This window comes from Bufo gargarizans, chromosome 4 (genome assembly GCF_014858855.1).
Source record: "Bufo gargarizans isolate SCDJY-AF-19 chromosome 4, ASM1485885v1, whole genome shotgun sequence".
Taxonomy (NCBI): Eukaryota; Metazoa; Chordata; class Amphibia; order Anura; family Bufonidae; genus Bufo; species Bufo gargarizans.
The window spans coordinates 132196272-132265218 of NC_058083.1; the positions used below are offsets into that span (position 1 = coordinate 132196272).

Below are 68947 nucleotides of genomic sequence, written 5' to 3' on the forward strand. Positions count from 1 at the left end.
AAGGTACAAGGAATCATTGTGGATGATAGGTAAGTGTCACCGAGGCTCCTGGCTTCGGTGGAGTAAGAGTCGATTTTTATGTGTCAGCAGCAGTTGCTGTTTGACACCTTAATACTTAGTATGGCTGTATAGCTGATCCGGGATGGCTCTTACTGGGAGTAGTCAAAGTGCTGGGTGGGTGACTACTCCCCATGTTACAGGCTGGGTTTTGTCAGGCCTAAAAGCCAGCCAACACTGCCAGGTGCGGAGGATTACCTTAGTCTGACAGTGGAGCTCAGGAGGTGTAGGTGCTGGGATCTGAGGCTTGTGCCGTGCTGGAGGGCTGAGACCCGTCTGTAAGGGAAACGGGCCCCCTAAAAGCCTGCTATGGACTGCTGGAGACAGAACTGCCAACAAGGTGACTTCTGCTATGTGGACTTTCCATTGTGTGCGAACTAACACCAAGACTGCAAAGTGACGTTTTGTTTTTGCTTTATGTGTGAATAAACACGGAAGTTTGATTTAAGAACTGGTAATTTGCCTCTGTACTGCGTCCGCACACCCTGTCTACCAGAGCGAATCTCCACACTAGTAACAGCTAAAGGATGGAAATGAGCATGTGCGACCACTTGAGTAGGTGGACATTCCTATGCAGATTAAACAACAAGGGGTGCCGTCATAATAAAGTAAAGAGAATATCTCACATCTGGCCCATGATTGTAACAGACAGTAAATTACAAAAGTAACTCGTTTTTAATGCTGAATTATATTAAAATGACATTTAATGATGGCCCCTTTAACTGGATTTTTCAGTTTTAGCTAATAAATCTGAATTACTGTATAAATGGAAACTTCTAAAAATTTCTGATATACTTTGATTTTCTTTTATTTCTTCGCCATTTTGTGTTTTCTATCAGTGAATGAGAACACTTTCGTCTACATTCAGAGGCAGTAAACCTGTACATAGCTGGTCCTGCTCTCAGCTGAGAAGTGAAACATTTGTATCCAGTCTAGAAAATACTCTTTGAGCCGAGAACATAAGCAGCAGCTGCACCAATGTCTCCCCGAGTTACAATGTATCAGTCTGGAGTCACAGAGCATTGTCTACACTGGAAACAATTGTATCCACATCTCAGCCGAGCGCAGGACGAGCTATGGACGGGATTACTGCCTCTGAGTGTATGTAATGCAACATGTCACAGCAGGAAAACTGATGTCCAGTAACCGTCTTCTTAAGCTGCAGAGGTGGGTCCTAAACTGGGCAGGACCCCCTATCTATTCAGAATGCCCACAGAGAGCTCAGAAGATGGAATTGTCTAAATCTATGGACAACCCCTTATTTTGAGAAGTGTACGTTAGAGATAGGCTGACCACATGGCTTCTGCTTTGATCTTGGAGGAATCGCCATCAAGTGTTCAAATCTCCTACAGCGCTATGAAAGTGGAAATTTAAAGGGTTTGTCCAATCAAGAAAAACCTTTTTTTATACACCCTATTGGGGAATCCTAAATTAAAAGATGGAAGTCCTCTGTTTAGGAGCCTCATTTCTTGGCCAGAGTGGATAACGGTTACAAATGGATGGATTTTAATAAACTGTAGATCCCCCCTTAACCTCCACAAATGTTTCCTATAGCTGAAAATAAGATGTGCACAAAGTTGAGGAGAAATGTTGTAACATTCCTCCCTGCCAATGTGTTCAGTCCATCAATATCCCTTCAATTGCCTTGCATGTAAATCCCTCTTCAGTCCTATGCCACGGCATCTCCATAGGGTTACCGTCAGAAATCTCAATTGGTCATTACAAAACACAAATCTTCTTGTTTTGAACCATTCTGTAGTTGATTTACTTGGATGGCTTAATTCTCTTAATTCAATGGACTAAGCACCAGACCACATTTTATTAGTAATCAATGTATAAATCCAAGGAATTCTGAAGGAGCCACTTACATTTTCTTGCAATTGTAACTGATCGGGATCCCAGCAGGGGGACATTTTGTGATCACCCTATAGTCAAGAGATTTTCCTAATAGGTAGAGAATGTCCAAGGTGAAGAACGTCTTTATGACATTTTCCCTAATAATCAATGGGCCATCAATGTCATGCAAATATCAACTTGGTGCTTCAGGTTATGAGATGGGGGTCCTGCTATCTAACAAATCTTAGATTTTTCTCATGCTCTTATACATCAGTAAGAACCACACCATTATCAAGTTTTTATTCTAGAATAAAAGTAAATAATTAGGTTTACAGACACATCTTTTATTAAAACAATCTAGTGCAACCCATTAGCAACATGTTATACTCAGGGTCAAGTTAGACTTTACAGTATATTTCAAGACATTCTTTGTGAGCGGAAAGCCCAAGGTTGATGCTCGTTCTCGCAGAGTGCAGTAGGAAATTAAATAAAGTCCTTCATCCAGTTTCCACACAGTGTAGCACTGGGTTGTATACATGTGCCAGGAGAGCCAAGAAAGACATCTACACCGTTGCTTGACTGAAGAAAACAGTCCTAAAGGTACTTAGGCAATGACACAACCACCTTTCTCCTTGAATGGGTTTTTGTCCTCTGGAATTCCCTTTACAAGGGGGTCTTCTCCAGAATTGCCTTCAATATAAGTCTTGATTTCTTCACACATTTTGGAAACCTTGGTAAGAAAAAAAAAAAGATACTCAAGGTCAGATGGATGTAGGAATGTCCTCCTAAAGTTGTCATTTTCACAAATCTTATAATTTCAAGAAGTTTCTGTCTCAATTCATTTTACAAGCAGCTAATAATGAAAGCATAACTTCACCAGAACTTCACATGTCCCTATGGTGACCTTCCCTATTTGACACTTACAGAGGTCCGGGAAGCTAAAATATGGGAGTTGTGTTTCATAGTCTTAAAACTGGAGGTACAAACGGGGCCAAAAAATAAATAAATCACTTTTTGTTTTAATCTAGTGGACTCCTAATATTTACAAGTTCTCCTCTTTGTAGTCTCTACCTCATAACTCCCTAAATTCATTTTCCTGGACACCTACAGTCACAGGTTCTTTGATATTGATGTCAACTTCGGAGAAACCTGAATGTTCAGTGTATGAGTAGACTGAGATTTTGAGATGTCTTAATTCTTGCACTGAATATAATGAGTGGTGTTTCAATGGATAATATGAGTGTCTATGGTAAATGTTATGACATAGGCCCTTGTGTCTACCATCTCTTCTAGATATCTTTAGATGTATCCAGGCCACTTGGTAAGAGATAACAACAACAGCAATAGCAGGAGATACAATGTATCAGAGGAGCCCGCTGCCACTTTTCCTGTGTGACCTGGTTTATTTTTCTAAACATACGTCAAAAAGAGGATGAGGATTGAGTTCTTACAGTAATAGGATTGTAGGTATGACTGTCATAATCCACACTGTATACTATTATATCAGTAATCATCTGAAGCGTAAAGGAGGTCTTATATTTCTCTTGACCTCCAAACTATAAACAAATATCTATCTATCTATCTATCTATCTATCTATCTCAAATCTATCTATCATCTATATATTATCTATCTATCTATCTATCTATCTATCTATCTATCTATCTATTTATCTATCTCAAATCTATCTATCATCTATCTATTATCTATCTATCTATCTATCAAATATCTATCGCATATCTATCTATCATCTATATATTATCTATCTATCTATCTATCTATCTATCTATCTATCTATCTATCTATCTATCTATCTATCTCATATCTATCTCATATCTATCTCATATCTATATATTATCTATTTATCTATCTATCTATCTATCTATCTATCTATCTATCTATCTATCTATCTATCTATGTGTCTATCTATCTATCTATCTATCTATCATTATCTATCTATCTATTATCTATATATTATCTATCTATCTATCTATCTATCTATCTATCTCATATCTATCTCATATCTATCTATTATCTATATATTATCTATTTATCTATCTATCTATCTCATATCTATCTATCATCTATATATTATCTATCTATCTATTATCTATCTAATATCTATCTCATATCTATCTATCTAATATCTATCTATCTATCTATCTATTATCTATATATTATCTATCTCAAATATTTCTTTCTTTCTCTATCTCTATCATAAACTGGGCTATATACAGATTATTGTATAGATATTATCTACTACTCATACATTTTCCTACTTTTGCACCGTCTTTCTGCCCAACCTCCATTCTTTCCCAGGAAAAGTCAAGCCATGAAGACATTTCCTAGGTGTTGACCCCAACTTGCTCCCCCCTTCACTTCCCAGGCTCACATGTCACTTGCTGAAAGCCACCAAAACCTCCATTTATCTCTCAATACAGGAAAGGCAACCATACATCCTAGTCTGTGCTACTTTCTTTACATTGTATAGCTGCACTTTCGGGTGAAGCAGAGCTGAGTTTGTTTTTAAGCAGGACGTGTTGTGATATCACAATATTATCTTTGTTTTTAGAGGACTGCAGGAAAACTACGTCTCCGGTTATACAGACAATAAGGAAGAAAATGATAAATACAGCTTTGCTACATCCGAATAAAAAGTTTGCAAGGTTCTTTCAACTTTTTTTCTCAGTGTAAACTTTCCACTTACCAGTTGTCTCTCCAGTTTCACTTCTTTCTTGAGTTGTTCGACTTCCATTTTTAATTTATCTTTTTCTGTTAGATCTTCTATATTGATGACCGGCATTTTCTGATGGGGGAAAAAAGGTACAATATAGGCCGATGAAGCTTTTCTGGAACTGGTCATAGTATGTAGAGCTCTCTACATGAGGACTTACTTGTGCTTCAGCGGTCCGCTAGCTGAATTCCCTGAAGTAGCAGCTTCCTCTGCTACTGCCTCTTCTGTCTACCTTCCCCAAAGCCTCTCTAAAACAATAGCAGTTAGCTATTTTCTAAAGTAATCTGCATAATCTCAACTAATCTGATCTACTCAGGCCGGTATCCGGCACATCACTGCTTTTCAAGTCCGCAGTCACTGAAAGTATGTGCCCCTCAGAAATTTACAATATGTATTACCTATTTTGCTTACTGCAAACAAGAAAAAAAATAAAAATATATATATAAAATACAAATTTAAATAAATTGCAATATAAAACAAATAAAATAATAATAATAATTAATATAAATAATAAATAACAATAAATGATGAAAAAATGATCAATAAATAAAATAATATAAACAATAGTACAACATTAATAAAATAATAATATTAATAATAATGAATAAAGTCTGAAATATAATAACAATAATAAAAAATAACAGTAAAAAATAAGAAAGTAAGAATAACAATAATAAAATGGTAAAAATAAATTAAAATTAATTGCATTAAACAATAAAACAGCAGTAACTGACATAAATAATTATAACAATATAAATTTTTGTTCGTAATTTACAAATGTTTGTTTACTAGGATTTAAAGGGATGTCACCATATAAAATGTACCTTGTGTCACAAAGAGGGGGAGGGGATGGTGCACCACTAACTCCACCCACACCCCTGTCCCTGCCTACTTGCACTATCCTAAGTAACGGAGCGCAACTGGGCGGCGTTCCCTAGCCTTGGTAAGTGCGGAGGGACAAACAAGACAGACAAGCATAGAATGGTCAACAAGCCGAGTTAGAACCTGGAGATAACAACAGTACCAGAAGATAAGCAAAGACGGGTCAAAAACAAGCCAAAGTCAAAAACTAGGAGAAGCAAAGCAGACACAATGAGCAAGCAATGACGGAGACGATCAACGAGTCGGGAGTCAAAAGCCACGGAATTACACTAGGAACTCTGAATAGGACCTTATTCACAGGCAACCTGTGGTCAGCAGGTTGCCTGTATATATAGTGGGGAAGAGGAGTCATGTGACATGGCCAGCGCCACATGACTCATTCCCCTGCAACCAGCCGAGCGCCGAGTTACTCCTTACAGTTGCCATGGGAGTAGAGGACGCCGACCACGCTAAGGAGGTGAGTGCGGCCGGTCCTCCCTGCCCCCGTTGCTGTGGAGACGAGGATGCAGCGCACGTCCTCGCATCGTACTAGCCGCAGGGCACCGGCTTCACGTTTCCCCCCCTCAGTGCAGCCGGTGCCCTGCGGCTAGTACGGTGCGAGGACGTGCGCTGCATCCTCGTCTCCACAGCCCCGTGACAGTACCCCCACTTTTTTTGAAAGGCCACCGAACCCAAAGTCACCGGACTTTGGTTTGTCAGGATGATCATGATGAAACTTTTTAATCAACCTAGTAGCATGAATCCGATTAACTGGTACCCAGGACCTTTAATCAGTTCCATAACCCTTCCAATGAACCAGGTATTGAAATGAGTTTTGAACTCTCCTGACGTCAATGATTTTAGAAATGACAAATTCATTTAGATCATTCACCTGTACCGGGGGAGGGTCTGCCTGCGATGGAATTACAGGCGAAACATATTTCTTAAGCAATGATTTGTGAAATACATCGTGAATACGGAACAAATCTGGCAGCTTCAACCAAAAAGATACGGGATTAATAACATCGAGGATCTCATATGGACCAATAAAACGTGATTTAAACTTCCCAGACGACACCTTTAGCGACACATTTTTGATTGACAGCCAAACCTTTTCTCCGACCTGAAAGTCTACCCCTCTGGAACGCTTCCTATTAGCATTAATTCTCTGATCCTCCTGAACTTTATACAGGTTCAGTAGTTCACCCATAACTGCTGGTTATCAGAGATGTTAGATCTTAGAAATTGTTCAACAGCCTGATTAAGCCGTTTGGTTTGTCCATTGGTCTCGGGATGAAAAGCTGACGAAAAGGGCAAAGATATCTTTCATCTCTGACAAAAAGCTCTCCAAAATTTGGAGACAAACTGGACACCCCCGTCAGACACAATGTTTTTAGGAACTCCATGCAATCGTACCACTTGTTCCATAAACACAGAAGCCAAAGTTTTGGCATTCGGGAGCTTGGCTAGAGGAACGAAGTGTACCATTTTACTTAATCTATCTAACACTACCCAAACCACTGACTTACCCTCAGAGGGTGGCAAGTCAGTAATGAAATCCATAGAAATGTGTGACCAGGGTTTACTAGGAATGGGTAGTGGTCGTAATTCACCAGCAGGACGCATTCTTGGAGTCTTGGACTTGGCACATACCTCGCAAGCAGAGACATAAGACCTGACATCCCTAGATTACGTGGGCCACCAATAGGACCTGAACACGAGTCCTCCCAGTGCCCTCAATACCAGGATGCCCACAAAAAACAGAATCATGACACTTACCAAGCAGCCGGATAAAGAAATGCAGAGGAACAAAAAACTTATCTGTAGGTGTCTGTGCTGGAGCTAGATGTTGCTCTGCCTCAATATGAGAAGCAAGATCGTGGATAATGCTGCCACAATGATGTTAGCTGGTAAGATGGGTTCAGGAGGAATGTCAGGGTGTTTAAATGCACAAAAGCTTCGAGACAAGGCATCACCCTTCACATTCCTACTTACTGGCCTAAAAGTAATAGAGAAGTTAAAAACTCGTGAAGAATAATGCCCATCTAGCTTGACGAGGATTCAGCCTTTTCGCAGACTCAAGAAACAATAAATTTTTTATGGTCAGTGACAACAGTGATACATAGTTTGGCCCCCTCTAAAAAATGTCTCCACTCCTCAAAAGCCCATTTGATGGCTAACAATTCCTGATTACCAATATCATATTTCCTGTCAGTGGGAGAGAACTTCCATGAAAAAAACGCACAAGGTCCTAAATTAGTGAGGTTAGAGGGTCCCTTCGAAAGAACAGCCCCCACCCCATCCTCAGAAGCATCCACCTCCACTATGAAAGATTTCTCTTGATCCGGCTGAATCAAGACTGGGGCGTTCCTAAAAAATCTTTTAAGGGTTTCGAAGGCTTCAATGATATCCAAAGGCCAGTTAACAAGATCCACCCCCTTCTTAGTAAGGTCGGTCAAGGTTTAACAATTACCAACATTTTTTTGATAAACTTACGGTAATAATTGGAGAACCCTAAAAAGCGCTGTAAGGCTTTTAGGGATGATGGTCTCATCCAGTCTAAAATAGGTTGTACCTTACCAGGATCCATTTTAAACGCATGTGGAGAGGACATAGCCAAGATACTACATTTCTTGTATCCCAAAAAAGCATTTTTTTAACTTAGCAGATAGTTGATTTTCTCTTAGAATATTAAGTACTTGTCTGATATGCATAACATGAGAATCCCAACTCGAAATAAAAATCAAAATATCAAGATACACAATCATAAATTTGCCAATAAATTCCCTAAAAATGTCATTCATGAAATTTTGAAAGTCCAAAAGGCATGACCAAATATTCAAAATTTCCTTCCGGAGTGTTAAAAGCAGTTTTCCATTCGTCCCCTTCTTTAATTCGAACTAAAAATTATATGCTCCTCTCAAATCGATTTTGGAAAACCATGAAGCTCCCAGAACCTGATTGAACAGATCGGGGATTAAAAGAAGGGAATATAATATAATATGGTGATCTTGTTCAATTACCGATCATTATAGGGTCTAAGGCCTCCATCCTTTTTTGGGACAAAAAAGAACCCTGCCCCCATAGGAGACACAGAGGGTCGAATGTGTCCTTTAATCAGACTTTCCTTAACATATTCTCTCATGGAATTGCGTTCAGGACCAGATAAATTATATATCCGCCACTTAGGAAACCTAGACCCTCCCACTAGTTCAATAGCGCAGTCATATGGTCTATGGGGGGGTAAGCTCTCGGGGTCAGATGAGGAGAATACATTCATATATTCCTCAATGAATGGAGGTAATGTCTTGAATTCTGCTGAGACCCCTGCTTGTACAAAAGATACACAAGAATCACATTTAGGGCCCCATTTTTCAAGCTCCCCTCTGGCCCAATTTATCACTGGGTTATGCAATTGGGGCCAGGGCATACATAACACTATGGTACATCAATGGGTAAATTTTCCAAGATCAACAGAGAGCAATTCTCAGTATGGCACACCCCTACAGTTATATTAAGTAAGTAAGTAATTTCGGGAGTGTAAAACTTGATCATTCCTCCCGATAATGGGGTGGAATCTATGGCTACCATGTAAACAGGGCTGGGAAGGGTAAACATGGGGATCCCCACCTGAAGAGCAAACTTGAGATCAATAAAGTTAGCGCCAGATCCAGAGTCGATAAACGCATTTCCTGAACTCTTGTTAGGCCCTAATGAAATTTTAACCGGTACTAACTATTTACTTTTAAGCACCCCAGGGAGTACCTTGTCTTTAGATCCCTCAGTTTTGAGTGATCTTCCGGAAGGAGGAATCTTGGGACACTGCTGGATCCAATGATCGGAGTCGCCACAGTAAAAACATGTACCATGGCGGCGGCGTTGGTCTCTTTTGGTCATACCAATCTGCATGGGTTTATCAGCAAAAGGCTCGGACTTGATTCCCACAACAAATGTTCCCGCTATCTCTCCCTAATGCGTCTGTCCAGTCTTACTGCAAGAGTCATGGTTTCTTCCAAGGTTTCAGGGGAAGGATAACCTACAAGTATATCTTCAAGAGTCTCAGAAAAAAACTGATCTGAACTGACTTTTAAGAGCAGGTTCATTCCAACCAGATGGAACGCACCATCTTCTTAACCGAGTACAGTATTCCTTTACCGTTCGGTCACCCTGCACCAAAGCTTTCAGCTGACTCTTTGCTGCGGTTGCTTTGTCCGGTTCATTGTATAGCAGCCCTAGGGCCTGAAAAAAACGCATCAACTGACTTAAGACACGGCGAGTCGGGGGGTAACCCTGTTACAGGGATATTATAATGACCACTTGCTGTGGCCCGGGGCCAGAAGAATGGGGTCGCAGTCTGAAATATAATTTGCAACTCTCCCTAAAGGTTTGAAAACTTTTGCGGTTCCCCGAGAACCACTCAGGAAGTTTAATGTGGGGTTCCACCTGTAAGGCGGACGGAGAGGAGACAGTGAGGTTACAGCCAGCTTCTTGAACTTGTAACCTCTCTCCTAGCTCCTGAACAAGGTTCAAGACATGATCCATCAGATTTTGCAGGGCATTCATAGTGGTAAAGTGGGCCTGTGAATCTGTCACAAAGAGGGGGAGGGGATGGTGCACCACTGACTCCACCCACACCCCTGTCCCTGCCTACTTGCACTATCCGTCCTAAGTAACGGAGCGCAACTGGGCGGCGTTCCCTAGCCTTGGTAAGTGCGGAGGGACAAACAAGACAGACAAACATAGAATGGTCAACAAGCCGAGTCAGAACCAGGAGGTAACAAAAGTACAAGAGGATAAGCAAAGACGGGTCAAAAACAAGCCAAAGTAAAAAACCAGGAGAAGCGAAGCAGACACATTGAGCAAGCAAGGACGGAGACGATCAACGAGTCGGGAGTCAAAGGCCACGGAATCACACTAGGAACTCTGGATAGGACCTTATTCACAGGCAACCTGTGGTCAGCAGGTTGCCTGTATATATATAGTGGGGAAGAGGAGTCATGTGACGTGGACAGCGCCACATGACTCATTCCCAGCAAGAGGAGTCATGTGAAGTGGCCAGCACCACATGACTCATTCCCCTGCAACCAGCCGTCCCGTTGCTGTGGAGACGAGGATGCAGCGCACGTCCTCGCTCCGTACTAGCCGCAGGGCGCCGGCGGCACTGAGGAGGGGAAACGTGAAGCCGGCCCCCCGTGACACCTTGTCTATAGAATAATGGCGGTGGCTTAGGGGTCATAATTGTGCTGATAGGGTCACTTTGAAAGTCATATTTACAGTACATTTATTATTATCCACAAATATATTTAATTATTACATAATGATAGTAATATTAACAATATTATTTTTAAATTTTTATATTTTTTATTTTACTTTGTAATAATAATTTATTAATTGAATAATAATAATAATGTAAAAAAAACAGGTATAGATATCTTTTATTTTTTACTTGCCGATCATTCAAACATTTACTGGCACAAAATATATTTTTTGATTAATGGAAACTTTGGTTGGGAAAAGATTCAGTAAAACTTGTAATTTATACATTTTTTATGCTCTTTCTACATTTAGGCCTGCCCCTGTGTAGAATTATGAGTGATTGACAGCTCATTATGTATAAATACTTACAGAGAGAATGCTATCAATCAGTGATAATACTTCCTCATATAAAACTATGAGTGATTGACAGCTATCACTGTATACACACTTACACAAAGAATGCTATCAATCACTGATAACACCTCCCCTGTGTAGAACTATGAGTGATTGACAGCTATTACTGTATACACACTTATACAGAGAATACTATTAATCACTGATAACACCTCCCTCCTGAAGATCTATCAGTGACTGACTGCTATCGCTGTATACACACTTACACAGAGAATGCTGCCAATTACTGATGACAATTCCCCGTGTACAACTATCAGTGACTTACAGCTATCTCTGTATTCACACTTACACAGGGAATGCTATGAATCACTGATAACACCTCCTCATGTACAGCTATCAGTGATTGACAGCTATATTTGTATACACAATAAGGCCTCCTTCACACGACCGCATGTTTTTTTCCATATTTTGCGGTCCGCAAAAAAGGATCCACAAAAAATACGGATGATATCCGTGTGCATTACGTTTTTTGTGGAACGAAACATCTGGCCCCTAATAGAACAGTACTATCCTTGTCCGTTATGCGGACAATAATAGGACATGTTCTATCGTTGAATGGAACGGAAATACGGAAACGGAAGACATATGGAGTACCTTCTGTTTTTTATGCGGATCCATTGAAATGAATGGTTCCGTATACGGAATGCAAAAAACAGAACGTAAACGGAAAAAAAAAACGTTTGTGTGCAAGAGGCCTTACACTTAGAATGCTATCACTGATAACACCTCCCCATGTACAACTATCAGTGACTCAGTCACAGCTATCTCTGTATACACACTTACACTTAGAACGATATCAATCACTGATAACACCTCCCCATGTACAACTATCAGTGACTGACAGCTATCTATGTATACACATTTACACAGAGAATATGATCAATCAATAATAACACCTCCCTCCTGTACATCTATCAGTGACTGACTGCAATCGCTGTATACATACTTACACACAGAATGCTATCAATCACTGACAACATCTCCCCGTATACAAATATCAGTGACTGACAGCTATCTCTGTATACACACTTATACAGGGAATGCTATGAATCACTGATAACACCTTCTCATGTACAGATATCAGTGATTGACAGCTATCTTTGTATACAAAATTAAACTGAGAATGCAATCAATCACTGATAACACTTCCCCGTGTACAACTATTAGTGACTCACAGCTATCTCTATATACACACTTACACAGAGAATGATATCAATCACTGATAACTCCACTCTGTGTACAACTATCAGTGACTGACAGCTATCTCTGTATACATACTTACACTGAGAATGATATCAATCACTGATAACTCCACTCTGTGTACAACTATCAGTGACTGACAGCTATCTCTGTATACATACTTACACTGAGAATGATATCAATCACTGATAACTCCACTCTGTGTACAACTATCAGTGACTCACAGCTATCTCTATATACACACTTACACAGAGAATGATATCAATCACTGATAACTCCACTCTGTGTACAACTATCAGTGACTGACAGCTATCTCTGTATACACACTTACACAGAGAATGCTGTCAGTGATAACACCTCCACTGTGTACAACTATCAGTGACTGACAGCTATCTCTGTATACACACTTAGGCCTCATGCACATGACCGTAGTTTGTTTTGCGGTCCGCAAACCGTGGATCTGCAAAACACGGATGACGTCCGTGTGCATTCCGCAATTTTGCGGAACAGCACAGACAGCCTTTAATATAACTGCCTATTCTTGTCCGCAAAGCGCGGACAAGAATAGGACATGTTATATTTTTGGGGCGGACCACGGAACGGAGCAACGGATGCAGACAGCACACGGAGTGCTGTCCGCATCTTTTGCGGCCCCATTGAAGTGAATGGGTCTGCATCCGAGCCGCCAAAACTGCGGCTCGGATGCGGACCAAAACAACGGCCCTGTGCATGAGGCCTTACATTGAGATTGCCATTAATCACTGATAACACCTCCCTGTGTACAGCTATCAGTGACTTACAGCTATCTCTGTATACACACTTACATAGAGAATGCTATGAGTCGCTGATAACTTTTTCCCCATGTACAATGAAGTCAGAAAGAGAAGATTTAACTGATTTTTCCCCCACAATCTGTTCAGCTCCTATGGTTCTATAACATGCTGATTGCACTGAATTTTTTGGAGACAGGTCCTCTTTAAGAACAAATGGCCAAGATTTCCTAATGAGCAGCAATTCTAATTACCGTATGATTTTCCTGCAGTTTTTCTGTAAGGATGGATAATATACTAAAGATATAAATAGATATGACCAAAAGTCATAAAATTTGAGAATGTCTTGAGTAATAGATAGATGCAATGTGTCACTTGAAAATGGTTATTTTTATCAAGTTTCTTTCTATATTTATGGTTCTTCAGTGTTAGTGGAACTTAAAGGGGTTCTCCGGGAATTAAGAAAATTAAAATGCTTAAATATTACTTTTTTATAAATATATTCCCAAATACCTTTCATTAGGTAGAATTTCTTGTTTTGCCTAGGGAGCAATCATCAGGGGAAACAAGATGTCTACCGTCCTATTAGTACGCAGAAAACCTGTCCTATCACGCAGGAGGACAAGTTACTTTACAACACTGAGCTAAAGAGCTGCCTCATCCTCCTCTCTGCTTTGCTTGTCAGGGATTATGATCCTGAATACAGATGATAAGTTCTCCAGCTGAATCTCTGTAGGAATGGAGTTCATGAGCAGACATGAAGTTCAGAGGACGGACAGGACAGGCTGTGGTAATGAAGACTTCATACAAGAGTCTCCTCATGAAGTCCATTCCTACCAAGATTCAGCTGAAGATCATATTAAACTCTATTCAGGACGATAATCCCTGACAAGTAGAGCAGAGAGGAGGATGAGGCAGCTCTTTAGCTCAGTGTTCAAAAGTAACTTGTGCTGCTTTGTGATAAGGACAGGTTCTGTGTGTACTAAAAGGACGGCGGCCATTTTATCTCTCCCATTAATAATTTCTCTCTAGGCAAAACAAGCCATTATAACTAATGAAATGTATTTGGGAATATTTTTTTACAATAAAGTAATATTTAAGTAATTTTATTTTCAGAATTCCCAGAGAACCCCTTTAAGGTCTTGGAGACCTAGATAAGACTTGTAGCTGGACAAGGGTATCAGTTGCAGTAAGTAGTTTCCAACGGACCTAAAATTAGGTCATATGAGCATCATGTTCTAATCCAGTTAAGTAGACTGTGCAATCCAGATTAGTACAAAAACAAATATAGCCTGACGTGTTGGTAAATCTGCTACAGGGTTGCTGTTAAGTGTATAAATCACATATGTTCCATTCTTAAATTATAGATGGATAGAGATAGACAATTGAGAGGTATATAGATAGATAATTCATACATAGATATTGGTGTAGAGCAAAAAATCTGGCAGCACTACATGCAACTTGAACAAAAAAGGGTGCACACCCGAAGGGACTAGACTATTGCCCAGTACACAAAGTAGCAAAAAGGCAGCACTTTAAAATCAGCAAAAAATGAAGAAAATGCTTTTATTTACCCATGTGGATACGCGACGTTTCGGCTAGAGCCTTTCTCAAGCAGTTATACATGAGAACAGATCAGATACAGTATATATATATATATATATATATATATATATATATACAAAGTGCATGTACAATGAAACATGAATCAATATACATAATTAAACATAAAAACCAAAAGTAAAGTGCTAAAGGTGCCATAAAAAGTGCATGGTGCCACAGTACATCATAATGTATTTATACAATTGTGCAGATAGTTATCGGCGTGCACACGTGTTGTTTGTCCCCTGGTGAGCCTAATCTTTTGATCTATTCATTTAACAATCATTTGCATATGAAATATACAGGTGTAATCATATTTTGTAATGTATATTAATCATGGTATTATGTGATTTGGTGTACTCACTCTATTATGTATTATGTATATTGATAAGATAATTATGTGCACAATTGTATGAATACATAATGATGTACTGGGGCACCATGCACTTTTTATGGCACCACGCACTTTTTTTTTTATGCTTAATTATGTATATTGATTAATGATTCATTGCACATGCACCTTACATATACAGTGGATATAAAAGTCTACACACCCCTGTTAAAATGTCAGGTTTCTGTGCAGTAAAAAAAAATTAGACAAAGATAAATCATTTCAGAACTTTTTCCACCTTTTAATCTTTCAGGTGGAGGGAAGAAAAAATAAATAAAAAAATAATGAGGTTGCATAAGTGTGCACACCCTCTTATAACTGGGGATGTAGCTGTGTTCAGAATTAAGCAATCAGATTCAGAATCCTGTTACATAGGAGTCAGCATACACCGGCCATCATGTAAAGTGCCTCTGACTAACCCCAAATAAAGTTCAGCTGCTCTAGTTGGTCTTTCCTGAAATTTTCTTAGTCGCATCACACAGCAAAAGCCATGGTCCACAGAGAGCTTCCAAAGCATCAGAGGGATCTCATTGTTAAAAGGTATCAGTCAGGAGAAGGGTACAAAAGAATTTCCAAGGCATTAGATCTACCATGGAACACAGTGAGGACAGTCATCATCAAGTGGAGAAAATATGGCACAACAGTGACATTACCAAGAACTGGACGTCCCTCCAAAATTGATGAAAAGACGAGAAGAAAACTGGTCTGGAAGGCGACCAAGAGGCCTACAGCAACATTAAAGGAGCTGCAGGAACATCTGGCAAGTACTGGCTGTGTGGTACATGTGACAACAATCTCCCGTATTCTTCATATGTCTGGGCTATGGGGTAGGGTGGCAAGACGAAAGCCTTTTCTTACGAAGAAAAACATCCAAGCCAGGCTACATTTTGCAAAAACACATCTGAAGTCTCCCAGAAGCATGTGGGAAAAGGTGTTATGGTCTGATGAAACCAAGGTTGAACTTTTTGGCCATAATTCCAAAAGATATGTTTGGCGCAAAAACAACACTGCACATCACCAAAAGAACACCATCCCCACAGTGAAGCATGGTGGTGGCAGCATCATGCCAAGTGGCTGTTTTTCTTCAGCTGGAACTGGGGCCTTAGTTAAGCTAGAGGGAATTATGAACGGTTCCAAATACCGGTCAATATTGGCACAAAACCTTCAGGCTTCTGCTAGAAAGCTGAACATGAAGAGGAACTTCATCTTTCAGCATGACACCGACCCAAAACATACATCCAAATCAACAAAGGAATGGCTTCACCAGAAGAAGGTTAAAGTTTTGGAATGGCCCAGCCAGAGCCCAGACCTGAATCCGATTGAAAATCTGTGGGGTGATCTGAAGAGGGCTGTGCCCAGGAGATGCCCTCACATTGTTTTTGCAAAGAAGAGTGGGCAAATCTTGGCAAGTCAAAATGTGCCATGCTGATAGACTCATACCCAAAAAGACTGAGTGCTGTAATAAAATCAAAAGGTGCTTCAACAAAGTATTAGTTTAAGGGTGTGCACAATTATGCAACCATAATATTTTATTTTTATATTTTTTCTTCCCTCTACCTAAAAACTTTTAGTTTGTTTTTCAATTGAGCTGTACAGTTTATAGGTCACATTAAAGGTGGAAAAAGTTCTGAAATGATTTATCTTTGTCTCATTTTTTTTTACATCACCGAAACCTGACATTTTAACAGGGGTGTGTAGACTTTTTATCTCCACTGTATATCTGATCTGTTCACATGTATAACTGCTTGAGAAAGACTCTAGTGTTGAGTTGAAACGTTCCATATCGACATGGGTGAATAAAAGCATTTTTTTCATTTTTTACTGATTTTGGAGTGCTGTCTTTTTGCTACTTTAGATATTGGTATAGATAAATCAATAGATAAATGATAAAAAAAATAATAATAATGGATAGACAGATATTGAGATAGATAGATAGATAATAGATATGAAATAGATAAATATTAGATATGAGACAGATAATAGATATATAGATAGATAGAAGATAGATAATAGTTAGACATGTGGATAGATAGATAGATAGATAGATAGATAGATAGATAGATAGATAATAGATATGAAATAGATATATAGATAGATCAATAGACGAATAGAGATAAAATATAAACAGATAGAAAATAGACTGGTGCTGCTGCTGAACAGCTGATAGTCCGGAGAGCCAGGTGTTGGACTCCCCCTGATCTGATATTGGCAGCAGCCTATCCTCAGGATAGATCATCAACAGAAATATCCTGGACGCAGTATTCTCATTGTATGAAATGATGGCAATAGGTCATCTACTTATGATGGAAGGGGGGGGGGGGGGGGGTATACTGAGTTAATGCAGAATCCCCTCCACGTTTTTTTCTCAGGGTCTCTGGAGGTCCCAGAGTTTGGACCTTCACTAGTGAAAGTGATCCTAGCAATATACCATCAAGAGGGCATAGCTGGAGAGTCCATATTAATTTTTACTCTGAAGTCCCCTGAACAGTGGGGTCCTTTCCATGAAGGGTCCATAAGGTTGTGAGACATGCAGATGCTTGAAATAAATGATTGAATTTGGATTACTGGAAGGAGCCATATGGTCAGAGAACAGAAATTTGAGTCATTGTCATTTCACTGTGCGTCAGGATCCATCTCAGGAGGTCACATTTATAGACATGGAGAAGTTGGGATGACAGGAGCTTGTGCTTGACTCACCCTTGTCAGGAAAGGAAAGACTGTGCTTCTTGGCTATATCCTTATTGTTAGGCAATAGATGTTTCTTCATACTTATGACAGTGCAAGTGATTAGAGATGAGCGAAATTATAAAAAAGTCAATTTGGCCGGTTCGCCAATTTTTTAAATTTTTCTTGGTTCTATCCGAATTTATTTGAGGCTAATAGCGTTAAAAAACTGCTATTTCCTGGCTGCAGAGAGCCTGTATAGTGGTGTAGAACAGTGGTCCCCAACCTTTTTTGCACCAAGGACCAGTTTCATACAAGTCAATTTTCCCGGGGACCGGGTGGGTTCTGGGCGGGGCTTAGGGGTGGGCGGGGCTTACTGATTCACGTGCATGACAAAACACGTCCTAGAATCCGTCCTAGGGGCTCAAATCCAGAAAATAACTGATCAGTTTTATCCCCATGCATTCTGAATGGAGAGCAATCCGTTCAGGATGCATCCAGTTCAGTCTTTTTTTTACTGATCAGGCTTTTCAGAAAACTGTAGCATGTTGTATTTTTACCTCCGGCCAAAAATCCGGAACACTTTGACTTGACGCATTTTCCCCATTGACTTGCGATCCCACTTTTGCATGTTAAACCAGAAAAATGTGGAAAAAAAAAAGTTTAAGTCCATAAATGGCGGATCTGTTTTTTCCAATGCATTTTTTCATTGTGATCAGAATCCTGATCAGGATTCAAATGTAATCCGTTTTCACACGTTTTTCCAGATCGGCGGGCAGTTCCGGCGATGGAATTTCCCGCTGGATTCAAACAACGCTAGTGTGACAGTACCCTTAGATAGGCATATACAACAGTTTGAAGTGCCCACGACCTTCACCGAGTGGGACACTGCACACTGAAACTGACATGTGAATGAGGCCTAACTGATGCGCAAAATAACTGCAGTACGCACCATGTGCATGTGGCCCTAGCAAAGGATTTGTCTGCGGAGGGGAAATCTGCAGTACACCAAACCTCAGCCAAAATCAGGAATTTGGGATGGGGTTGGGGTCCGCACAGAAATTGACCTGTGGGTGGATTTTAAAACCACGTCAAATCTGCATTTAAATCATGCGGTTTTTGCAGCACGTTTTTCTGTTCACATCTGGCATTGACTGTAGCAACTGGGTTACCACTTTCATTTTTAACAGACACTGTGAGAATAGCACAAGTGACGCGGTCGGCTGCCACCGGCGCCCTCATGGTGCCAGTCCCACATCCAGGCAAGTCTATTATTGAACGAGGGTCCCGCGCTCACCCCCCCAAATACCGCACCACCAGCAGCCAGCGCATCCCCCAATGTCTCCAGCACACCTGACACAGCGTGGTCTCGTGCTGCTGCGCTGTCGGATACGCTGTACTGGCACGGGCGGGAGAAGAGCGCGCGCACCGTTAGGGCAGACAGACCAGAAGAAGAGGCTGCCGTTCGGTACACAGCAGTAAGCCCTCCCCCTACTTTAATATTAGACCTATTCATTGGTGGCAGTGGTGCGGCGCCTCAGAGCCAGCTCATTGTATTGGGCTCATGGGAGGGAGGGATCCCCAAGCCTCCGTCCCTCCCTCCTTCTCCGCTGACTTACATTTATTTTTTATGCGTCGGGCGCGCATGCGCTTCCAGTTCCACTGCGTTCCTCTGCGGCCCGGCATTGTCTCATCCAGGGCCCGGTCCTGGGCCGCGGCCCGGCGGTTGGGGACCGCTGGTGTAGAACACTGTGCCTTGCAGTAACACGCATAGGGAGTCTGCTGTGGTAGTGAAATAATACTGTGAGTCAGTATGACACGCAGATGACAGGAGTCGCTCTTAGAATCACTGCACACTTCACTTATTTGGGCAGTTACAGGGCCAGTGTTGACTTCACTGAACATATAACTGCACCGCTGAACTGCAAATATATTTTATTTTTCCACTATTACACAGCAAAAAGGGCTTTAGAACATATAACTGCACTGCTGAACTGCAAATATATTTTACTTTTTCTACTTATACATGCCACAAAAGGCTTTAGAACAGAGGCTGTAGGCTAATAGCTGTAGGCTTTCTGGGCATGCTGGGAGTTGTAGTTTTGCAACACCTGGAGGGCCGCAGGTTGAGCATCCCTGCTTTAGAAAATATAACTGCACCGCTAAATGGCAAATATATTTTTATTTTGCTGCTATTACACAACAAAAAGGGCTTTAGAACATATAACTGCACCGCTGAACGGCAAATAGGCCCTTATTCTTTTCCACTTATACACGCCACAGAAGGATTTAGAACATATAACTGCACCGCTGAACGGCACATATTTTTATTTTGCCACTAATACACAAAAAAAGGGATGTAATCTTCTCACTTCACCACACAACGGCTAATCCCTTTTTTTCCCAATAATACAAGCCAAAAAATGCTTTAGAAAATATAACTGCACCGCATAAGAGCAAATAAGATGAAGAAATATTTCCTTGCAATAAACCCTGTTAATGGCTGTATCACACAGCACTTGCACCCCAATAACAAGAACGGTTTGCTGGAATTACAGAGCTGTATAATGGCAATTTGGATCCGCAGTCAGTGCAGCAAGGTGTAATAGGATTGTTCCTAATACCCAGGCTGTAACCTCCCCTACTGCACCCTGTTCTACATAAATGCTGTGGAATGATTCCTCCCTATCCTTTCACTACAACTTGAATAATCTTTCCCTACACTGGAAAATGGCAGAATCCAAGATGGCTTAAGCTATTTAACCCCTTAAGGACTCAGCCCTATTTCACCTTAAGGACTCGCCATTTTTTGCAAATCTGACCAGTGTCACTTTAAGTGCTGATAACTTTAAAACGCTTTGACTTATCCAGGCCATTCTGAGACAGTTTTTTTTGTCACATATTGTTCTTCATGACACTGGTAAAATGAAGTAAAAAAAATTAAAAATATTATTTATAAAAAAATACCAAATTTACCCAAATTTTTTAAAAAATAGCAAATTTCCAAGTTTCAATTTCTCTACTTCTATAATACATAGTAATACCTCCAAAAATAGCTATTATTTTACATTACCCATATGTCTACTTCATGTTTGGATATTTTTGGGAATATTTTATTTTTTGGGGATGTTACAAGGCTTAGAAGTTTAGAAGCAAATCTTGAAATTTTCAAAAACCCAATTTTTAGGGACCAGTTCAGGTCTGAAGTCACTTTGCGAGGCTTACATAATAGAAACCACCCAAAAATGACCCCATTCTATAAACTAAACCCCTCAAGGTATTCAAAACTGATTTTACAAACATTGTTAACCCTTTAGGTGTTCCACAAGAATTAATGGAAAATAGAAATACAATTTAAAAATTTCACATTTTTGGCAGATTTTCCATTTTAATATATTTTTCCAGTTACAAAGCAAGGGTTAACAGTCAAACCAAACTCAATATTTATGGCCCTGATTCTGTAGTTTACAGAAACACCCCATATGTGGTCGTAAACCGCTGTACGGGCACACGGCAGGGCGCAGAAGGAAAGGAATGCCATACGGTTTTGGAAGTTTTTTTTTAAGCCCCCCTGATGCACCCCTAGAGTAGAAACTCCCAAAAAGTGACCGCATTTTAGAAACTACGGGATAGGGTGGCAGTATTGCTGGTACTAGTTTAGGGTACATGATTTTTGGTTGCTCTATATTACACTTTTTGTGAGGCAAGGTAACAAGAAATAGCTGTTTTGGCACCGTTTTTATTTTTTGTTATTTACAACATTCGTCTGACAGGTTAGATCATGTGATATTTTTATAGACCAGGTTGTCACAAACGCTGCGATACCTGATATGTATACTTTTTATTTATTTATGTAAGTTTTACACAATGATTTTATTTTTGAAGCAAAAAAAATCATGTCTTATTGTTTCCATAGTCTGAGAGCCATAATTTTTTCAGTTTTTGGGCGATTACCTTAAGTAGGGTATTATTTTTGCGGGATGAGATGACGGTTTTATTGGCACTATTTTGGGGTGCGTGTGACTTTTTTATCGCTTGCTATTACACTTTTTGTGATGTAAGGTGACAAAAAATTGCTTTTTTTACACCGTTTTTTTTTTTTAATGGTATTCACCTGAGGTGTTAGGTCATGTGATATTTTCATAGAGCAAGTTATTACGGACACTGCAATACCTAATATGTATACTTTCTTTTTATTTATGTAAGTTTTACACAATGATTTCATTTTTGAAGCAAAAAAAACATGTTTTAGGCTAGGTTTACATGACGACATTTGTCGCGCGACATTTTGTTGCACTAATGTCGCGCGACAATTTTTATAATGGCAGTCTATGGTGTCGCACTGCAACATGCGACATGCTGCGACTGCGACGCGACAGTCGCAGAAAAATCAATTTCGAATGGATTTTCTGCGACTGCCGCGTCGCAGTTGCAGCATGTCGCATGTTGCAGTGCGACACCATAGACTGCCATTATAAAAATTGTCGCGCGACATTAGTGCAACAAAATGTCGCGCGACAAATGTCGTCATGTAGACCTAGCCTTAGTGTTTCCATAGTCTGAGAGCCATAATTTTTTCAGTTTTTGGGCGATTACCTTGGGTGGGGTATGATTTTTGCGGAATGAGATGACGGTTTTATTGGCACTATTTTGGGGTGCGTGTGACTTTTTGATCGCTTGCTATTACACTTTTTGTGATGTAAGGTGACAAAAAATGGTTTATTTAGCACAGTTTTTATTTTTTACGGTATTCATCTCAGGGGTTATGTTATGTGATATTTTTATAGAGCCGGTCGATACGGACGCGGCAATACCTAATATGTATACTTTTTTTATTTATGTAAGTTTTACACTAACAGCTTTTTTAAAACAAAAAGAAATGATGTTTTAGTGTCTCCATATTCTGAGCCATAGTTTTTTTTATTTTTTGGTCGATTGTCTCAGGTAGGGGCTCATTTTTTGCGGAATGAGGTGACAGTTAGATTGGTACTATTTTGGTGGGCAAATGCCTTTTGATTGCTTGGTGTTGTTCCTTTTGTGATGTAAGGTGACAAAAAAATTGTTTATTTAGCACAGTTTTTATTTTTATCTTTTTATTTTTTACGGTTCATATGAAGGGTTAGGTCATGTGATATGTTTATAGAGCCGGTTGATACGGACACGGCGATACCTAATATGTATACTTTTCCCCCCCCCTATTTTTTACCAATTTTTTTTAACTTTATTTGGGGAATTATAGATTATATTGTGGTTTTATATGGTCACTGTACGGTAGATTTATTTTTATACAGTATGATGGTTTGACTTGGTCACCTATGGTAGCTTTTTTATTACTGTATGATAGATTTATTTCCACAGTGTAAGCTGTTTTATTTGGTCACTTATGGTGACTTGAATTTCTACACTGTATGGCAGTAGTATTTGGGCACCATGTGGTTTTATTTGGATACCGTACAGTGGTATTATTTTGGACACTGTATGGTAAATACCTTTCTACACTATGGCAGTTTTATTTAACCAAGGTATGGTTGATTTATTTCCATGCTGTGTGTTGGTTTTATTTCTACACTGTATGGTAGTTTGATATGATCACGGTACGTCAGTTTATTTGGACATCATTTGGTGGGTTAATTTTGTCACTGTAGGATGGATGTATTTGGACATTGCAGTGTTTTTATTTGGTCATTGTATTGTGGCTGTATTCCCTCACTGTATGGCAGTATTAATTGGTCCCTCCATGGTGGGTTCATTTCTTCACCATATTTTATTATTATTTTGACACTCTGTGGTGACTTTATTGGTACTGTGTGGTGATTTTTTGTATGGCGGCTATATTTTGACACTGTATGCTGGTTTTATGTTGCTGTATGGTGGTTTTAATATAACAGTATTGCTGTACTGTTTGGGTACTGATCAATATAGGGCATTCTTATTTGGGAACTCAAGGTTGGTGTTATTTGGGCAGTACTGGACACTGTGTAGCTATAATATTTGGGCACTGAATTGTAGTTTTATTTTTACACTGTATGATGGCTATTTTGATGCCGTATGATTGTATTATTATGAGACTATATATAGTTGTATTTATTGGGTTTCCTCAGTGTAGCGCATTGTTATTAAGGAACTGTAGATTGGTGTCATTTCTTCATATAGCAGTAGTATCATTGGGCACTGTATGGTTGTACTATATTGGGCTCTGTATGTCATTGTTATTTGTGTATTGAAAGATGGTGTTGCTTGGCTTATGCATAGTTCAATTGTTTGACACTTTAGATTTCTTTTTGGGTTTTATTACGTTATTATCTTCTTGCTGGGAATCACTTTTACTCCTGGGGATCCACAAACTGAAAAGGGGGGGTGTAGACCCTTTTAATACGGTATTATGATTACCGACCATTCACCTCTATGACGTACATGATACGACTGATGCAGCCGCCTTCTTGCTGAGTTTTACGTCGCGGTTGCTCTTGGCCTGAGTTTGTTACGCTTTTTATACCGTATGTAAACTTATCGTGCTGCGTTACTGTATTCCAAAAGATAACATTTGCAAGAAATCTTCTTGTATGTTGAATTCTACACTATTTTGCTGGGAATAGCTGCACACTAATTATAACAGAGCGGTGACCTCAGTGGACTCCACCGCAGCTTTGTCTCAGAGGATGTGGCGTGGGGGCTGGGAGCCTTCCTGGCACGTAATAAAATATTTCCTTTTTCCCCTTTTTTTTTTCACTCACGACTTGACTGTAAGAGCAAAATATCATCATCCTCACAAGTGTAAAGTCACTGGTCTGGAAACAGATCCCAGAGGCCAATTCAGCTGTAAAATCCTCACATTAAAAGAATGGCAAAAATATATAATAATAATAAAATTTATCATTAACCCTTTGAGTCCAGGAGGATTTTCAATTTTTGCATTTTCATTTTTCCTCCCTGCCTGTCCGGAACCATAACTTTTTTATTTTTCTATTCACATATGGAAGGCTTATCTTTTGTGGGACAAGTTATAATTTCTAATAGCACCATTTAATATTGCATACGGTGTAGTGGAACACTGAAAACAAAAGTCCAAATGAGGTGGAATTGGAAGAAAACCCTATTTTGCCACCCAGTGATATGGGTTTTATCTTCACTGTGTTCCCTATGCAGTGAAACTGACCATTTGTCTTCTTTCTCTGGGTTTGTACGATTACAGTGACACCACATAGTTTTTATTGTGTTTTAATACTGGAAAAAAAAAACTTTGGAAAAAATATTTTTTTCTTCTCATCATCATATTCTGACCCCCTTTATTAGGCCTCTTTCACACGAGCGTGACGGATTAGGTCCGGATGCGTTACGTGAAACTCGCACCATTTTGCAAGCAACTTTAGTCAGTTTTGTCTGCGATTGCGTTCAGTTGTTCAGTTTTTTCCACGCGGGTGCAATGCGTTTTGATGCGTTTTTCACGCGCGTGTAAAAACTGAAGGTTTACAAACAACATCTTTTAGCAACCATCAGTGAAGAACGCATCGCATCCACACTTGCTTGTGGATGCAATGCGTTTTTCACTGAAGCCGCATTCACTTATATGGGGCCAGGGCGGAGTGAAAAACGCAGAATATAGAACATGCTGCGATTTTCACGCAACGCACAAGTGATGCATGAAAAACAATGCTCATGTACACAGACGCATTAAAAATGAATGGGTCCGGATTCAGTGCGGGCGCAATACGTTCACCTCACGCATTGCACCCGCATGGAAAACTCGCCCGTGTGAAAGGGGCCATTTTTATTATATTTTTTTAGCCCCCCTAGGAGGCTAGAATATGCAATGTTCAGATTGCTTTTAGCCTATATTGTAGTTCAATACAACTACAATGTAAGCCTGGTTTGCTGTTATCCTCTGGAGACCTGCCACCTGCAAGGCTCGATAGGAAGAACAGCTCAGCTCTTTAGAGAGACTCAGTGCATAAGAGGGAAGGAACGGCTCCCCTGATTGCCGCACGAGAGAACCGTTCCTGGCCCAAAAAAGTGCGCTTCCAGCATTGAGATGCCATGGTCCCATTTGACGACGGTATCTAAAGGGTTAAATGTCTGTGATCAGCGTTATCACTCGTCCCAGACATTAGCCCCAGGCCTCTGCTGTTTGAAATATTTAAATCCCCTCCTAAATTGTGCTGGGACTCGAGGGGTTAAAAAATCTATTTGGCGCAATTTTATAAAATATTGTTGCCATCTCATAACTAACAGTGGACCGTTATAATACATATGAATGTTAGGTTATTGAGGGCAGTGATCTCCAACTTGTGACTTTCCAGCTGTTGCAGAACTACAACTCTCACCATGCCCTGATAGCCACAGGCAACAGCTGGAGAAACCACAGGTTTGGGAACATTGGTCTAGACTCTAGAGCCTTAGAGGCTTTGATACTATAATGTCTTATGGTATGTCCGTTAGGTGGGAGTCTAGGAAGTCTTTGAGGGAGAGGGTCACAGGCTTGATACTTGCAATTCCTGTCAAGTTATGCTTATCTCAAAGAATAATCAGTGGAGGGGAAGCAATGACACAGCCAGCACTCTTCAAACTCACTTGTATACATTGCCTGCTCTGACCCTGTGCATGGTTACTCTTTCTGCTAGTATTCCACTTGCTCCGACCACTGCCTACGCACGACCATGTCTTGGTGTCTCGTCTTGATAGAGCATGGTTAATCTGTTGTTTGTCAGAGTTAGGGCTCATTCACCCGAACGTATTTTGCGTTCTGTATACGGAACCATTCATTTCAAGGGGTCCGCAAAAGATGCGGACAGCACTCTGTGTAATGTCCTCATCTGTTGCTCCGTTCTGTGGCCCCGCAAAAATTTTGAGTCCTGTCCTATTCTTGTCCGTTAGGCATTTCTATAATAGGCCTCCTGTTCCGTTCTGCAAATTGCAGAAGGCACATGGGCGCCATCCGTGTTTTGCGGATCCGCAATTTGCGGACAGCAAAAAACGGCACGGTCGGGTGAACGAGCCCTCAAGCTAAGAGAACTAAGGCTGCTTTCACATCAGCGTTTTTGCTGGATCTGTCATGGATCTCTATCCATGACAGATCCAGCAAAAACGCTGATGTGAAAGCAGCCTTAGTTCTCTCAGTTTAAGGGCTCGTTCACCCGACCGTGCCGTTGCGAATCGAATCCCACAAAGTTGAATTTGATCCGACTATCAGGATAAATTTGATTCGCCTAGAAGCCGAATTTCCTCGTGCTTCGTGTCAGCGAATCGATTTAGCCTGAAATAGTATAAAAAACGAAAAAATTCTAACTTGCTCGCGACGGGTTGCCAGTCTCCATCTAGCTTGAAGATCTCGGCCGAAATCCTGTGCGGCGCGAGATTACATCATCACGCCGGCCGGCGTGATGACGTCATCCGTCACCACGCCAGCCGGCGTGATGACGTAATCTGGCGCTGCACGGGATTTCGGCCGAGATCTTCAAGCAAGATGGCGGTGGCCGGCCTGTCGCAAGAAAATAGAGGTGGTAAGTTTGATTTTGTAAGTTTGAATTATTGTTAATTTTACACTCAGATGCCGCGATCATGTATGAACGCGGCATCTGAGGGGTACAATGATGGGAGCGGCGCTATCGCAGTTCCCTGTCATTGCACCCGCTACTTTAAAAAAAATGCGCTTCGTGACTAAGTAATTCGTCACGAAGCGACATTTTTTAAAAAAATTCGGCAATGCAGCCAAATCGAATTTTCAATAAATTTGCTCATCTCTAGTAATAGATCAGCAAAAACGCTTCTGTCACGATAATACAACCGTCTACATCCATTATGAACGGATCCGGTTGTATTATCTTCAAAATAGCCAAGAAGGATCCATCATGAACTCCATTGAAAGTCAATGGGGGGGCGGATCAGTTTACTATTGTGTCAGAGAAAACGGATCCGTCCCTATTGACTTACATTGTGAGTCATGACGGATCGGTCATGCTCCGCACCACATCGCGGACAGAAAAAAGCTACTTGCAGCGTTATTCTGTCCGCAATGGGGACTCAACCAAATGGAACAGAATGCATTCTAGTGCATTCCGTTTCGTTCAGTTCAGTTATGTCCCCATTGACAATGAATGGGGACAAAACGGAAGCGTTTTCCCCCGCTATTGAGATCCTATGACGGATCTCAATAGCGGAAAGGGAAAGCACAGATGAGAAAGTAGCCTTATTTGCATACCTTTTTCCCCGAGAAGCATTGCATGGCCTATAAGTCTCTTTACGTTCACTAGATGCTCTCCTCAAGCAGGAATAGTGCCCCCAGACCCACAACAACAACCATTCACTAGAGATGAGCTAATCAGTTCTACTGATTTGGAACTCATCCTGAATAAAAAAAAATAATAATCAGCTTCCAATGAACCTGAATTTCTAGTGATTTCTTTTGGGCAAATTACAGAAAGACCCACATATAATACTACACTGGGAATAAGACAAGCAGGACAAGAATATTGGGTGTCTCAAGAGGAAATTGCTCTGGTTAGCTGAATGGCCTTGGGGGTGCTCTTTCTTATTAGGGAGACCAATAAGTATGCATGAAGTGTATTGTAGTCCAGCCAACACTTCTCTGACTTTCTTCCTTTCACTAGAGATGAGCTAATCAGTACTACCAATTTGGAACTTATCCTAAATTACAGGCACATGCCAACTACTTACAGTGCAGTTTGTTAATATTGCCAATTAAGTTTACTTTAATCATAATGCAGTTTCACATATACAATATGTTATCTCCATTTTACAGGTCACCTGTGATGTCACCATTCATAGTGTGTATCTTTCACATAGCATAGATTCTCAGGGTATTTAATCCACAGTGGAGCCTACTTTACTTCACTATCATGGTAGCATCTTACAGTGGATAAGCCTGATTATGTGACGTATCAGACATAACATATTAAAGGGCTTCACATACACATGAGATACATAAGGTAGTAAGTCACAAACTAAACGGGTGGAAATGGGTCAATGCTAACCAATAGCAACACAACAGTAACTGCATAGCTGCAAAAGGAAGCACATAAAGAGCTACAGAGATTGCAGAGATACATCCATGGCACATAGTCCTTACTTTTGTATGAGCCCTTAAAGGCATTTATCATCTTAAATTACTGAGGTTAAAGGGGTTGTCTCACTTCAGCAGTTGGCTTTTATCATGTAGAGAAAGTTAATACAAGGCACTTACTAATGTATTGTGATTCTTCATATTGTCTCCTTTGCTGGCTGAATTCATTTTTCCAACACATTATACACTGCTTTTTTCCATGGTTACGACCACCCTGCGATCCATCAGTGGTGGTCATGTAACGCTCGAGATTGGCATTACCACTTCTGCACCCCGCTACTGTCTTTACTGCTTAACCTCATGTCATCATGTGTATTTATTTCAGGTTTAAACACTGTGCATTTCCTATTTTGTAACTGTTCATGTTCACGTATAATGTGCCTGGTTCACCAGCAGGTGGCAGCAAACACGGCAGAGCTACAGGTACATAGAATGGAACTTACCATTCCATTCTAACCCCCCTCTGTGGAGGAGTGGGCGAGTCCAACTTCCTGCAGGAAGGGTGTGTCCAAGTTTAGTTGCAGTCTAGCTTATCCCCTGCTAGGGGAAGGAAGCCATTGCTGGACATGTCTCTGCTGGACGTGCCCAGGCCAAGCAAAGCCAAGCCAGCCAGAACACCTTCAGCTCTGTTGGATATGGAGGCCACAGTTTGGAGCCTCAGGAGTCAGGAGGAAATTTCCCTGGCCTAATTAAGAGACAGACTACAAAGAGAGAAGTTGCAGCATAAGGAAGAAGCCAAGTTACCAAGTCAGCCTGTCAGGACAGCAGGGTCCGAGACCAACCGATGTAGCAGAGTTGAGTTTGCCTGCCAGAGTTTTAAAGCTAAAGCCTGCTGGAACCAAGACAAAGCCTGAAACTGTTTGGACAAACGTTTATTCAAGTAAAGCTGCTATTGAACTTCATACCAGGTCTGGACTCAAGTTACTTCTTTCATCCCTCACTTACTGCCCCCTATTTGTCTGCTTCGGAGCCAACGCCTGGGGTTCTAGCTGTATCCAGGTAGGAGCACCATGACACTCGCACTCAACATAAAGGGCCATTTTAGGCCACCCTAAACCACTCGGCCATTCCTACACCTGGGTACCAACCCTCTAATAGGGCCCCAGGGGGCGGCCCGCTGCAGTCGTACTTTCACACTATAGGAAAAAGCGCCGTTCCCTCTGGTGCAAGCACGGCCACCGGCTCCTGGATTACAAGGTGGTTGTAACCTTAAAAACAAGCAGTGTATAATGTGATGGAAAAATGAATCCAGCCAGCAAAGGAAACAATATGGACAATCAGAATACATTAGTAAGTGCTTTGTATTAACTTTCTCTACATGATGAATGCCATTTGCTGATATGAGACAACCCCTTTAATGGGTGATGGATTAAAAATCACATTAACGAACAGATTGTTGGACGTTCCGGATTCAGAATTAAAGGAATTTCTCAGTAAAATGTTGGAATACTGTAGATAATGGGAGAGTTTATTTGCCATGAGAAAGTCAAAGTGCAAGACCCTACTTTTAATGGTTGGCAATTATTTGCTGTTACACACACGGCACCCGGGGAGGCATGTTGTGGGTGGTAGAGCGGATGACCTGTGCAGAGGGTTAGTCTAGTTCCCAGGATATTGTTCATAGATACACAGCTCATTATACACCAAGAGACTATGCCGGGCCCTGAATGTGGCCTCGTCAACAGGAAGAGGCATAATGTGAGGTGTGAGCAGGGGTGTGTGATAACGGCGGTGCTGGCTTTAACAAGAATGTGCACGTTATCAGTATAATCTATAGTGCGTCACCAAATATACACAGTCCCTTCATCTGCACTGAAAATTTTATTGCTAACATGCACAATATAAAAATTTGTGTTGAGCGAAGACCTGAATTTCAGGACAAATTCGATTCGCTGCAAAGCCGAATTTTCTTGTGCTTCGTGGTAATGAATCGATTTTACCTGAAATAGTGTAAAAAAAACAAAAACAAAACAAAAACATTCTTACCTCATCCATTTGCTTGCGAAGGGCCATCTTGCTTGAAGATCTCACACGAAATCCCGTGTGCGGTGACGTATAATGTCACCATGCAGGCCGGCGTAATGATGTAATCACGGGCCGCGCAAGATTTCGCGCAAGATCTTCAAGCAAGAAGGTGGCCGCCGGACCGTCACGAGCAAATGGATGAGGTAAGTAGTATTTATCTTAATTTTTAAAATTTTTTACACTTTGTTATTTATATCAGATGCCGCAATCAGTGATAAACGGGACATCTGAGGGGTACAATGACGAGGAGCAGTGCAGTCGCCTCTCCCTGTCATTCCACCCACTACTTTGTCACAAAGCAATTTTTTGGTGAAATTCGTCAAAGCAGCCGAATCAAATTTTTGAATAATTTACTCATCTATAATAATAATAATAATATGCTATAAAGCAGTGGTCTCCAACCTGTTGTTTTTCAAGTGACGCAAAACTCCCAGCTTGTCCGAAAAGCCTTTGTGTTGATGCAAAATGATCAAATTCAGACTGACTGCTTAAAGGGAACGCATCACACTGTACATGTAGTCCTATCTGTGGGCGGGGTGTTTGAGAACAGGGGGCGCTGTGCAGATTGATACACTCCTTAACACTGAAATATCAGCACCAAGAAGGACAAAATGTAAGGTTGTACTAATCGTGAAATTAGCAGGTAGAGAACAGCGAATTGAAGCTGACAAAGTGGAATTCGATCCGAATGTCAGGAAAAATTTGATTCGCAACGAATGCAAATTTCCTCTCACTTTGTGGTAACAAATCGCATTTTTCCTAAAATAACGGCTATACATGTGAGGACATGGGGCAAGGAACTCTGGGAAGGCGGGATCACCCAGATTGCATACATGCAGCCAATCAGTAGCCAGCCAGCCCTGTGATGTCACAGCCCTATCAATACGGCAGTCATTTTAGATTCTGCAATTTTCCAGCGTTCTGAGTGCAGGGACAGACGTGAGAAGGCGCTAGGGACAGCAATAGGAAAAACATAATTGTGAACGAAAAAACTGAAAACACAAGTAATAAGTGCAGGGAAAGATAAGGAGGAATCATTTAACAGCATCTTAGTGCAGGGAGAGACGTCAGAAAATGCTAGGGATAGTGCTAGTAAAGCGATTTATAAGTGCAGGGAAAGGATAGGGAGGAATCATTGCACAGAATCTTAGTGCAGGAAGAGACGTCAGAAGGCGCTAGGGACAGTGCTAGAAAACCGATTTACAAGTGCAGGGAAACATTATTTTGTGATCCAGATAGCCATTGTACAGCTCTATCTGTAAAGAATAAATCAAGGCAACTGGTCTTACTGTAGATTTCTTGAAAACGTTTCACTCATTCTTCCAACAAGCTTTCTCAATTCTGAGTGACTGTACAAGAATTCTCTGGGAATAAATATGCAACTGAATCAACATCTGGTAATTATACCCAGCATGGGGTCAAAGGTGTTGATTCCATTATCCTAATTGGAGTCAGTAGGTGATAATGACCTCCTAGAAGAAGGTGTCAAGACAGCATTGTATGTGGCAGACAATAGATGTATAACCCCCCCCCCCCTCCCGCCTCTATTCAAGCTCGGCTTCTGCATTTTTACGTAGATGGCCTCCTTCACACCTCGTTTGTACCAATCGGCCTCCTTATCCAAAACACGTACTTGACTGTCTTCAAAGGTGTGACCTGTTTCTTTTAGATGTAAGTACACGGCTGAATCTTGACCAGAGGTTTTGGCTCTTCTATGCCGAGCCATACGCTGATGTAGTTGTTGGCAACACACTGAGGCAACAACTGGTTCACCCAAAAGACCCAACGCCTAAACACAAGATGGACAACATTGTGTACGCAGTCCAGTGCAATGAGGAATGCTCAGAACTGTATATCGGCGAAACAAAACAACAACTATATCAGTGTATGGCTCAGCATAGAAGAGCCAAAACCTCTGGTCAAGATTCAGTGGTGTACTTACATCTAAAAGGAACAGGTCACACCTTTGAAGACAGTCAAGTACGTGTTTTGGATAAGGAGGCCGATTGGTACAAATGAGGTGTGAAGGAGGCCATCTACGTAAAAATGCAGAAGCCAAGCTTGAATAGAGGCAGGGGGGGGTTAGACATCTATTGTCTGTGAAATGACAGGAAGAGGTGCACAAAGTCGATCGTCTGATTAGAAGAATGGTGAATAGTAATCCCTTCTATACTGCAAGTGAAATTGAACATCACATCCCAAGCCTAGGGCGGCAAACAGTGTCTACACAAACTAATAAAAGGTGTCTACATGACATTGGACTATTAGCCAGATAGAGGTGGACACCCCCTCTCTCAAAGGCTATCATGGTGCACAGCAAGACAGCAACAGAGGCTGGAATGGAGGTCTATCCTCTTCAGCAATGAGTCTTGCTTTTGTCTCAGATGCAATGATAGCTGGAGATTGGTCTAAAGACTACATTGGTAACGCCATGCAAAGGCCTTCACAAGGTAATGTCACACCGGTCCTACTCCTGGGATTATAGTGTGGGGTGGCAATGTACGGTAGCCGGACCCCTCTAGTCTTCATTTCAGGTACACTAACAGCTCAGTGTTACATTGATTTGGCCATGGAACCAGTGCTATGGCCATTTCTCCAAAGTGTCCCAAGGGCCATTTTTCAAGAGGTCAACACAAACCTGCATGTTGCTTGTGCTACTGTAAGCAGCCTGCATGGTGTAAATGTGCTTCCATGGCCTGAAGCGTCTGCAGACTTGCCTCCCATCGAGCACATCTGGAACGTCACTTTTAAGTAATTGCAAAGGGAGCTACCGGCAATGGATCTTAATGAAGTGCATTCAACGTGGCAGAACATTCCGCTGACAACCATTCATAACATCACTGATAAAATGAACTTCTCCGTTTGGAGCTCACACTCGATAAGGAATAAATCGAGATGTTATGAATATTTTATTTCCATTTTTTAATCACTTGCACATCATTAACATGTCTATTGATCCAGTTTTCCATAACTCTACGACTTTTCCTTCTTAGTGTTGCAATTTCAATGTTGATGAGTGCATACAGCCTTGTGGGAAAAGATTCAGTAAAGAATAATACTGTGGATTTTTTTAACTCCTTAATGACTAGGACTAAAAAGACTTGATACGATTGGTGTAAAAAAAACACCAACCTCCTGCTGCTGCCGTTCTGACAATGCTGAGGTCCCCACTGTACGCACTCAACTTCCTCCTCTTGTCCCAACATGGCAGGAAATGTTTTTGAATACCACTTTTTGAATCACCTGCAGTAGCAATGAACCACCTCTTCCAGTGATTGAGCAGAATTTCCAGTCATTTCCTGCCGTCAGCAGGAAGTGGAGTCAGAGGGAACTTGGGCACAATAGGAAAGACAGCAACAGGGGATCGGTGAGGTGAGTATAAGCTTGGTTATTTTTTTACACAATTTCAATCCCCTTTTAAGGCTACTTTCACACTAGCGGTTTTGCCGGATCCGGCAGGGTTCAGCAAAAACGCTTCCGTTACTGATAATACAACCATCTGCATCCGTTATGAACGGATCCTGTTGTATCATCTTTAACATGACCAAGACGGATCCGTCATGAACTCCATTGAAAGTCAATGGGGGACAGATCCGTTTTCTATTGTGTCATCCCAGGATGCTGTGGTTTGCTCTGGTATGAGAACGGAATGGAATGCATTTTGGAGCATTCCGTTCTGTTCAGTTACGTTATGTCCCCATTGACAATCTCAATACCGGAAAACATTAACGCTAGTGTGAAAGTAGCCATATTTGGCTGGAATACCCCTTGAATGACCCCTGTTTTCTGTTTTTGCTTTTTTCTGATCTTGTTTTATGTGGGATTTAATTTTTTTAAAATTCTTTTGGTGAACACAGTAAAAAACATTTTTTTGATTCATTTATAGCATATTTGGGGGTGAGAGCTTTTTATATTTCTATTTTATTTTTACCTTTTTTTCTCCCAAGAGAAAAGTCTCTGGGGGACATCAATTTTTTGTGTTTTTCACAGTAACTGGGGCATCAACAGGTAGCAAAAGGGACAAGGCTATTGCAAACCCCACCCTAAACTGAGTGTATTGGGAAGTGCTCCGGTTTATAGGGTGTTCCCATGGGCAAGGCATGAAAAACCTGATTTTGACTTATTTGTTGGTAAATATCCACCAGGCAAACCTGGTTAGATGATAGGATCCATTGGGCTTCAAAGGTCCAATGGCAAATTGTCTAACGTCATTTTTTTTATTTCATTTTTTCAGCCCCCCTCAAAGGCCATAAGAACATGCCCCCCTCAAAGGAATTAAGAGCATGAAAATACTTAAATATTACTTTACTATAAATGTATTACCAAATACCTTTCATTAGTAATAATGGCTCATTTTGTCTGGGGAGAAATTATTAGAAGAAATAAAATGGCCGCCGTCCTATTAGTACTCACAAAACCTGTCCTAATAACACAACAGGACAAGATACTTCAGAACACTGAGATAAAGAGCTGCCTCATCCTCCTCTCTGTTAGACTTGTTAGGGATTATGATCCTGAATACAGCTGATAAGATCTTCAGCTGAATCTCTGTAGGAATGGAGGACAGACTGTGGTAATGTGTGGATGTGGTAATGGAGACTGCGCACAAGAGCTGCTGCTCATCAGCCTCACCCCCACCTTTCTCTCTGTACTTCATGTCTCCTCATGAACTTCATTTCTACAGAGATTCAGCTGAAGATCTTATCAGCTGTATTCAGGATCATAGTCCCTGACAAGCAGAACAGAGAGGAGGATGAGGCAGCTCTTTAGCTCAGTATTCTGAAGTAACTTGTCCTCCTATGTGATAAGGACCGGTTTTGTTTGTACTAGGATCGCGGCCATTTTATTTCTCCTAATGATTGCTCCCCAGACAAAACGAGCTATTATAACTAATGAAAGGTATTTGGGAATATATTTATAATCAAGTAATATTTATAGGGTACCTATGATTTTTAATTGCTTTTTGATTGCATTGTTGCTACTGAATGCATCTGAACCTGGCCATTGCTAACAGCATGGGTTCAGCTCCTAAGCCTGGACCATCATGGAAGGTTGTGGAGAGTACTTCCCAACAGCACCTTGTATGAATGATGGATGTCAGTGTTACAGACAATAGTTGTGCAACCACCGTACCAAAACAAACCAGTTTGACTTTGGGCTAGACCTGAGGACGTTATCCTAGCGAACCCTTGGAATTCACCCTTTAACCCCACAGGGATCTGGTCTTTGTTGCAGGGGAGCCTCCAGGTCTCTACCTCTTAAAATAGTCATGGTGTAGTTGGCAGCTGACACATTGGGTCAGAACCACCAGTGCAAGGCACCAGAAGCACAGGCGAGAATTTAAATAACTAGACAACGAACTGGCACAAGTGAATCCAAGGCAAAACACTGACAGAATCAGACTGCGGACAACCTGGCACAGAACATGCAAAATCCATGGAACAGACTTCAGGACACAGTTCATACATAGCGTACATGTGCAAAAACTTAGCAAGATGGAACAGGCAGAGGAAACAGTTCAGACACAACAGTAGCAGCCACTTTACAAGGGAGATCAGACAAGAACTAGAATTTGGAATACATTTGCAAACAGAACTAAGACAAAATTCAGAGCATGCATGGAACAGACTCAAGAGCATGGTAAACAGGACTAGGACAACCGATAAAGTCAGACTGCTGAAAGACAAAGAACATACCAAACAGAAACTAAAGAACAGATTTCACCGAATCCATACACAGACAGAGCATGGCAAGATTCAACAGAGTCAATGTTGCATAGCCAGGGACAGGACCCACAACTCAGGAAATCTCTAGCAAGGTAACAACTCAGGAAATATATAGCAGACTAATGAACTCATCAGTCAAACAGATGCAAATACAAAACCAAGAAACATTAACTCATTTCAATACTGAACTGAGGAGAGATACAATAAACGGTACATTGGTACCAGTTCACATCTACAAGTAACCAAGGCCAGAATGAACAGAACAGTGGCCACATAAACAGCCATAGAATCAATGTCCCAAATTTAAACCCACAAGGCGCCAATGCCTGATCGCATGGTGAATGGCACATGAAATGCCATTGCATCAGTCAGTATAAGGTTTTTATTTAATGTAAGGATAACGTTTTTTGTTTGATAATGGGATAAAGTTTTGTTTTAACTTGGGACATTTTTTGGATGTCGGCATAAAGTTTTGTTTTATGTCAGAATAAAGTTTTGTTTGATGACAAGATAAAATTTCGTTTGATGTCGGGATAAAGTTTTGTTTGATGTCGCGATAACGTTTTATTTGATGTCAAGATAAAGTTTTGTTTGATGTCGGGATAAAGTTTCGACGAAATAAAGTTTTTGCTTTATTGGATTAAAACCTTTTGTTTGTCAGGTTAAAGTTTTTGCTTTATATCGGTATAAAGTTTTTGCTTAACATCAGGTTACAGTTTTTTGTTTGTTGTCGGGATAAAGTTTTTGTTTTGAATTAGGGATAACGCTTTTGTTTGCAAAGTCTTAGGGTACGGCATTTTTGTTTCAATCTACTATTTTTATACTTGATGACATATAATCAGTTTTAAAACTTCTTTTCCAGCATATTCCCATGACTTGGCTTTGATAGAGGTCTTACTCTCTATTTATTTTTGTAACTTACCAATCACAGTGGTTCAGCTCATGTGACCCTCTTGTAAGGTGTGGGATTATCTGCCCCTCTGAGCTCTGAATCTTCATTTGTTCACATCAGTTTCCAGCAGTATTGTGTATTTGGCCTCGGATGATTTCCTCTATCGGTTGCCTTGCCCATTTATATGATGCAGTCGCTCTTTTGTTCCTTCTCATTCTCAGACAATTACTTGGGCTATTTTTGAATCTAATTAAGAGAACAGCAGCCCCTAGAGGCCTCGAGTGGCAATCAGTTTGTAGGATGAAATAAATGTCATTTAGAAAATGTAGTGTATGGTTCTCGTATGCACTTCATCCATTGACTTTTCACTTTTAGGATCATATGGATTTTAAAACACTGTTTATAGAACTCTTAGAAATGTTTGTGGTATGTTGCTGTGGGTCCCAGAAGAGAAATATGTCCTCCATATGGTTTCTACAGTCATCTCCCACTGTGCTTCTAGTTAAACCAGATTCTAACTTTGTACTCCCTATAGCTACACTCTAGTTAGCTCTCCTCCAGATGGAATAAAACTGCCTCTCTAGCGCCACCTATTGCTAGCTACTATGTAAGTCAAAGTTCAATTGACTAAATGGTTTTCCGGGTAGAATAAAATATTGATCGCCTGTACTCAGGATAGGGCATTAACATCTGATCGGTGGGGGGGGGGGGGGGGGTCAAACACTTGTTGTAGCCACCAATCAGCTGTTTACTCTGTTTACTCCTAGAGAGACAGTTTTCTTCCATCTGGAGAAGAAGACTTCCTACACCAACTGGTGGTCTACGCCAGAGGAAAATGAAACTTCCCCATTCCCCACTGAGATCTTCCACGCCCTGTACTATATATATGATCAGTACAGAAAAGAGAGACAGTAATGGAACTGCCATGAAAGGATAGCACCAGTTTTTTTTTTCCCATTAGAAAGCTGATAGCCCCTTTCGACAGCTTTGTCTTTCTGTATTTTTGAGATCCTGGAGTTGTAAGATGTGCCATTGGTGTATATTAGGGATGAGCGAACTCGAACTGTATAGTTCGGGTTCGTACCGAATTTTGGGGTGTCCGTGACACGGACCCGAACCCGGACATTTTCGTAAAAGTCCGGGTTCGGGTTCGGTGTTCGTCGCTTTCTTGGCGCTTTTGTGACGCTTTCTTGGCGCTTTTTGAAAGGCTGCAAAGCAGCCAATCAACAAGCGTCATACTACTTGCCCCAAGAGGCCATCACAGCCATGCCTACTATTGGCATGGCTGTGATTGGCCAGAGCACCATGTGACCCAGCCTCTATTTAAGCTGGAGTCACATAGCGCCGCCCGTCACTCTGCTCTGATTAGCGTAGGGAGAGGTTGCGGCTGCGACAGTAGGGCGAGATTAGGCAGATTAACTCCTCCAAAGGACTTGATTAACTGATCGATCTGCAGCTGTGGATCATTGAGCTGCTGATCCTCAATTGCTCACTGTTTTTAGGCTGCACAGACCGTTTGTCAGTCTCATTTTTCTGGGGTGATCGGCGACCATTTTGTGTCTTGTGGTGCGCCAGCACAAGCTGCGACCAAGTGCATTTAACCCTCAATGGTGTGGTTGTTTTTTGGCTAAAGCCTACATCAGGGTGAAGCTGTCACACCAAGTGCATTTAACCAGCAATAGTCTGTTCATTTTTTGGCCATATACAAAATCAGGGGCAAGCTGCGCCTGTCACCAAGTGCATTTAACCCTCAATGGTGTGGTTGTTTTTTGGCTAAAGCCTACATCAGGGTGAAGCTGTGACACCAAGTGCATTTAACCAGCAATAGTCTGTTCATTTTTTGGCCATATACAAAATCAGGGGCAAGCTGCGCCTGTCACCAAGTGCATTTAACCCTCAATGGTGTGGTTGTTTTTTGGCTAAAGCCTACATCAGGGTGAAGCTGTCACACCAAGTGCATTTAACCAGCAATAGTCTGTTCATTTTTTGGCCATATACAAAATCAGGGGCAAGCTGCGCCTGTCACCAAGTGCATTTAACCCTCAATGGTGTGGTTGTTTTTTGGCTAAAGCCTACATCAGGGTGAAGCTGTCACACCAAGTGCATTTAACCAGCAATAGTCTGTTTATTTTTTGGCCATATCCCAGTCTAATTCTGTCACTAAATCCATACCGGTCACCCAGCGCCTAAATACTAGGCCTCAAATTTATATCCAGCTAAATCTGTCCCTAGTGCTGTAGCTGGGCGAGTTATTTAGTGTCCGTTCAAGCACATTTCTTGTTCTGGGTTGAAATACAATTCCCAATTTAGCAATTTCATAATTTAGTGGTTCCTGCTATATCAGAGCTATTTGAAATCTATCCCAAAAAGGGTATATAATATTGAAGGTGCACATTGGGTCATTCAGAATAACTTCACACACACCCGCTACTGTGTATTTCCAAGTCTAATTCTGTCACTAAACCCATACCTGTCACCCAGCGCCTAAATACTAGGCCTCAAATTTAAATCCCTCTAAATCTCTCGTTACCGCTGTACTGTTGTTGCTGGGCAAGATATTTAGTGTCCGTCAAAGCACATTTTTTGTTCTGGGTTGAAGTACAATTCCCAATTTAGCAATTTCATAATTTAGTGGTTTCTGCTATATCAGAGCTATTTGAAATCTATCCCTAAAAGGGTATATAATATTGAAGGTGCACATAGGGTCATTCAGAATAACTTCACACACACGCTTCTGTGCATTTCCAAGTCTAATTCTGTCACTAAATCCATACCGGTGACCCAGCGCCTAAATACTAGGCCTCAAATTTATATCCCGCTAAATCTCTCGTTACCGCTGTACTGTTGTTGCTGGGCAAGATATTTAGTGTCCGTCAAAGCACATTTTTTGTTCTGGGTTGAAGTACAATTCCCAATTTAGCAATTTCATAATTTAGTGGTTCCTGCTATATCAGAGCTATTTGAAATCTATCCCAAAAAGGGTATATAATATTGAAGGTGCACATTGGGTCATTCAGAATAACTTCACACACACCCGCTACTGTGTATTTCCAAGTCTAATTCTGTCACTAAACCCATACCTGTCACCCAGCGCCTAAATACTAGGCCTCAAATTTAAATCCCTCTAAATCTCTCGTTACCGCTGTACTGTTGTTGCTGGGCAAGATATTTAGTGTCCGTCAAAGCACATTTTTTGTTCTGGGTTGAAGTACAATTCCCAATTTAGCAATTTCATAATTTAGTGGTTTCTGCTATATCAGAGCTATTTGAAATCTATCCCTAAAAGGGTATATAATATTGAAGGTGCACATTGGGTCATTCAGAATAACTTCACACACACGCTTCTGTGCATTTCCAAGTCTAATTCTGTCACTAAATCCATACCGGTGACCCAGCGCCTAAATACTAGGCCTCAAATTTAAATCCCTCTAAATCTCTCGTTACCCCTGTACTGTTGTTGCTGGGCAAGATATTTAGTGTCCGTCAAAGCACATTTTTTGTTCTGGGTTGAAGTACAATTCCCAATTTAGCAATTTCATAATTTAGTGGTTTCTGCTATATCAGAGCTATTTGAAATCTATCCCTAAAAGGGTATATAATATTGAAGGTGCACATTGGGTCATTCAGAATAACTTCACACACACGCTTCTGTGCATTTCCAAGTCTAATTCTGTCACTAAATCCATACCGGTGACCCAGCGCCTAAATACTAGGCCTCAAATTTAAATCCCTCTAAATCTCTCGTTACCCACCGCTGTACTGTTGTTGCTGGGCAAGATATTTAGTGTCCGTCAAAGCACATTTTTTGTTCTGGGTTGAAGTACAATTCCCAATTTAGCAATTTCATAATTTAGTGGTTTCTGCTATATCAGAGCTATTTGAAATCTATCCCTAAAAGGGTATATAATATTGAAGGTGCACATAGGGTCATTCAGAATAACTTCACACACACCCGCTACTGTGTATTTCCAAGTCTAATTCTGTCACTAAACCCATACCTGTCACCCAGCGCCTAAATACTAGGCCTCAAATTTAAATCCCTCTAAATCTCTCGTTACCGCTGTACTGTTGTTGCTAGGCAAGATATTTAGTGTCCGTCAAAGCACATTTTTTGTTCTGGGTTGAAGTACAATTCCCAATTTAGCAATTTCATAATTTAGTGGTTTCTGCTATATCAGAGCTATTTGAAATCTATCCCTAAAAGGGTATATAATATTGAAGGTGCACATTGGGTCATTCAGAATAACTTCACACACACGCTTCTGTGCATTTCCAAGTCTAATTCTGTCACTAAACCCATACCTGTCACCCAGCGCCTAAATACTAGGCCTCAAATTTAAATCCCTCTAAATCTCTCGTTACCGCTGTACTGTTGTTGCTGGGCAAGATATTTAGTGTCCGTCAAAGCACATTTTTTGTTCTGGGTTGAAGTACAATTCCCAATTTAGCAATTTCATAATTTAGTGGTTTCTGCTATATCAGAGCTATTTGAAATCTATCCCTAAAAGGGTATATAATATTGAAGGTGCACATTGGGTCATTCAGAATAACTTCACACACACGCTTCTGTGCATTTCCAAGTCTAATTCTGTCACTAAATCCATACCGGTGACCCAGCGCCTAAATACTAGGCCTCAAATTTAAATCCCTCTAAATCTCTCGTTACCCACCGCTGTACTGTTGTTGCTGGGCAAGATATTTAGTGTCCGTCAAAGCACATTTTTTGTTCTGGGTTGAAGTACAATTCCCAATTTAGCAATTTCATAATTTAGTGGTTTCTGCTATATCAGAGCTATTTGAAATCTATCCCTAAAAGGGTATATAATATTGAAGGTGCACATAGGGTCATTCAGAATAACTTCACACACACGCTTCTGTGCATTTCCAAGTCTAATTCTGTCACTAAATCCATACCGGTGACCCAGCGCCTAAATACTAGGCCTCAAATTTAAATCCCTCTAAATCTCTCGTTACCCACCGCTGTACTGTTGTTGCTGGGCAAGATATTTAGTGTCCGTCAAAGCACATTTTTTGTTCTGGGTTGAAGTACAATTCCCAATTTAGCAATTTCATAATTTAGTGGTTTCTGCTATATCAGAGCTATTTGAAATCTATCCCTAAAAGGGTATATAATATTGAAGGTGCACATAGGGTCATTCAGAATAACTTCACACACACGCTTCTGTGCATTTCCAAGTCTAATTCTGTCACTAAATCCATACCGGTGACCCAGCGCCTAAATACTAGGCCTCAAATTTATATCCCGCTAAATCTCTCGTTACCGCTGTACTGTTGTTGCTGGGCAAGATATTTAGTGTCCGTCAAAGCACATTTTTTGTTCTGGGTTGAAGTACAATTCCCAATTTAGCAATTTCATAATTTAGTGGTTCCTGCTATATCAGAGCTATTTGAAATATAATATTCAAGGTGCACATTGGGTCATTCAGAATAACTTCACACACACGCTTCTGTGCATTTCCAAGTCTAATTCTGTCACTAAATCCATACCGGTCACCCAGCGCCTAAATACTAGGCCTCAAATTTATATCCCGCTGAATTTGAATACAATACATTGGGCCAAATAATATATTTGTTGTTGTGGTGAACCATAACAATGAGAAAAACATCTAGTAAGGGACGCGGACGTGGACATGGTCGTGGTGGTGTTAGTGGACCCTCTGGTGCTGGGAGAGGACGTGGCCGTTCTGCCACATCCACACGTCCTAGTGTACCAACTACCTCAGGTCCCAGTAGCCGCCAGAATTTACAGCGATATATGGTGGGGCCCAATGCCGTTCTAAGGATGGTAAGGCCTGAGCAGGTACAGGCATTAGTCAATTGGGTGGCCGACAGTGGATCCAGCACGTTCACATTATCTCCCACCCAGTCTTCTGCAGAAAGCGCACAGATGGCGCCTGAAAACCAACCCCATCAGTCTGTCACATCACCCCCATGCATACCAGGGAAACTGTCTCAGCCTCAAGTTATGCAGCAGTCTCTTATGCTGTTTGAAGACTCCGCTGGCAGGGTTTCCCAAGGGCATCCACCTAGCCCTTCCCCAGCGGTGAAAGACATAGAATGCACTGACGCACAACCACTTATGTTTCCTGATGATGAGGACATGGGAATACCACCTCAGCATGTCTCTGATGATGACGAAACACAGGTGCCAACTGCTGCGTCTTTCTGCAGTGTGCAGACTGAACAGGAGGTCAGGGATCAAGACTGGGTGGAAGACGATGCAGGGGACGATGAGGTCCTAGACCCCACATGGAATGAAGGTCTTGCCACTGACTTTCACAGTTCGGAGGAAGAGGCAGTGGTGAGACCGAGCCAACAGCGTAGCAAAAGAGGGAGCAGTGGGCAAAAGCAGAACACCCGCCGCCAAGAGACTCCGCCTGCTACTGACCGCCGCCATCTGGGACCGAGCACCCCAAAGGCAGCTTCAAGGAGTTCCCTGGCATGGCACTTCTTCAAACAATGTGCTGACGACAAGACCCGAGTGGTTTGCACGCTGTGCCATCAGAGCCTGAAGCGAGGCATTAACGTTCTGAACCTGAGCACAACCTGCATGACCAGGCACCTGCATGCAAAGCATGAACTGCAGTGGAGTAAACACCTTAAAACCAAGGAAGTCACTCAGGCTCCCCCTGCTACCTCTTCTGCTGCTGCCGCCTCGGCCTATTCTGCTGCTGCCGCCTCGGCCTCTTCCTCCGCCTCTGGAGGAACGTTGGCACCTGCCGCCCAGCAAACAGGGGATGTACCACCAACACCACCACCACCACCTCCGTCACCAAGCGTCTCAACCATGTCACACGCCAGCGTTCAGCTCTCCATCTCACAAACATTTGATAGAAAGCGTAAATTCCCACCTAGCCACCCTCGATCCCTGGCCCTGAATGCCAGCATTTCTAAACTACTGGCCTATGAAATGCTGTCATTTAGGCTGGTGGACACAGACAGCTTCAAACAGCTCATGTCGCTTGCTGTCCCACAGTATGTTGTTCCCAGCCGGCACTACTTCTCCAAGAGAGCCGTGCCTTCCCTGCACAACCAAGTATCCGATAAAATCAAGTGTGCACTGCGCAACGCCATCTGTAGCAAGGTCCACCTAACCACAGATACGTGGACCAGTAAGCACGGCCAGGGACGCTATATCTCCCTAACTGCACACTGGGTAAATGTAGTGGCAGCTGGGCCCCAGGCGGAGAGCTGTTTGGCGCACGTCCTGCCGCCGCCAAGGATCGCAGGGCAACATTCTTTGCCTCCTGTTGCCACCTCCTCCTTCTCGGCTTCCTCCTCCTCTTCTTCCACCTGCTCATCCAGTCAGCCACACACCTTCACCACCAACTTCAGCACAGCCCGGGGTAAACGTCAGCAGGCCATTCTGAAACTCATATGTTTGGGGGACAGGCCCCACACCGCACAGGAGTTGTGGCGGGGTATTGAACAACAGACCGACGAGTGGTTGCTGCCGGTGAGCCTCAAGCCCGGCCTGGTGGTGTGTGATAATGGGCGAAATCTCGTTGCAGCTCTGGGACTAGCCAATTTGACGCACATCCCTTGCTTGGCGCATGTGCTGAATTTGGTGGTGCAGAAGTTCATTCACAACTACCCCGACATGTCAGAGCTGCTGCATAAAGTGCGGGCCGTCTGTTCGCGCTTCCGGCGTTCACATCCTGCCGCTGCTCGCCTGTCTGCGCTACAGCGTAACTTCGGCCTTCCCGCTCACCGCCTCATATGCGACGTGCCCACCAGGTGGAACTCCACCTTGCACTCCACCTTCCACTTTCAACCCGATATACCATAGGGGGAGCCACATCGAAACCTTCTCTGCACTCGTAACAAAAGACCTCAGAACCATTAATAAAGATCTTAATACAACAAATAACCTAAACAAAAAAGAAAAAATCGCCCTCAAAGAGCTAATGGATAATAACAGCATCATCATCAGAAATGCTGATAAAGGAGGCGGCATCGTGATCCAGGACCGCGAGGATTATTTGGCCGAAGCACAAAAAATCCTAGGAGACAAAAACTACTATGAAATCCTATCCCACAACCCGATAAAGGAAGACACCAAAAAACTATTGGGCCTTCTGGAAAAAGCAGAATCACAGGGAATATTAACCAAAAAGGAAAAAGAATACATTACCATAGACCACCCGAACCTGGCACTTTTTTACCATCTACCAAAAGTTCATAAATCCACCCACAATCCGCCAGGGAGACCGATCATATCTGGCATCTCCTCACTCACATGCAATTTATCACACTACATCGACATTTTTCTACAGAAATATGTCATCCAACTACCCTCCTACCTGAAGGACTCCGCCACTCTAATCACCTTGCTCAAAAGGGTACATTGGAAAAAATCATACATTTGGACCACACTTGACGTAGCCTCATTATATTCCAACATCCCACACAATACAGGGATAGACGCCATACGGCAGTACCTACAACAAGACACGAACCTGCCAACCTCACAGGGACAATTCATTCTGGACGGCATCGACTTCATTCTCAAACACAACATCTTCAATTTTGAGAACAAAATCTACAAACAGACCAGAGGGACCGCTATGGGGACGCGATTCGCGCCCAGCTTCGCGAACCTGTACATGGGAATCTTCGAAAACCAATTCATCTACAACAAACACCCTTGGCAAGACAAACTAGTCTTCTACAAACGTTATATCGATGACTTGCTTTTGATCTGGGATGGCAGCCTAGAAGAGGCCAACAATTTCACCACCCACCTAAACAAAAATAACTTCAATCTCACCTTTACAGCCAACTATTCCGAAACATCTATTGAATACCTGGACCTAGTCCTATCCACTAAGGAAAATATCATCGAAACAAAAACCTTTTTTAAAAAAGTAGATGGAAACAGTTATCTGGACTATAGGAGCGCACACCACAAAAAATGGAAAAATAACATACCATTCAGCCAATTCAAGCGGATCCGTCGAAATTGCACAAAGGATGAAGACTTCAAACTACAAAGCCAGGTAATTGAAAAAAGATTCCGCAACAAAGGATACCCATGCGGCGTCGTCAAAGCAGCACTACGGCAAGCACAGAAATACACCCAGGATGACTGCCTACCATCAGAAACAAAACCACCAATCACCAAACCTAGTGATCCAGATACCACCAAAAAATACAAGACATCCTTCATAACCACATTCAATACCAACCACACGACCCTGAGAAATATACTGAAGAAGCACTGGCAGATACTACAAGCGGATCCCTTCCTAACGAAACATATACGACCAGAACCACACATAACGTTCAGAAGAGCCCAAACAATCAAAAATCTCATCGCCCCTAGTCGCTTGCGCATTCAGAAAAAACATCCCCCAGCCATTTTGAGCCTCTTTCCCAAAATGCTTGGAAGTTATAAATGCGGACACCAAAGATGTAAGTGTTGTCTGAACATCTCAAATCGGACCACCAAATTCTCCAGTAATATAACAGGAGAAAATTTTGAAATAAAGCACTTCCTAAACTGTTCATCATCATACATCATTTATTTATTGGAATGCAGCTGTGGATTACAATACGTTGGCCGGACCACCCTCACTCTGAGAGAGAGGATGAACAAACACCGGTGGAACATCACGAACGGCTTCCTCAAACATGGAGTATCCCGACATTTCCTGCAGGCACACAACAAGGATGCAGGAGACCTCTCCCTACTACCCATTGAAGAAATCCCAGCCACCCATGGTAACCGCTACCAGAAATTGAGGAGAAAAGAAATGTACTGGATATTCAAACTACAAACCATAGAACCATACGGCCTAAATGAATCGCTAGAAACCAACTGCTTCTAAAACCCAGATTGCCTAAACGAACTGTTAGAAACCAACTGCATCTAAACAAACCCGGATCCCTGCCCTTCAAAATCACACCACGCACTCTGCCACGCACCAGTCCATATTGTTTCACACACACCACTGCCCTTTCCTCCACTGCCCCCCCATCCACTCCCCTCCCCCATCTCCGTTCCCACCCACCTTACCACCATCCATCCCAATAATCCCCCCCCCTTCTCTCCACCACCACATCCCTTCCGCCCACCTGCCAACTACCGCGCCACTCTAGGTCATATACATGCCTCAAACCAGCCACCCTAGTACACTCCCCACTCCATTTCAAATGAATCAAACCAGCCACAACACACCAGCCCCTTCATCACATCACATCCCATCAAAACACCCCATCACAGCCACCCCATCAAAACACCCTATCAACACATAACATTACACAGCACCAGCCCCCCCCCCCTTTTTCCCTCTCCCCCCCGTGCTGCCAACATAACACATTAAACTGTCCACTACTCATCACATTACATATTCCCTCACTGCCCAGCGTCAGCCGAGCAGCACTCAAGGACGCCACAACCCCGCCCCCAGCACACCAGCTGATCGGCATAACAACTATGTACACCGCCCTCCCCCGCCCCCTTAGCACATCAGCTGATCGGCGCAGCATTACCAGTAGCCTTCCCGCCTGACGTCACGACCACGCCCCCTTCTGACGTCACGACCACGCCCCCTTCTGACGTCATAACCCCGCCCCCGCCACCCGAACTCAAAAAGCGCGCGCTCAGACACATGGAGAGCGGCGTTCCCAGCACTAACCAGACGCTCCAGGTAAGAGGCAGACTGCCACAGCGCTTGTGATGTCCACATCCCCCATTGCACCCCAAATAACTTGGTCAGCCTATCTAACCACCATGTGGGGCCACATTCCACCAGCGCAGCTCAAAATCCCCACCATTATACAGGACACCCTTCCTCCTCCCTCCAGCACCATCAAAATACCACCACACACTGCACCCACCCTTCTCATCACCACCGGCCACCCGCCCCCTTCATTTTATTACCCCCACCTTCTTTATTACCCCCACAGCCTTATTCCAAACACAACATACTACATCACATTGCACAGCACCATGTTTCCCCCCCCCCCCCAACCTGCCACCTGTCATATTTTTTCCTCGCAACCTCCCCCCCCCCCTCAGTTCCATCACCACAAACACATACATCATCATGCCCCTTTGCCCAGTGTCCGTCTTCTCATTTGTTGTGTTTTTATTCCCACAGCCATCTGGCCTGTCTCTATGCTGACGCCCGATTAAGGTAAACCCCCCCCCCCCCCCCACAACCACATTCAACCTAATACCGTCATAACACACACACATACCGCACTAGGGACACCAGCCTTCACACGCCATATACATTCACTCATCCGATAACCACAGTCCTCCTGAAACATACTTGAGCACACAATCTTTTATGCCAGCAGAAATAATACACACCTGGGCCCAATAGTGACCTCATACGCGGACCACCGAATACTTACTGACTTTCTTCGCTTTTAATCAACTGCTGCTGCTGTCACTGACATTTGCATTTTTATTTCTCTGCAAACTACAGATCTTATTATTGCCTTCATTATTTTATGTATAAATTATTTTTTTTTGTATATAACTATGCACATTTTAATGCTTAAAGGCACGCGCACAAACTCTCTAAATATTCCACTGTTCAATGCATGTCCACACCCATCTAACCAGGTGGGGATACATCTCTTGCCTCCGGCATTTTTTTCTTTTATACCCTTGTTTTAGACTTGATAAAGGAGTTATAAACTCCGAAACGCGTTGTCTACTGAACAATAAAAACAGCTATTTCACCAAAGTCCACTGTCTGAGGTCGTCCTTTTGTGCGCCAAACAAATACCCTACTGTGTGCAATCGCACACAAACCAGCAACTTCTTCCTTCACAGTCCCTAGGAGTCCCTGGCAACTCCACCTAAGGGACCGAACGGGTATTGGCAGCACCGACCTTTCCAAAATAACCAACGCCCCCCTATTTCTCCACGTGTACCTACCTTCACGGACGTTGAGCTCCAACCAGCACAACACCAAAAGGTGAGCACACTTCGACCATTACGCAGAACAACACAACCGCTACCCACCACCCTATGAGCGCCTCTCCCCTTTCTTTTCTCTCTTGCCAAACTGCTGCAGGAGGAGGAGGAGGAGGATGAGGAAGAGGGGTCATTTTTAGCACTTTCAGGCCAGTCTCTTCGAAGTGACTCAGAGGGAGGTTTTTTGCAACAGCAGAGGCCAGGTACAAATGTGGCCAGCCAGGGCCCACTACTGGAGGACGAGGAGGACGAGGATGAGGAGGAGGTGGAGGAGGATGAGGATGAAGCATGGTCACAGCGGGGTGGCACCCAACGCAGCTCGGGTCCATCACTGGTGCGTGGCTGGGGGGAAAGGCAGGACGATGACGATACGCCTCCCACAGAGGACAGCTTGTCCTTACCCCTGGGCAGCCTGGCACACATGAGCGACTACATGCTGCAGTGCCTGCGCAACGACAGCAGAGTTGCCCACATTTTAACCTGTGCGGACTACTGGGTTGCCACCCTGCTGGATCCACGCTACAAAGACAATGTGCCCACCTTACTTCCTGCACTGGAGCGTGATAGGAAGATGCGCGAGTACAAGCGCACGTTGGTAGACGCGCTACTGAGAGCATTCCCAAATGTCACAGGGGAACAAGTGGAAGCCCAAGGCCAAGGCAGAGGAGGAGCAAGAGGTCGCCAAGGCAGCTGTGTCACGGCCAGCTCCTCTGAGGGCAGGGTTAGCATGGCAGAGATGTGGAAAACTTTTGTCAACACGCCACAGCTAACTGCACCACCACCTGATACGCAACGTGTTAGCAGGAGGCAACATTTCACTAACATGGTGGAACAGTACGTGTGCACACCCCTCCACGTACTGACTGATGGTTCGGCCCCATTCAACTTCTGGGTCTCTAAATTGTCCACGTGGCCAGAGCTAGCCTTTTATGCCTTGGAGGTGCTGGCCTGCCCGGCAGCCAGCGTTTTGTCTGAACGTGTATTCAGCACGGCAGGGGGCGTCATTACAGACAAACGCAGCCGCCTGTCTACAGCCAATGTGGACAAGCTGACGTTCATAAAAATGAACCAGGCATGGATCCCACAGGACCTGTCCGTCCCTTGTCCAGATTAGACATTAACTACCTCCCCATAACCATATATTATTGGACTCCAGGGCACTTCCTCATTCAATCCTATTTTTATTTTCATTTTACCATTATATTGCGATGCTACCCAAAGTTGAATGAACCTCTCCTCTGCCTGTGTGCTAGGCCTAAATATATGCCAATGGACTGTTGCAGTGGTGGCTGACATGAAGCCTGATTCTCTGCTATGACATGCAGACTAATTCTCTGCTGACATGAAGCCAGATTGTCTGTTACGGGACCTCTCTCCTCTGCCTGGGTGCTGGGCCTAAATTTATGACAATGGACTGTTGCAGTGGTGGCTGACGTGAAGCCTGATTCTCTGCTATGACATGCAGACTGATTCTCTGCTGACATGAAGCCAGATCCTCTGTTACGGGACCTCTCTCCTCTGCCTGGGTGCTGGGCCTAAATTTATGACAATGGACTGTTGCAGTGGTGGCTGACGTGAAGCCTGATTCTCTGCTATGACATGCAGACTGATTCTCTGCTGACATGAAGCCAGATCCTCTTTTACGGGACCTCTCTCCTCTGCCTGGGTGCTGGGCCTAAATTTATGACAATGGACTGTTGCAGTGGTGGCTGACGTGAAGCCTGATTCTCTGCTATGACATGCAGACTGATTCTCTGCTGACATGAAGCCAGATCCTCTTTTACGGGACCTCTCTCCTCTGCCTGGGTGCTGGGCCTAAATTTATGACAATGGACTGTTGCAGTGGTGGCTGACGTGAAGCCTGATTCTCTGCTATGACATGCAGACTGATTCTCTGCTGTCATGAAGCCAGATTGTCTGTTACGGGACCTTTCTCCTCTACCTGGGTTCTGGGCCTAAATTTATGAAAATTGACTCTTACAGTGGTGGGTGACGTGAAGCCTGATTCTCTGCTATGATATGAAGACTGATTCTCTGCTGACATGAAGCCAGATTGTCTGTTACGGGACCTTTCTCCTCTGCCTGGGTTCTGGGCCTAAATTTATGAAAATTGACTCTTACAGTGGTGGGTGACGTGAAGCCTGATTCTCTGCTATGATATGAAGACTGATTCTCTGCTGACATGAAGCCAGATTGTCTGTTACGGGACCTTTCTCCTCTGCCTGGGTTCTGGGCCTAAATTTATGAAAATTGACTCTTACAGTGGTGGGTGACGTGAAGCCTGATTCTCTGCTATGATATGAAGACTGATTCTCTGCTGACATGAAGCCAGATTGTCTGTTACGGGACCTTTCTCCTCTGCCTGGGTTCTGGGCCTAAATTTATGAAAATTGACTCTTACAGTGGTGGGTGACGTGAAGCCTGATTCTCTGCTATGATATGAAGACTGATTCTCTGCTGACATGAAGCCAGATTCTCTGTTACGGGACCTCTCTCCTCTGCCTGGGTGCTGGGCCTAAATTTATGACAATGGACTGTTGCAGTGGTGGCTGACGTGAAGCCTGATTCTCTGCTATGACATGCAGACTGATTCTCTGCTGACATGAAGCCAGATTCTCTGTTACGGGACCTCTCTCCTCTGCCTGTGTGTGTGCTGGGCCTAAATATATGCCAATGGACTGTTGCAGTGGTGGCTGATGTGAAGCCTCATTCTCTGCTATGACATGCAGACTAATTCTCTGCTGACATGAAGACAGATTCTCTGTTACGGGACCTCTCTCCTCTGCCTGGGTGCCGGGGCCTAAATATCTGAGAATGGACTGTTCCAGTGGTGGGTGACGGGAAGCCAGATTCTCTGCTATGGAACCTCTCTCCAATTGATTTTGGTTAATTTTTATTTATTTAATTTTTATTTTAATTCATTTCCCTATCCACATTTGTTTGCAGGGGATTTACCTACATGTTGCTGCCTTTTGCAGCCCTCTAGCTCTTTCCTGGGCTGTTTTACAGCCTTTTTAGTGCCGAAAAGTTCGGGTCCCCATTGACTTCAATGGGGTTCGGGTTCGGGACGAAGTTCGGATCGGGTTCGGATCCCGAACCCGAACATTTCCGGGATGTTCGGCCGAACTTCTCGAACCCGAACATCCAGGTGTTCGCTCAACTCTAGTGTATATGTATCTATGCCAGCCAAGGCGTGGAAAAAGAAAATATTTTTTTTTCATATCCATACTAACACATTTATCCATATAAAACACATTTCTCTAATTCTTTAAAACACTTAACATTTTTACAATGCATTCTTGGCAAACACCCATTTCATGGTTCTATATTCTCAGCATCACTGATAGGTTCTGAGGTAGCATAACTGGCTTGGAACTGCAGTTCAGCTCCAACTGGTGAGAACCCTGCCTAATCGGTACCTATCCAGAGAGACCTTGGTTGAACTTGATGGATTTATGTATTTTTGTCGATCGTACCATGTGACTATGTAACCTTTACATCTTGTACATTGTGTACTATGGCGAAGATTATTTACACGGTGATAATTAATATGAGGACAATGTGGTGAATGATAGGGCATGCATGACATAAAGTTGGATTCGTAGCATGGTAAGTAGCATGACAAGACTCATTCTTTGGCAATTTGTCTGAGAATGGATTGCTGGCTCAATATTCCCATATACCACGACACCTGGGGAGCAAAAAGTTTCCAAAGTTTTAGAAACAGTTAAGGGTAACAGAGGTTGGAGCCAAATAAGCAATTCCTTTAGAAAAGTTGCCCCTTAAGAGCCAAGGACTTACACATCCTCAAACCAGAATATTGGCAATACCATTTGAAGAATGCACCATCTACAAGTCCTTTTTAAAAGGACTCTGAAATTAGCTGAAGACCTGCTTGTAGGTCAGAATTTGGCCACTACCTCCTGCATCAGTCTCTACCTGGCTGGTCTTGCTATACAGACCTCCATGAAATCTGGCCAAATAAACTACATACCCATAGCACCAGCCACTGACATGTTTTATGGTCCTCTCCCAATCTGCGTTGTTTAATGGAACCAGGCTCTTCAAAGGGGTAAAACAATGGGCACACACCCAAGAATGCCCCAAACTCCCCAAAGGTGAAATTTTTATTTTTTTAATCACTGGCCCATGTGAAAGGTGTGGCACCCCTATGCGATGTTATCTCATGCTGCAATGGACCATCACTGTGTTTATCCCCACAAATCGCAGCTTCTGGAGCCATATCTTACCACAGCACCATATTGGAAAAGGTACGGCTACTGTTAACTATATACAATTAGAGAACCACCACACTTTACTTAAAGGGGTTATGCCATAATTGATGTAAAAAATTAGAATCACACATCATAAAGAACATGACAATACCTTTCTAAAAAAGCTAGAGCCAGCCCTGTACCTCACATGGATCCAGAGATCTCACCATTCCCTGCTCCAATTGTTCTGCTAGATTCTCTTCAGCCTGGCAGCTCTTTCTGTTGCAGCTCTCTCCCTATCACAACTCAATGGGTGTGTCCTTTCTCTCCCTATAACTGCCACAGCTTCTAACAGAAGATATGGCTGGTGGCAGTTGAAGATTTAAACTGAGCATGTTTGAACCCATTTAAGGTGATACGCAAAATATACAGCATAACTACTATACATAGTAGGACAAATGGTCTCCAAATTCCGGACCTGTAAGGGCAAAAGAAATGCAACAACACAATTTATACAGGCACAATATGGTGTACAACCAAAAATAAATCTGAAACAGTTCCAACAATATGTAGGACAGTCTCTGGTACCATTGGGTTGATAAGTAAATAAATAAAGACCAAAACATGGATTTTGAACACCAGTCCGCTCCATGACTGTGACTTATGACATGACTGCCATTGATGTTAACCACAGTCCGTGCTTTCCTTTGACTTGACCATGGGATGTAAGGGGTGGGTTCTACTAAGCCAGACAAAAATCCATAAAAGATGCCCACAACCCTCACTGGTAGGACCATTTTCCATATAGTTTTGGCAAGTGGTGGTTTAATTCCCAATCCTTGGTGTCTACCAGTTTAACATCATGCACACAACAATGTATATATATGACGGGCGACTCAGTAGCAGAGATCAAACTTGTCCCCCATTATGGTGCATTTTAGAGAGGCAGATGGGCCTTGCGTGTGTTTCTTACTCCCTTTCTGTAATCTTTAGGTCATTTTTACATCCTCTTTTTTTCCTCTGGGAAGGAGTCCTGCACCTTTTACGAACCACCTGTTTGGATCAACCAAGACTGAGTACCAGAAGCAGGAAACCTAGATCTTTGCCAATACTTGATGGCCAACTGGTTATACAGTTAATAATTTCCCATTAGTCCTGAGTTCCCCGTTCCTGGCAATTGAATAGTCACTCTACATTACAGTGAATGGGAGAGATGGAAATGGCTTGTTGAGGAAGGTTTGTGTCTGGTTCATTAAAGGGAACCAGTCATCAACTTTATGTTGACCTCACTGAGGGCAGCACAAAATAGTGACAGAAATACTTCAGCGGTGTGTCACTCCTGAGCTAAAAGTAAGTGGTTGCTGAGAACCAGCATCATAATCATTGCAGCCCAGGCCTTGAAAAGAGTCAAATCAGCTTGAGAAGAGTCCTGGTTATTCATAGTCTCCTGCTCTCCTCGCCCATCTGCTGATGATTGGCAGTTCTCTCCTAGAGAGAAAGGGAGAAAACTAGGTATTAGACTGTCAGTCATCAGCAGGTGGGCAGGAGAGCAGGGATTCATGAATAACCAGGACTCTTCTCAGGTGGCCGTGACTCTTTTCCAGGCCCAGTCTGCAATGATTGTGATGTTGGTTCTCGGCAACCACTTACTTTTAACTTTTAAATGACAGAACACTGAAATCAACTCACCTGTCTCTTCTTTATGCTGCCGTTAGTATGGGCCGCATAACGTTGATGACAGGTTCCCTTTAAAGGGGATGAGGCTCAGCTGCAATACCACAGACAATCTGTGGACAGATGTGGTGCTGTTCTGGAAAGAAGGCAGCCATATTTTTTTTTACCCTAGACAATCCATTTAAGATCTCATAATTTAACTGTTTCAGGAATCTTGTCTCCTAACAGGAAATTTCATGTCTATTCATATTTACGAATGTAACAATTTAATCCCGGATTAGGGTACTTTCACACTTGCGGCATAATTTTCCGGCAGGCAGTTCCGTCGCTGGAACTGCCTGCCGGATCCGTCAAAACGTATGCAAACTGATGGCATTTGTCAGACAGATCAGGATCCTGATCCGTATGACAAATACATTGAAATGCCGGATCCGTCTCTCCGGTGTCAACCGGAAAAACGGATCTAGCATTTATTTTTTTCAATTTTTTTTTCCGGTCTGAGCATGCGCAGACCGCAATGCTGGATCCGTTTTGCCGGAACACTCGGGGCATTAATGCATGTCAACGGGAAAAATAGCCGGCAAGTGTTCCGGAATTTTGGACGGAGATAAAACCGCAGAATGCTGCAGTATTATCTCTGTCCTGAAAAGGCAAAAAGACTGAACTGAAGACATCCTGATTGCTCTCCATTCAGAATGTATTAGGATAAAACTGATCAGTTCATTTCCAGTATTGAGCCCCTAGTACGGAACTCAATGCCGGAAGAGAATAACGCTAGTGTGAAAGTACCCTTAAGGGACATTTTGGAGCCCCACATTGGAACACCACCAGAAACACCCCTGTTCGTTCCTAATTTGCATACACCCCACCCTTTTTACGCCAAGGCTTAGCGGCAAAACAGGACTATTGTAAGTATGACTGACCTTATAAAATCAGGAATCAAGGCAGGAAGGAGACTAACCATTTGAGATGAGCGAAGCGAGCTTCGGATACTCATCTCAAAAAAACACTTTAAAACTTGCAACCAAAGCCAAGTTCGGTTCCAAGGTTTTTCACTGTAATAATCAATTACCAAAGTTATTCAACGAATTCTCACGCAACTTTGTGAATAACTTACTTTGGCTCCTCAGAGCCTATACATTGTAATATGGTACGGAGACGAATCTCTGCACACTATTATAACAAATTTTTGGGTGAAGCGACTTTGAATGTAGAATCCAAAGTCACTTCGCTCCTCTCTACTAACCATCTGTAATACATGAAATGTACGCAGATATTATCTACCATCATTCCATGCATCCTCTGGATAGTCAAGTGATCGAACATGCACATGGCATGCATTGATCTTCTCAGCACAATTAATAAACTGTCCACAAGGCACTAAGTATACTTTTTGATCAAAATGCATAAGCCCACTCAGCATGTCATGTGGTCTCTTTTGAGTGGGCCCCTACACTAAATTGGTGGAACACATAATGAACTCCGCCACTGCATCACCGCTCCTGCAGGATGTCCAACACCACTCCTGCTGTTAGGCTAAGCCCCCTTGGCACTGGGTTCACCAACCCACAGGCACATCAAAAGCTGCTAGGTCACCATGTGATGCTGCACCAATTTAGAGCAGGGACCCACTCGGAAGAGGCAACCTTGACATGAGTGGGCCTACACATTTTGATCAAAAAGCAAAATGAGTGCCTAGCGTACAATTTATTAATAGTGCTGGGAAGCAAAAGAACAATGCATATCATGTGCAAGCGCAATCAATGACTTTAAAAAAAAATTAAAATATGCATTAGCCCCTTGCTTTTGTTTTCTGGTATCAGCACCCCTCCTATTCGAGTGTAAAGTCCCTGGTTTATGGGACTGCATGGAAAGATGAGTTCTTGAGACATGTTCACGTAGGGCAGTACTGCATGGAGGCTGTTAATGCTGTGGTGCTTTGCCTGTGGATGGGTTGATGCTGCCCAGTGCCAAAGGCTAAGCCCTAGCCTGACAGCAGGGGTGTTATTGGGCTTCTGGGGTGTGGTGCTGCAGCAGTGGTGGTCGCCATGAGGTGCTGATCCAATTAAGTGTAGGGACCGGAAGAAAGATCCAGCACCTTGTTTTTCTTGCTTGACGTTTATTCCACAAACCAAATGTACAGCGGTGATAGAAACCTCCAAAAATAAGCCCCAGTACGGTCTACATGTTTCGAACCAGATGGTTCTTAATCATGACCTCCTTAAGAACCATCTGGTTCGAAACATGTAGACCGTACTGGGGCTTATTTTTGGAGGTTTCTATCACCGCTGTACATTTGGTTTGTGGAATAAACGTCAAGCAAGAAAAACAAGGTGCTGGATCTTTCTTCCTTTCCGTTCAAGTTTATATGCTTGGGTCTCATCCCATCCGTGCACTCTTAAAACTGTTGATGCAGGTGAGCTGGACTTTTACTATTAAGTGTAGGGACCCACTCAAGAGAGAGGCCACTGTGAAGTGGTGAGTAGGTTTATCCACTTTGATAAAAAAAAAGAACAGTATACTAAGTGCCTCGTGAAGCAGAAGATCATTATATGGCATGTGGATTTCCGATCCATCCTTTTTCTTTCATTTAGAAGACCCAAACCAAATATTGGCATCTATCTCGGTAAGGCAGGATTTTCCAGAACATGACTTTTTTCATTCGTTGCATACTGATAATTTAGGTCAGTTTCAGAACAAAAAAGGGCAAACTCCTAACAGGGAGGAATTTCATAGGTATTTAAAGGGAACCGAAGTAGAAAATTCATGGCACACCAGAATCAATTGATGCTTTTTAATTGGTAGACATATTACATCATATCATCTATATAGTGTATAGTACATCCGGATCGGAACATATGAATTAAAGTCGTATAGTTAGTCCCTACATCCGGATCGGAACATATGAATTAAATTTGTATATTTAGTCCCGACGTTTCGGCCATATGATTGACCTTTTTCAAGGGATCTGTAACTGTGACGCATCCGGCAGAGGTCTTTATTCACAAGATCCCTTGAAAAAGGTCAATCATATGGCCGAAACGTCGGGACTAACTATGTATGAATTTAATTCATATGTTCCGATCCGGATGTAGAAACTAACTATACGACTTTAATTCATATGTTCCGATCCGGATGTACTATACACTATATAGATGATATGATGTAATGCGTCTACCAATTAAAAAGCATCAGTTGAATCTGGTGTGCCGCAAATTTTCTACTTTGATACGAGACGATCAATCGTCCTCCGTGAGCACCCAACTCTATACAGGGTGTGCAGATCTCATCATCCCTTTACTTTAAAGGGAACCTGTCATCAACGTTATGCTACCCATACTAACGGCAGCATAAAGTAGACACAGGTGAGTTGGTTTCAGCGGTCTGTCATTTAAAAGTTAAAAGTAAGTGGTTGCTGAGAACCGACATCACAATCATTGCAGACTAGGCCTGGAAAAGAGTCACGGCCACCTGAGAAGAGTCATGGTTATTCATAAATCACTGCTCTCCTGCCCACCTGCTGATGACTGACCGTCTTCTACCGAGTTTTCTCCCTTTCTCTCTAGGAGAGAACTGCCAATCATAAGCAGATGGTCGGGGAGAGCAGGAGATCATGAATAACCAGGACTCTTCTCAGGTAGATTTGACTCTTCTCTAGGCCTGGGCTGCAATGATTATGATGCTGGTTCACGGGAACTACTTACTTTTAGCTCTTGAGTGCGGAAATCAGCATTTCTGTCAGTATTTTATGCTGCGCTCAGTGAGGTCAGCATAAAGTTGATGACAGGTTCACTTTAAAATGTTCTTGGGTCCCGTTCAAATCTGAGCTTGTTACGTACTTCGTGGAGATTGTGAAGGACTGTGATTAATCACTGAGAACCAGCACTGTCCCAGTCTTCCACCAGAGTTCTTTGTGCCTGATATCATTTGATATTACGCTGTACATTACTAACATGACAGCGAAGAAATATCAGGTTTATCCTGATTACTTCTATTAGATCACAGCTGAAGCCTCTTCTGGCCATGGCAACATAACGGCACTGGCACGCTGCAGCTGACCAGCAGCAAAAGGAAATAATACAACTGCCATCTTGGAAGTTGTAGTATTTCTTATGCTTCCTGCCTGGAGACTCCTGCCAGTGCCGCTTGGTTGTTATATTGCCAGGGCCTGCAGAGGCTTCAGCTGTGACCTGACAGAATAAAATATTTTAATATTAAGTAATCAAGATGAACATGATGATTTATCAAGAATAATAGCATTCGGGGAAGAGAAATGTGAGTGGTGAGTGGCTCTAGCTGATACTAGGCAACAGGTTGTTTCCTCCAGTTCTGTCTTCATTCATGACCCTGCTTGATCCAGCCATGGCACTTCTCAACACAGCTAGTGGCATTGGGCTGCTGAGGCAATTGGCAATCGCTAATGACATCGGGCCTAGTGGCCTATATAAAGAGGAATCGGCCTGCTATCCTTTACTTGCAGATTTAGTATTAACCTTTGCTTGGCTCCTGTTCCTCTATACTGATTTTGATCTTGGATTTTTATCCAGAAACAAAGATCTTTGTTTCTAGATAAGCTCCTGCCCCACACTTTGGATTGTTTACCTGGTACCTGTTGTTCTTCTCCTGGTTCTGGTCCTTGGCTCTGTCCTTGATTATGCTCCTGCGTCAACTTCTCACCTGTTGTATCCTGAATGCTATCTTGGTAACAACCATTGGCCCCTTTCCTGACTTTACTACTGCTTCATCATTGCTACTACCACCAATATTATTCTGGGGACAGTAGTCTGGGGACCCACCTGGGAAAGACCATACCTCCTTGTGGGAGTTAAGAGATTGGAGAGATTCTTAACCAAACTGATAAGATTAGATAATTCACATCTACAATGGGAAACATAGTATGGTACTCTAAAGCTATATTTACTTTAAGATACTATTTGTATGCTTACAGTCCTATGTAGGAGCACAGGTAAGCTTTACTATAGTTGAAACTCAGTTCTACCATATCTATCCTAGAAGTAATACACAGGCCTATGGGCAGTTGCAAAAAAAACAAAACATTGACCATAAGAAAAGAGATGAGATTGGAGGTGTTGGTTACAGCTGCCCTGCCCTATAAAAAACACACACCAGTTCTGGGTTTGCTTTTCACAAGAAGCATTGCCTGATGTGAATGATGCCTCGCACAAAAGAGCTCTTAGAAGACCTACGATTAAGAATTGTTGACTTGCATAAAGCTGGAAAGGGTTACAAAAGTATCTCCAAAAGCCTTGTTGTTCATCAGTCCACGGTAAGACAAATTGTCTATAAATGGAGAAAGTTCAGCACTGCTGCTACTCTCCCTAGGAGTGGCCGTCCTGAAAAGATGACTGCAAGAGCACAGCGCAGACTGCTTAATGAGGTGAAGAAGAATCCTAAAGTGTCAGCTAATGACTTACAAAAGTCTCTGGCATATGCTAACATCCATGTTAGCGAATCTAAGATACGCAAAACACTAAACAAGAATGGATTCCATGGGAGGATAGCACAGAGGAAGCCACTGCTGTCCAAAAAAAAACATTGCTGCACGTTTACAGTTAGCACAAGAGGACCTGGATGTTCCACAGAAGTACTGGCAAAATATTCTGTGGACAGATGAAACCAAAGTTGAGTTGTTTGGAAGAAACACACAACACTATGTGTGGAGAAAAAGAGGCACAGCACACCAATATCAAAACCTCATCCCAACTGTGAAGTATGGGGGTGGGGGCATCATGGTTTGTGGCTGCTTTGCTGCGTCAGTGCCTGGACGGATTGCTATCATCGAAGGAAAAATGAATTCCTACGTTTATCAAGACACTTTGTAGTATATATTAGAGGCGTGGTGATCTCCATGCAGTCATGCACACCTGACCAGTTAGTCTGCCATGGAGGCTGGTTTTAAAGTCAGTATAAAACTGAGTCTGCTTATATAGCACCTACCAGTAGCCATTTGGCTCCAGGAGAAGTATATAGTGGGCTCAGCATGCATGTTGGTACACTATGCTGGATGTTGCCTCATTCAACATCCAGCATAGAGGCAGGGCAGAGTGCTGGTTGCAGAGTGTGATTGCATTTGTGTTTTTGCGTTTGTATCTGTATTTCGCCATAGCAATGTTCACCTGCATACAGGGTTGTGCTGATTGAACCCCCCACATTTTGTTCCCTGTACTGCCTACTTTTACCTGTACTTAAAATAGGGTTGCTAGGCAGGGTCCATCTATGTGTTGAAGGACGGAGGACGCAGCGTGCAGGATCACATTACTGACAGCCAGGGACTGTAAGTAAATGATTAAAGCCAGGTCCTCCGCAGCAGCTGATAACGGTGCCTGGGCTGTGTGCACTTCTCCCTGTCCCTGCGCTTGGCAGACGCTCCCTCACTCCAGAGGTGGAGAATGCAGAGTGGAAGCAGCGCAGACCAGGGAAGGGAGATCTGCCGTCTGCTCAGTGTATAAAGGAAAGCAACATGTGGTAAGAGGACCCCTGTGTGCTGCAGGAGATTAATTCTTTAGGGGGAGGGCTGTGGTTACTGACACTTTTGGGGGGCTATTGTTACTGGCTAGTAAGAGCAGGCGGGATTAGCCTCAGGGTGAGGGCAGTGGCAGCCATCTTAACTGAATAGTGAGATTGCAGTTTTATGCAGACTAGTTGCTAAGGGCTGAATCTTATTAAATATAGGGTAAGTCAGTCTAATAGTAAATGATTCTGGAATATCATGTTTTTAGTACCTACATATATGAAAATTGAAATTAGTTTCTAAGTGTGACACTTATCCTTTAAAGCTCTAATAGAAGGTTCATTCTAAAAGATGGTCTACCATCTTCTATCTAGAATTAGAAGGTTAGGTTGGAAAAAAATGTAAGAAACCCAAGAACATTGGAAAATCTCCTTCTGAGATATTGAGTTGCTTTGAGGAATAACCCTTCCCAGCTCCCCATGCACAGTGGAAGACAGTCACCACCATGAATGGCCAGGTTAAAGTATTGTCTATTTGAATAGTTTAATCTGATTACTGGAGAATTGGGCCATCTATGACTATCATGTAAGTTCTTATTTCTGAACAAAAAGCTTCTTGTCTTGTGCTAGCCATGAACCACTGTTGAGAGACTTATGAGGTGACACATAGAAAATTACGATGGTCTTATGTATGGGTGACTGTCTCAGTGTTGATTGGGCATCTGTCTGTCCATAGTCTTGGATTCATAAAGAAAACCGTAGAAGGATCTGAGTCTTATTTCTCTTTGAATCTTTTTCTTAGTATTCAGCCTTCTTTTCCCAGGCATCTCGTTACTTGTTTTTTCATGAAAATAGCCTGTTTTGCACTAATCATTTGTATTGCATAAAACATTTAAAGTGCCAACCTTTCAGGCAGCCTGGTTCTAACATGTCCAGAATGATGCAACAGGTTCCCCAGTGACACAAGGCTCTGGAAGAAGATTAGGAATACATTCTTTAAACTAGGATGTTGTCCTTATTCTAACCATAAAAATGCAAGAATTAGATTTGGAATCCTAAGTGCATGTCATCATAAATTCTGTCTAAAATATCACAGTGAAATCTGCACCATGATACGTGCGACCAGCACTAGAGCAGAGAGGGTTTACAGGAGAACGCTCTGCTGGTCTTTCCTGCATGCTTGCTCCTCCAGATTCCAAATGAATTAGGTAGGATTAGGATTCTGGGAAGAGAATTAGGATTGATTTGAGTTGTGTCCACAGCATTTTTGTCATGTTTTGCTACAAAAATTGTTGAAAAACGACTTACAGTATATATATATTTATATATATATATATATATATATATACACTCACCTAAAGAATTATTAGGAACACCTGTTCTATTTCTCATTAATGCGATTATCTAGTCAACCAATCACATGGCAGTTGCTTCAATGCATGTAGGGTTAAGGTCCTGGTCAAGACAATCTCCTGAACGCCAAACTGAATGTCAGAATGGGAAAGAAAGGTGATTTAAGCAATTTTGAGCGTGGCATGGTTGTTGGTGCCAGACTGGCCGGTCAGAGTATTTCACAATCTGCTCAGTTACTGGGATTTTCACGCACAACCATTTCCAGGGTTTACAAAGAATGGTGTGAAAAGGGAAAAACATCCAGTATGCGGCAGTCCTGTGGGCGAAAATGCCTTGTTGATGCTAGAGGTCAGAGGAGAATGGGCCGACTGATTCAAGCTGATAGAAGAGCAACGTTGACTGAAATAACCACTCGTTACAACCGAGGTATGCAGCAAAGCATTTGTGAAGCCACAACACACACAACCTTGAGGCAGATGGGCTACAACAGCAGAAGACCCCACTGGGTACCACTCATCTCCACTACAAATAGGAAAAAGAGGCTACAATTTGCACAAGCTCACCAAAATTGGACTGTTGAAGACTGGAAAAATGTTGCCTGGTCTGATGAGTCTCGATTTCTGTTGAGACATTCAAATGGTAGAGTCCGAATTTGGCGTAAACAGAATGAGAACATGTATCCATCATGCCTTGTTACCACTGTGCAGGCTGCTGGTAGTGGTGTAATGGTGTAGGGGATGTTTTCTGGGCACACTTTAGGCCCCTTAGTGCCAATTGGCCATCGTTTAAATGCCACGGGCTACCTGAGCATTGTTTCTGACCATGTCCATCCCTTCATGACCACCATGTACCCATCCTCTGATGGCTACTTCCAGCAGGATAATGCACCATGTCACAAAGCTCGAATCATTTCAAATTGGTTTCTTGAACATGAAAATGAGTTCACTGTACTAAAATGGCCCCACAGTCACCAGATCTCTACCCAATAGAGCATCTTTGGGATGTGGTGGAACAGGAGCTTCGTGCCCTGGATGTGCATCCCTCAAATCTCCTTCAACTGCAAGATGCTATTCTATCAATATGGGCCAACATTTCTAAAGAATGCTATCAGCACCTTGTTGAATCAATGCCACGTAGAATTAAGGCAGTTCTGAAGGTAAAAGGGGGTCCAACACCGTATTAGTATGGTGTTCCTAATAATTCTTTAGGTGAGTGTGTATATATATATATATATATATATATATATATATATATATATATATAAAAATCCAAGGCAGCACACAGATGACGGTGAAAAAATAGGGTATTTATTCCCCCATATGCAGACAGCAACGTTTCAGCTCTCTCAATGGAGCCTTTGTCAAGCCAAGACAAAGGCTTGACAAAGGCTCCATTGAGAGAGCTGAAACGTTGCTGTCTGCATATGGGGGAATAAATACCCTATTTTTTCATCGTCATCTGTCTGTTGCCTTAGATTTTTCTATACATATACAAAATTGGATCAAGTCCGCGATCTACTTCAAGGAATTGCACCCCTGTGATTTGTGTGCTGCTCATCTTTTTTCTTTATATATATATATATATATATATATATATATATATATACTACTCCAATCTTTCCATAGGTCCCATCAAAAAATCTGCCATATTTCATAGGCAGAATAGTGCAACATGCAGGATTATTCTTCCCACCAAAATGTCAGACATATTGACAGAACCCCTAACAGACCCTATTGTAAGACAATGGCTTCATCTGGCGAAGGTTGTATCCTTATGCAGTACGACGGAAACCAGAGGTGAACTGGCCAAAAAGCCTACCTGAAGATTCCCCTACACAACTGCTGTCATCACTGAAGGGACAGTGGCAAAGTATTTCAGGACTTGTCCTCTTGAGAAGGGCATTGGTAATGCCCAGTTGTCAGTTCATTCATACATATTTTGGAGGAATATCAGTGAAATGCGACAATGCAACTCTTCTTTAATGGGGTCTGTCATCAACCTGGAGGAACGATTATATGCTGCCATTCAGAGGTGAAACTTAAAGCTCCTGAGCTCCAATACAAAATCTGTAACATGACGCCCAAGTATCCTATGTACTGGTCCCATCCTATGGGGCAAGGGGTACTTTAGCCCCCTTTGTTCTCCGGGTCAAGGGGTGTGCAGAAACCTCTGCACCCCTTATAGTGACATCCCTGCTCTCATTTGATCACCAGCTCATATTATTCAGCGCGATTGGTCAAGAGCACCTTATGGTAGTAGCCGACTCCTGTAGGCACTAAAGTTGATACTTTTTGGTGCTTCTAGGCCAACCAGTAATTTTCCCAATACACGTTCCTTACGCTGAAAACCCCTTCATACGCAATGTTGTGTCAAGGTATTACACTCAGGACCTGGCACTATACCAGGGATAACTATGGCGAATGTCACCCATCTGAATTGACCTTCACCTTGCTGCAAGTGTCCATGACATAGAAATAATAATTTCGAAAAAATAATATTTCGAAACTGAAATAGACAGCACATATGAAAGAGGAAAAACAAGAATAATTTAAAGAAGTCTTTGACTTCATCCAAATGTGACAGATTCAGTTCTTCTTTCAGGTGAGGATAACTCATAGAGAAGATGGGCCACAAACCACAGGCCTGTAAATAATCACACTATATAGAAATGTACTTAGCTGTGGGCTAAAGGTGTTTGATGACTCCATGATTATTTTCTCAATTCTGATTGTCATCCTTTACAGAACCATAGAACTCTGATAGAAGAAGGTGTCCTACAACAACAAGACTTGTCGAAGTTGTGGAAACCATCGGCCCTATCTCTGGTGGGTTCACAGCCCTGGGGTACAGCAGTAAAAGGTTGAGGGTACATTGGCATTATCATAAGGGAAACCAGATAACCGAATGAACAAGCGCTCATAAGAACACTCATCCCAGATCATTGGCCCAAGTCAACATGGCAGCATTTGCATCTATTATGCTACAAATAGTTGTTAGCATCTCATTGCCCTTGTGCTGCCAACCATATGCAGAATCCATGGGGACCAAATGATCTCCTTCGCCCCCTTAGAGTTTGCATTGGGCAGAGTAGCCCACTTGTTTTGGCTCCACATCGGCCTTACAGTGGATGTCCACTTTGGATAATTACATTTTTGAGAATACCCACATGATAGTAAACCTGGTCCTGCTGCCAGATCCCACAGTGATCGGCTGTAATCTGCGGGGGAACCTGGGTACAACTTTTCAATTTCTGTGCGCCGCCATCCCTGGGGACATGACACAGTTCACAATGAAACCTATAAAGTGTGCGTGTAGTACGTGGATATTCACTGTACGCTGTAGTAATAGATTAATGCGCTAGGGGTGAGGACGCCCCTCCATTATTTATTAATGGCACTTAAAGGGGTCTCCTGGTTACTTGCATTGTGGCAGAAAGTTGACTAAAAAACAAATAAAACCAACAAAAGTATACCCCTCTTCCTAATTTTCACCCGCTCTCTTGGTGGCAGGGCTTCCATGGTTAATTTGCTAGTTTCTTATAACGTGTTGCGCTGACACATGACTACGAGAGCCAATCATGTGCCCTGGTGGTCATGTGTTGACACGCCATCACATACAAGGACTGGTGTGTGGACAAGGGAAGCCTTGGCACGGGTGTGGCAGAAGGCGAGTATACTGATTTTTGCTTTCCAGATCACCTGTTGGAAGAGTGACTACAATGATGGTCTCTCACTCTGGAGGACCTCGCAAGTCCATCAGCTCAGCAATCTCAAGGGTCAGGGTGTAATGCTTCATTTCCCCAGTGGTGGCACTGCACATTCTGACACTGGCAGCAATGATTAGATAGTGGCAAACTGTGCAGAGACACCCCCAACTGGTAACACCCATCTGGACTTTCATTGCAAGCTGCTAGCAATTCATTCATAACTTCTAGGAGGAATAATAAAGGAATCACACAACATAGAGTGATAAGAATAGATGCTCCAGAAGTTTTATTACACGGGGATGCAATTAGTTACTAAAACCGACATGTCAGGAGAGGGAAGAGGTTCTCTGTAAGTACTCGTTTAGTCAAGCAGTTGTGTTAACTTCTTTTCATTTTAAAAAATTTACACAAAATGTCACTTTAACAAGGGGCGCCTAAACTTTTGCAAACACTTGTAACAAAAAAAATCTTAATTTACATAATAGGCATTTAAAATGTTTGCTTAGGACGTACAGGCATCGATGGCCTCTGGTGATGGAAGAAAAAACTAAAAACGGTAACATTTTCCCAAATTAAAGGGGTTGTCTGGGTTCAGAGCACTCAGACCCTCTGACATGAGCATTCTCCAATGCTCTCCCTTGCTCTGCGCTAAATCACGCATGGGCAAAGGTTTTCTCAGCAGATCCAGTGACGTATCGGGCTCTCCATGGGTAAAGCTAGGTGGAGGCTTCCGCCTAGCAGTGAGCCCGGTGATGTCACCAGCACTAATGGTCAGGGCCCGCCCATCAGAGCCTGTGATGTCACTGTGAACACTGCTAGGCGGAAGCCTCCACCTAGCTTTATCCATGCACAGCCCGGTACGTCACCGGATCTGCTGAGAAAGGCTTTGCCCATGCGTGATTTAGCGCAGAGCCTCTGGCTAGCAGTATAAAAAAAATTAAACAAACATGAAATGCTCCGATGCTCATATCGTAGGGGCCGGAGGGGTGAAAATGAGGATATGTCTGGGTTCGGCTCTGAACTCTGACAACCCCTTTAAGGCAACATGATACCGATGTAGTAGAGTTAACACTCATGTTTTCTGAGATTTCTGAGATGTGTTATCTAAACTAAGCAAACACCTTCAATTGGTTTTCAATGGCTTTTGTTTCAAGATAACACCAAGATTTAAGAAACTTGAGTTAGGAGTTTGAGTGCTGTATATGGTATAATGGGTTGTCTGCAGCGCATGAATCCAGTTCTTTACAGTTGTTCTTCCCCTGATTTGGCTGCTTTCCCTCGGCACATCTCTGCTTGTATCCACTTGCAGAACTCCCACATTCCAGATGATTTCAGTATTTCATTTCCCAGCGTTCTCTGATTGAACACCTTGATTAAGGTAAACATTAACTCCAGGCCAAGATGTTTCATCAACCTGACTCAGCAGCATGGAGTCAGGCCAAGTTCAGAATCAGGCTGTAAAAGAAGAGATGTATACACCGGGGTACACAAAAAACATAAATGCCACATACAATGGAGAAGCTGCTTGGTGAAAATAGAGAAACATTTTATCAAAGGTACGCTGCACTCTCTATTCTGCTGGTGGAGTCACTGTGTACATACATTACATTACTTATCCTGTACTGATCCTGAGTTACATCCTGTATTATACTCCAGAGCTGTACTCACTATTCTGCCGGTGGAGTCACTGTGTACATACATTACATTACTTATCCTGTACTGATCCTGAGTTACATCCTGTATTATACTCCAGAGCTGCACTCACTATTCTGCTGGTGGAGTCACTGTGCACATACATTACATTACTTATCCTGTACTGATCCTGAGTTATATCCTGTATTATACTCCAGAGCTGCACTCACTATTCTGCTGGTGCAGTCACTGTGTACATACATTACATTACTTATCCTGTACTGATCCTGAGTTACATCCTGTATTATACTCCAGAGCTGCACTCACTATTCTGCCGGTGGAGTCACTGTGTACATACATTACATTACTTATCCTGTACTGATCCTGAGTTACATCCCTTATACTCCAGAGCTGCACTCACTATTCTGCTGGTGCAGT

General features: G+C 42.5%; 1 protein-coding gene across 3 annotated transcripts; it reads right to left on the bottom strand.

Annotated features, from left to right (window-relative positions):
- Nucleotides 1-2178: 2178 nt before the first annotated feature.
- Nucleotides 2179-37665, bottom strand: GNGT1 (G protein subunit gamma transducin 1). Of its 3 annotated transcripts, none has more exons than XM_044291659.1 (3): nucleotides 37534-37665; nucleotides 4599-4697; nucleotides 2179-2623 (listed from the first exon to the last, which is right to left on the bottom strand). In XM_044291659.1, exons 2-3 carry the CDS (start codon nucleotides 4692-4694, stop codon nucleotides 2498-2500), a joined length of 222 nt encoding a protein of 73 aa, XP_044147594.1. In that variant the 5' UTR covers nucleotides 4695-4697; nucleotides 37534-37665; the 3' UTR covers nucleotides 2179-2497. The 3 variants fall into 3 exon arrangements, with proteins under 3 accessions (XP_044147594.1, XP_044147596.1, XP_044147593.1); XM_044291661.1 differs by lacking the exon at nucleotides 37534-37665 and adding an exon at nucleotides 4786-4915; XM_044291658.1 differs by lacking the exon at nucleotides 37534-37665 and having other exon boundaries at nucleotides 4599-4754.
- Nucleotides 37666-68947: the final 31282 nt, after the last annotated feature.

Bases quoted from the DNA above. Each gene is read 5' to 3' on its own strand.
- GNGT1 (XM_044291658.1), bottom strand. From the start codon at position 4,754: ATGACCAGTTCCAGAAAAGCTTCATCGGCCTATATTGTACCTTTTTTC. The intron at 2,624-4,598 runs GTAAGTGGAAAG...TTTCTTACCAAG, and splicing joins TGAAACTGGAGAGACAACTG to GTTTCCAAAATGTGTGAAGA.